Source organism: Hyposmocoma kahamanoa, unplaced genomic scaffold (genome assembly GCF_003589595.1).
Source record: "Hyposmocoma kahamanoa isolate Upper Pololo Valley unplaced genomic scaffold, ASM358959v1 93, whole genome shotgun sequence".
Taxonomy (NCBI): domain Eukaryota; kingdom Metazoa; phylum Arthropoda; class Insecta; order Lepidoptera; family Cosmopterigidae; genus Hyposmocoma; species Hyposmocoma kahamanoa.
In genome coordinates, this window is record NW_020654810.1 from 12,450,996 (window position 1) to 12,508,403 (window position 57,408).

At 37.0% G+C, this 57,408-nt stretch overlaps 1 protein-coding gene and 2 long non-coding RNA genes across 9 annotated transcripts; 1 reads left to right on the top strand and 2 right to left on the bottom strand.

Moving 5' to 3' along the window:
• Window positions 1-9,326: 9,326 nt before the first annotated feature.
• On the bottom strand, window positions 9,327-10,752 carry LOC113237197. The gene is made up of 2 exons (XR_003311020.1): window positions 10,691-10,752; window positions 9,327-9,653 (listed from the first exon to the last, which is right to left on the bottom strand). It is a non-coding gene; the product is annotated as an uncharacterized LOC113237197 (long non-coding RNA).
• Window positions 10,753-12,059: 1,307 nt separating this feature from the next.
• On the bottom strand, window positions 12,060-21,540 carry LOC113237251. Of its 2 annotated transcripts, none has more exons than XR_003311027.1 (3): window positions 21,458-21,540; window positions 20,336-20,391; window positions 12,060-12,449 (listed from the first exon to the last, which is right to left on the bottom strand). It is a non-coding gene; the product is annotated as an uncharacterized LOC113237251 (long non-coding RNA). The 2 variants fall into 2 exon arrangements; XR_003311026.1 differs by lacking the exon at window positions 21,458-21,540 and adding an exon at window positions 21,121-21,235.
• LOC113237250 lies at window positions 18,955-56,920 on the top strand. Of its 6 annotated transcripts, none has more exons than XM_026473626.1 (32): window positions 18,955-19,065; window positions 21,501-21,562; window positions 22,267-22,409; window positions 24,817-24,967; window positions 25,281-25,448; window positions 26,410-26,509; window positions 27,160-27,276; window positions 27,851-28,068; window positions 29,548-29,668; window positions 30,155-30,287; window positions 30,849-30,967; window positions 31,849-31,961; window positions 32,158-32,367; window positions 36,961-37,072; window positions 37,428-37,545; window positions 38,239-38,259; window positions 39,606-39,629; window positions 39,866-39,889; window positions 39,975-40,049; window positions 40,238-40,389; window positions 41,283-41,393; window positions 42,270-42,377; window positions 42,775-42,912; window positions 43,033-43,118; window positions 43,236-43,394; window positions 45,446-45,604; window positions 49,758-49,858; window positions 51,116-51,302; window positions 52,056-52,247; window positions 52,795-52,900; window positions 54,493-54,628; window positions 56,675-56,920. In XM_026473626.1, exons 1-32 carry the CDS (start codon window positions 19,039-19,041, stop codon window positions 56,821-56,823), a joined length of 3,840 nt encoding a protein of 1,279 aa, XP_026329411.1. In that variant the 5' UTR covers window positions 18,955-19,038; the 3' UTR covers window positions 56,824-56,920. The 6 variants fall into 6 exon arrangements, with proteins under 6 accessions (XP_026329411.1, XP_026329414.1, XP_026329412.1 ...); XM_026473629.1 differs by having other exon boundaries at window positions 32,158-32,241; XM_026473627.1 differs by having other exon boundaries at window positions 25,284-25,448.
• Window positions 56,921-57,408: the final 488 nt, after the last annotated feature.

Below are 57,408 nucleotides of genomic sequence, written 5' to 3' on the forward strand. Positions count from 1 at the left end.
CAGTTGGTAACCGGGTGGGCAATTCGGAGGTACACACACGGTACACCTTAATGTCGTTTCGGGGTTACCCGTGCCAGCTGAATGTTTCCCAACACACTTGCTGTCGCCATCCTGTACAACGTTGGACTTGACAGCTTCCTCCTTCACAGCTTCAACGTCGTCGGGAATGATGATGCGGTCATTGTTGTCAGCCATTATTTACTGTTTACAAGAAAGATACCATCATTAAAATTACCAATAAACCTTTACTAACCTACCTAAGTAGGTACCTATACATTGGTCTATGAAAACTTAACAAGATGTAGTCTATATCCTTATACTGATTAAGTAGGTAACTAACATAGATATCACTGACGATCGATTAGGCAAACTTAATGATTAATATAGAGATGATGAAACTTTTGTGAAAAATTTGTTAAGACAATAAATAACACACGTTAACAAACATCCTTTGATATTGCTATCCATTATTGTAAGTTGTCATTCTATCTTTCAACAAATACTTTTTGCAAAGAAATTATTATATAACGTAAATTAAAAACCGCAATTGTCTTTTTTTTAGTATTATCAAACGTGGTGTTTATAAAATCTCTGTTTACCTCTTTGGAGAAATTCTTTCTATAGAAACTCGATCTCTTTTATCGCATTCCATACCACACTGAGACCATACTGAGACCCGAGACAAATCAAAAACCTCGAAGTGGCTGAAACGCTTACAGCGAAAGGCCAAGAACAAAGAAAAAAGTAGTATCATACACGTTACTATTTTCTTGAGTGACCTATAAGAGTCGATATTACCTCAGTTCGAATTCAAATTTTCCCCGTACTAATACGGTTCATTTTGCTTATGTCGAGCTGCAGGGACACTGGCTTTATTTCGGAATTTATTTTTTTACAAACGTAATTAAAGAAAAATCATTGGTATATGTAAAGTAACTATTGAATACATACAGCGGTTTTCTTGCAAGATTTCGAAGTCAGTTTGAGATTTTTTTTCTTGAGTAAAAATTTTTAGGAATCGTGTTTTCGCACTATACATATAGTAATCAGTATATATCCTCAAATTATTCTATATATTTTTTTCCAAAGTTCAACACTTTTACTGGTATGCAAAATCAACTAAAGCTATTTGAGGTCGTATAGACTCTTCAGAACTTGTAATATTTTACGCTGTTTTCTACGTTTTCTATCTGTCAATAAATACTTAAGAAATTACTAACGACTTTGTTAGAACGTTTATGAATTATCTATTAAACGACAAAATTATAATACAGGTACTTTATTCACATATTATTGAAATGTGGCAGTTGGGGCATAAAAATCTCTACCTATAAGTGACCCTGCACAATGGATCATGATACGTACAACAACATAATAAACGCGTGGTATTCAGCCAATACTCGAAGGCCACAGGGATATTGGCCCATTACGACAATGGCGGCAAAAAGTGCAATATCACGACAGCCGAGGCTGAACGCGACTTGTACTTAATGATAATGTCCTGGTTTTTGTTCATTTTCTATATTTTTTTACGCTTTCAGGTGACGGGACGAACAAGGCGTGCGGCTGGTGGTAAGCGACACGTCTATCCATAACAGTTGCTGCGCCCATCACACTGAGACATAAAGTTGACAAGTCCCATGTGCCTGTAGTTTCACCACCACCCTTACTTACTCTTCAAAACCGGAAAGCAGTAATGCCCACATTACTGCTTGGCGGTAGAAATAGGTAAGGTGGCAGTACTTTCCTAGACAACTCTTTCACAAAAAGTTCTACTGCTGCTAAAATAGCCTTGAAGTTGATGGTCAAATATTTTTGCGTATTTGAACCAATAACTAGATTTACTACATTAAATTCAACAATCTATATATATAGGTATATTTGTACAAGGTTTAGTATGGTGTAATGTGCTGGTATCCGACCGCGACGTCGTTCGTAGCGTCTATTTTGCTTGTGGACACAGAGTCGACGATTCCCAAAGTGGTTTATATCGACACCCTTGATGGGGTCTACTCCAACCAACCAACGGATGTGAAAAATAAGAGTTTTACTGAGGATGTGACTAAAATTTTGACTTTCCCTAAACGAAATAGTCTACATTACATTGATAGTTTCTAACTAAACAAGACAAAAAGACTAAGACATTTAAATTGAAGTACATATTTCATTATAAATAACATATTCCGTTATAAATGTATAAAACATAACATGGGGTTTTTAAACTTTCTTACCAAACAGTTAAACTTACCAAGTAGCACTGTGTCGTTAGTTAAAAACGCATTTAAAGTAAACATATTAAAAAGGTAGAGGGACTACGTAAAACAGAAAAATTGGCACGTGGTCTGCTAGACAAAAAAGTTTGGAAACCTCTGGTTTGTAATGTTTAAGGTACCATATACCTATTTGAATTTTCACAAAACAAACAAAACTTAAAATGGCATTTTCTAATTACACTTGAATTAATTTATGGACATGCTTCAGAATCAATGCATTTTATAGACACCCAAAAATTTGTCACTTTCAAAATTTACAAAGGTAATTTTTGCACAAAATTAAATTTCTTTTAAGTTTTACTTACAGTTGAAAATACTAACTACTTATTTGAAAAACAAACTTACATATGTATTTCCAAATCATAAATTAATCTTAGAATAGACGATCAGGACACGTCAACTACGGAAACTGATGCGTGTGCCGTGTAGACCTTCAGTTTTTAAGGGCTATTGTGTTTACACACACTATTGTGTTTGACTGTACGCTGATAGCCAACTTCTTTTCTTAGAATAATAATGTTGCAGACATATCCAATTTGTTTTTAACAAGGGTCTATAAACAAGCTAAGCGTTTATCTGTAAAGTAAAAAATATTTTACGTACAGAAAGTACAAAATAATAAGGAATTTGATCTTATTTGTACCTCGCAATACTGCTGACGAATTGCGTATTTTTGGTTATGTACAGTCTCTCGCCACTTGATGGCTATTAGATCGTGTAGGGCCGCATCCGCGGCGTCGCTCCAGGGACACCTGAGACGACCAACCGGTCTACGTCCAGTAGGTCGACACAGATAGGCTCTCTTTACGTTCCGATCCTTCCGATCCTTTCCCATCCTTTCTAAGTGGCCGAGCCAGCGAAGACAAAGAAGATGTTTAGCTGGGCGACGAGCTCTTCTATTTCGCCGTAAGAGCGAAATCTCCAACTACCATCCTCTCGTTGAACTGGTGCTAATATTCATATATTTAGTTATAATTAAGAACTTATTTATTACCTGTATATGTAGTGTAAGTATGACAAGCTAGAGGAACTAAGTACTATTGAAGGAAATTCATTTCCTTCTATAATAAAAAAAACGAAATAGCATATGCGGGCTCTACATTGAGAAAGAAGTAATCTAAAGTTTTTGATGATAGCATTATAAGTACTTTAAAAAAGCACTTTACCTTGTAGAAGACCGATACTTATCAAAGTGAATGACTGAGTTGAACGCGTTTTATCAATTTATTATTGTCTATCATGACTAATATGAGTACTGGCAATTCACTGGAATTATTACGCAGAATAAAAAGTTATCAGTCTGTATTTGTTTACATAGATATTAAATAGGAAAATTTCACTATAATCATTTAATGGGCCTTAGCAAATGATATACGTGTATATTATCATTATATAATGCGTATTCATCAACAACCCACTTCTACGACCCACTGCTGGGCACGGGTCTCCTCTCATGCGAAGAGTAGGCCATACTCCGACAAGCTGCGGGCCCAAGGCAAGTTGGAGACTTCACACGTTTTCCGAGGGTTGTGAACTTTTTTCGACAAGCAGGTTTCATCACGATGTTTTCCTTCTCTGAAAACTCATGGTAAATTTTAAATTAAATTTCGCTCATAAATTCCGAGAAACTTAGAGGTACGAGCGCGGATTCTGCTTGAGAGGCGGTAGATCAAACTATTAGGCTACCACGTCCTATCTATATATGTGTTTAATTTGAAAAAAATCTAAATAATAGAGTACATAATATTCTTTTTTAGATTTAAATAAACAAAGATAATTAAGAAAACGACGAATAAAATTCCAACATCCCTGACTTCTTTTTTTTCCATCCTCTAAGTCCCTGATGCATTAACAATAGACTTTGAGTAATGAAAAAAGTGACAAAGCATTTCTGATACACAACTCTGCAGACTGACAACTACCAGCTATAATTGTTTGTGGACAACTGCATTGTTTTGCACGAATTCAGTACTGCTTTATTTGATTGTTTAACTCTAACCATTGGGCAATTCCGTTGACTGACAGCGGATCGCGGTTCAACAGGTTTAAAAGAAACGTAAATTTGTAAGTCGTCGGCATGCAGATGGCGCATACAATTCCTAACGCTACCCATGATTTCTGCAGTGTATAGAATGATTGAAACGGGGGATAATATTATTTGATCCTCAAAGAAATACTTAATATATTGTAAATGTGCACTTTTTTAACTATATTTTTTATGTTTGATTGATATATATATTCATTGTTCCATCTATATTAGTTGATCTACGGATAAATTATAAATGAATTTCATTCAAGGTAACACTCAAAATAATATTTTATTCTTTTTTCTTATTAATTGGTCTTCTTCTTTTAACGATTGATGACATTTATAACCAGTATATCTTGACGTTGATTTGAGTATTGATATCGATTTCCTACTAAATCTTGATTGCCTGGTTGCGCCCTCCATTCATTAGGTTAGGATATGAAAAAGCAGCACGAGCCGAGCGAGCGAAGCGATCGTGTCGCGGCAGCGACTGGCGAGTGCCAGAAGCCAATTTGCTTGCGTTTCGGAACATGTTTTCAAGTCAAATTATATTATAATTGACACAATATTAGTATACAAATATAATCAACATTTACTTATTTCTAAAAATAAGTATCTAAATTTTATTTGTAACGCTCATTTGTCTTAGTTTTGCGGCCCAACATAAAACTATCAAAATTAATTTATATAAATCAAACATTTTTTGCGTACCTCAGAACAGATTAAGATATCGATCGATTTAATTTATTTTATGTCTCAGAGAAAGAGAATTAATAATTAAAAAAGATAACTGTTTAGATTTTTTGCCTGTTGCTTTTGCAAATTTAAAAAGAGATCATTTAAATACATGCCTTAAAACTGGTCCACGAAATCTTGAGGTACCCATTTTTGGTAACTAATAGAAAGCACAGAGGACCCATTCTCACCGCGCACCTCCACTCGCTGAGTACAACCGCAGATATAGCAAGTAAACCATTTTCAGTATTACAATACTATACAAATATTTATTATAGTAAATGATATTAGACAGCAAAAGTCTGGATATCAACTACGGCGACTCTTTCTGAAATTAGATTGTTCGATGGTAAGATTTCATTGGTCTCCAGGTACTCCAGTTGCTCACCTGTGGGGGACAGGCCCCGATGTGTCGCAGCGACAGTACGGGTTCAGGGCTGGACTCTCCACCTTGGACACCCTGGGGTCGCTGCGACACATCGTGGAGGATGCTAACGGCGAGAGGGAGGATGTAGTGGCTGTGTCTCTGGACATAGCCAACGCCTTCGGCACTCTCCCCTTCGCCGTTATCAGGGAGGCGCTGAGGTACCACAAGCTCCCCAGGTACCTCAGCCGTCTGGTGGACAGGGTGGTGCTCTACCAAACGAGGGAAGGGAGGCGCGCCAAGCGCCCAATGAGGTGCGGAGTATCCCAGGGCTCCGTGTTAGGACCACTACTGTGGAACCTGGGGTACGATTGGGTGCTGAGGGGCTAAAGTATGGCTTTATACGGGGCTGCCATTTGGAATGGGGCCTTATCAACGGCGAAGAAATCGCTGCTGTGGAGGCCTCAGAGGGTGGTCGCCCTGCGAATATGTAGAGCGTACATGACGGTGGCCTGCGCAGCCGCATGCGTCCTCGCCGGTACTCCGCCGTGGGACCTTGAAGCCGAGGTCCTGGCGGAGGTCCACGCCTACCGGCGGCGAATGAGCGACTGAGGTGAGCGCCCTGCTCCCCAAGAGGTCGAGCGGGAGCGCCGCCTCGCGGCGCAGCGCATACGGGACCGGTGGAAAGAGGGCTTGGCGGATCCCCCCTATGGAGCTCGTACTATAGGGGCGATCCGTCCTGTCCTCGTAGAGTAAGTGAGCTGGTCCCACGGGCCACTGTCGTACCACCTTGTGCAGGTGCTGACCGGGCATGCCTGCTTCGGTCACTATCTACACAAGATGGCGAGGAGGGAAGCGGCCCCGTCGTGCCACGAGTACGGCGCTGCGGATGACACCGTGCAGCACATGATGAGCAGCGCCGTACCCTGACGGGGACAATAGGGCAGAACCTCTCGCTGCCGAGCGTGGTTGCCGCCATGCTCGGTAGCGAGGAGTCCTGGGAGGCGGTGGCCTCCTTTTGCGGTGAGGTTATGTCGCAAAAGGAGGCTGCGGAGCGGGTGCGCGAGGACGCGGCGGACGCGCACACGCTTCGGCGCAGACGTGCGGGGAGAAGGCGAAGGCAGTTCGCTGCTCGCCTGATCCCTAGTGAGGCCAGCGGGATTTGGACAGGGACTCCGGAGCCCGCAGTGCACGGCCTCGCTCGTCTGGGGGCGGGTCGGAGAACAACTGACCTGCCCCTCCGTTGGCGCGGGAGCCCTGGCGCAAGCTATAGAGTGTATACCTATTTCAGAATTCAATTATGACTGCCCATTCCCAACACTGTAACCGGTTGTTCCAAGTGCGTTCCAATCTTGTTAACGTGTGCGTTAGACATGCCCGCTATTATAGCCACGGAAAAAAACTTTTTTTATTGTTCTGTGACTGCAGCAATGCGAGTGGCGAGAGCGTCTGTACTTGTGCGCTTCCTTAGATACGCGATTTATATCTTTATTTAAAACAAGTTTATACGTAAAAATGCTACCTTGAACTCATTTGCCCTCACACTACCTTCGTGTGAAGGAATATTCGTCACTATGTATTAATAACACGAGTTGAATTATCAAGAAATGGATGTTTATTAGCAGTAGAGCTCCTTGAGAAACAGTTCATCCCGAGAAGTATTTAATATATTTAATGCCTTTACCTAGTTCTGCCGCCCGCCGGACAGCAATGAATAGAATAGAATAGAATATGTACGTTTATTTGCCAGAATACAGTAATGATAAAGGTCTTAAATAAAATTAGGTACATTGTATTCAACCTGCAAGCAGATGTACTATGTGGTCTGTGAGATGTACAAATATTAATTTCATGTTCGATTTCTACAGTTAATTGCACTTCAAATTAATGTAAATTTGTATTTGGAAACTCTAAATATTTTTTATTACTATAGAAGCAATATCAAAAGTCATTTTGTCAATTGTAACTTAAGAGTATGTCCTTGTAACAATTTAATTTAATTTGGCAAATTGTTGAAAATAATTATACACATGTTGAAACAGTTTTTCTTATAAATTACTTTATGGCAACGAGGTTGGTACAAAAGATTCATAATTTTTGCTCTAGTCTACCTTTGATTAATTTCACCACGTGTTTTGAAATATTGAGGATAAGTTTTGACAAATACACAGATGTCCCTAATGTATATGCTTAGCAAAGGCAGTATGTTTAGTTTTTTGAATATCGGTTTACAGCTGTTGTCGAACCACGCACCGCAGATCGCCCGAACATACTTCTTCTGAACCTTTAACGCACTTTCTACGACTACTGAATTGCCCCACAGCATAAGACCGTAGCAGAGCACAGACGAATTACAGTTACGAACTACAATGTGAACATGTGTTTCGGTTTTGAAGGATAAGGGTGCTGGTACAGGCACATGGAACTTGTCAACTTGTGTCTCAGAGTAACAGGCGTAGTGGCAGTGCTCCTCAACTGTGAATAGCACTGCAACTGTTATGGATAGGCGTGTCGCTTCCGAGGTCTTAAGGTCACTTAAGGTCACTTTTGTTCGTCCCATCGCTTGATATCATAAAAAAGATAAAATGTTAATAATTATATTACTACAAATTATTTTTTTTATACATTCTGGGTATTTCTCTGGAATGACAGTTAATTCCAACTAACATGCGTAAAATAAAAACTAGGGTAATTTAAAAAATAACTCTACTAAAAAAATCAAGGAAATATAAGTACTAAAATAATATCAAAATTGTAACATTTAATTCAGCACAGCTTAGAGCAATATTCAGTGATATGAAAAACTTTAATGTATTCGATTCGATATAAACAAAATTATCTATATAGCTAAAATTAATACTGGTATGTGGTTTAATAGCTTAATATTACGTGCTATCATTTAGTCGCAATTAAGTAGGTACTACTAATTGCACCTAGTTTGAGAATCAGTATGCTTACAGAAATTGTCAATTTACACAAGTGTACATAACAAATAATGGCATATATTATATATAATTGTTAGTATGTATAATTAAGGCTTTCTTCTAGAATCGTTAATTGACCCGTCATGCGTGCTAGAGACACACGGTGTCCTTAACGATTTTAGCTGTACCGTCCTAAAGTCACTAAGTGTCTCTAAGGTGCGGTTATTTTTCATACGCCATTTAAAAAAACAAAAAAGTATTTTTTTTACCAAAATCGTCAGGGTTACCGTGTTTCTCTAGGACGCGACACGCTTTAACACCTATGTACAGTCAACACCACATAGAGCTACACATTTTTGTTCTAATATCGCCTCCAGAGCAACGGAACACGATACGTCAGTGTTTAGCTGCGGCAGCGATATACTGCCGTCCGTACCTATTATGCATACACAGCACGTGACAGCTTGTAAATAAATAATCAATAAAGATTTCTTTTCACCTCCGTACTTAACAACATAAAATATTGCTAGCTATTGAACCATTCACAAATCAAGAACAATCTCAATTAAGCCCTTCGAAATCAAACATTCTTTTCCAGTATATCACAATAGGAACTGCCAATGAATAATATTATTACTTGTCTGTGTATGGTTACATATACGTAATACTTAAGACCCAAGGACCTAAGACTGCCTCAACCCGTACATGTTTCACGACTTGGCACTAGTCTTCTTTAAAGTGACGATTGGGGATAAATAAACTAAAGTCAAAGTTGGGTTAGGGTTCCACTCCTATTCACACGAAACGTTAAGCTTCCGCTTTTATATGGCGAATTGCTATGGAGTAGATTTCCCTGCCTGCATGCTTGTTCCCTGAATGGTATTACTTAAGCCTTTTCAAGGCGGGATAAAAATAGGCTTTAATTTTTACTTTATCGTGGACCTCATCGTCAATTTCTGTCAGTTGAGATGGTGGTCAAACGTGCAATTATTTTTTTTTATAAAAAAAACTTAACTACATATTAACAAAATCTTAGTGTAAAGTAGATTTTAAACTATGGCAAGACATTAATTCTAGTTAACTTTAGTCAAAAACTTCGCGACATACGCCGTCTTTTCCCATTTTGTAACCGGGAGGACAATTCGGTGGTGCAGTGATGACGTTCCTTAATTCAATTTGGGAGTTCCCCGCAGTAGATGCGTTTGCCTCAATGGAGTTGCTGTCACCGCCCTGGACAACATTGGATTTGGCAGCGGCGTCCTTAACAGCTTCAACTTCGTCGGGAAAAACGATGCGATCGTTATTATCTGCCATTTTTTCTTTCTTTTCTGTATACAAAAAAGTTATAAAGATATCGTCACTACTAGCAAACCTGAAAGTACTTATATGTACTATACACAGACCAAACACACTTCCGTGGTACTATACAAGTCCAATAAAATGTAGAGTTAACCTCCTTACACTACGTATGGAAACTGATTACTTATGTTAAAGATTATATCACTGTCACAAACATTAGTATATTTTTACGAGCCAATTTTGCCAAAATTTGCAGTTACCTCAATGTAACACCAAATGAACGAAGTAAGTTGAAGTAACAAAATTAAAAAAGCCTAGCTATGTTTTTTTTTCCCCCATCACATTTTTATTTGTAATTATTTCAGTTTTTTTGCATAACTCTAAAATTTTATTAAAAACCTCTTTGATAAATTTCGTTCGTACATAAACTTGATCCATTATTGGATCAAGTTTATTATATGATTATTGATTAAAGGATTCCATACTAAATCCAAAGTATAAACAATATAAATAGTTCCTATAGGTAGAAATTCTACGGTTAGGACGTCGTATTACGAGTATTTATATTGACGTAATAAATAATGTTTGGTCAAAGCTTGAAGGTCACAGGGATATTGGTCCATACTGGCAATGGCGGCACAAAATGCAACGTCACGACAGCCGAGGTCAAACGCAGCTTGTGCTAATGACAATTTGCTGATTTTTGTTTCGGCCTCCATTTTGACTGAATTGTTTAGTACTTTTCCATCTTCTAAGAGTTGGTGCTAGTTACATTCAAATTAAATTCTTTCTTTATATCTATGATATACACGTATATTACAGATACACAATTTATGGTAACAGATGACAGCAGGCAAAACTAATTATGTATACACTCAATAGTTGAGGTTTTTGAACAAGTTATTGATAATCACTTCAGAAACAACGAGCTTAGTGGAACCTAAACATCCATTACTTCCAAAAAACATTTACGAAAATTACTAACCTGTTTATAAACTTGAAAATATTTTTAGTTCATCTTATTTTTCGTAATTACTTATATATAATAGTAAATATATATACTCACAAGTTTATTTTCAAAATTGAATCTCAGGAGCACACGATCAGTACAAGACTACTGAGGGAACTGATGTATTTGCGACGAGCAGGTTCTGTTTTAAACGGCTATCGTGTTTATCTTACAAACTTGAAACGTGACGTCATTGTTGCTCACCGTTGATGCCCAGATATACTCGATTTATTAATTCTATGACTATATTTACAGCCCGGAAATTCACCAAAAGTATGACGCAAAAGAAAGTTATCGGATTGTATTTTGTATTTTCTGTCTACAAAACAGGAAAATTAAATAAGAATTCACTGTGAGAGTATCAAACGCGCTGTACCTTAATTCTTTGCACGAATAGTGCAAATGTGTTAATCCATAACTACTAAGAATACGTCTTAGATACTACTCGTTCGTATTATATTCCTTTACTGTCATACTTACTTATTAAAGTGCCTTATATACCAAGTCTACATTAAAGTAAACAAATTCTACTCCTTCGTAAAATAATTTCCCAGATTAGCTAAATTACATACCACGCGTTGTTTATTTATACTGCTCGAGAAGCTATGAGGTAAACGTTTATGTTAGACTTTCCTGTTCTTATTTCAGCAAATTTTTCGGACGTAGCTATTGAACACGTTTCTGGTCTAGTTTCTATCTGTGATATCTAACAGAATGTTTTCTTTAATCTCATAGTAACGTGTGTTTTTTGACTGCAAATTGAACTACTTACAGGTCTGAAAAAGGTTTTCTAAAACACCAACAATGTAATCTCAATACAGAGTACTAAAAAACTGACCTCAAAAGTTCGTGGAATTACATCTATTTGCCAAGTTTTATTGAAATCGGTTACCGGAAAGTGCGCGAAACCGGATTCATCCCCTAGTTTGCCACCCTTTCCTTCCTTTAAAACCTTTGACGCAAGAAGGAGCAGTCTCGATCCGTTCTCCAATGACTAGGGTTACCATCCATCCGGATTTGTCCGGATATTTCACCTTCTGTCCGGATTTTTCGGCTTAATTTTCAGAATAAAAAGTTACATAATCTACCTCGCAATTCTGTAGTAAACTTAATTTACGACGAGGATATCTGGCCCTGGTTGTTGTCCATCTTTCTTGCCGTGAGTGAAAGATTTTTGATTTTATTTTGTTAGTAAAAAGTCTAGACTATCTTTCAAATGTCAGTGTTTTTGCCCGGACTGTTCAAATGTATGAATGGTAACGCTAACAATGACATATGACTATTTTTTTGGCCTGTTGACATGCGGTAAACCTTACCGCACGTCAATGACCACTAATACTACTACCTATTAGTAAGACCTTGAATTTTATAAAAAATTGATAGAAACTGAATTGACTAAGGGCTAGTTGTACGTTCGATATTTCAATCTTTTATTACATGGTTTTGACATGTATTTACATCTCTAAGTACTTGTTTAGATTAGATAAGGCAGTTAGGTTACTAATGTAAAGTAATATTAACATTGTAAATAATGACTGTACCCTTTTTAAAGTACGTATATTATAAATGGTTCTTATTTAATGATAAGTTATAACTAGGAATTTTTATTATCATTGAATATTTCACGACACACGCCAAAAATGTCGAGTTGTTTGCCATCTTTGCACGGAGGTACGTTTATGGCGTTGCCGGCGAAACCATCGACGAGGTCTGTGGCATGATGACATTCAGTCGTTGTACGTTGAGTAGTAGTAGTTGCAGAAGACATGGTCAACGTTCGAGGCATTTCCGTACTAGGAGCTGATATGGCCTGACCCTGAGGATAACATAATAGCATTTTTTCTACTCCTGTACTATAAGTCTGTCAATTACTATAATTTCATAAACCATACCACAAAGGCACTCTTTTTATTTCTGAATCAAAATTATATTGTCTATGGTACTTGCTACTGAACTGAACAATTTTATTATGGTACACTACTACTGAATGAGTTTCAAAAAAAGAATGTATTTTTGCTGATTAAAATATCAAAATGCTGCAAATATGACAATATATATTTTAGAAAAAAAAATTCATTAAAATCTTAGGTTCAAATATAAGCAGTACTTGGCCCTTATTTGGACACACCTATTCGATCTCTTTGGTTTTTTGTTTTGCAGCTTTTGTTTGGCTTACGTTTGAGTTTGTTGTCGTGGATTGTTAACAAAATATACATTAAATATTGATTGTTTTTCATAATTTATGTAGGTACTCGTAAAAAAAGTATTGTATGCAAGCATTACATAATTAAGTCTTAAAATGTATGTACCTAATGATTGCGTACAATGCTTTTTCTACGAATAAATTAAAATAATGAAACACGACCAACAATTAGAGATTAATTAAATTTTTATTGAATTGATATTCAATAATTTTTTGTGAAATTACTCCACTAGTTTGTTATAATTATTAATACAAAGATCGAACACTCAGAAAAAACACTCACAAAAAATTCCTTCGATCCGGTCGGATTCGAACCGACGTCTTCTTGCATACCGTGCCAGACGCTATACCAACTAAAATTAGAGATTATTTTGTTAAAAATCTACGATAACAAACTCACACGAAAGCCCAATAAACACTACGAAACAAAATCCAAAGAGATAGAATAGAAGTGTCTGTACTTGACCAAGTACAGACACTTTTAGCCGTGGGGCGACGGCTTAAGAATACATTGTCGCCTCCCCATACATGCCCGTGGGGGTCGTAAGAGGCGACCGAGGGCGTCACAAGTGTCCATCTGCTTAGCGTTGTGGTAGGCTTTGTGCCGACTGGATAGCGACCACAGTACACACGGCGGAAAACCCTCCACAGTGAAACGCTTTTGCGAATCGCGTTCAGGGATCAGTTGGTGTACATCCAGTGCACGTGGAGTTTTCGGCGCGGTATCTGGGAGGACTGAGGCGGATATTCGCCATGTCACTTGTTGGGGGATATCTAGTTGACCTGCCGCCCAGGGAGACCCGTAGAAACGGTTGTCCGCTGGCCGCCCGCGGTACAGTACAGGGGCCCAATAGGGACTAACTACCCCTAGAGGCTGCCCCACCATGCCGCGCATAATCTTGGGGTAGGTCGTCGTGCCGGTTAGTGACCGGAATATGGGGTCCCGGCGGCATATCCCGGGGGGGTACGGGGGCCCTTCCGTTCGGCGGGTCAGCCGGCTATCCTTCAAAAGATCAATGGCATGTATTGCAGTTCCCCTCGTTTTTCTTCTTCGGTGCGGTGCCGAAGGCTTCACCTCTTCACACTACCGTCCTTCTTACCCACCATGACAGCGCAACATAAGAATGCAGATCGTTCAGCGGTGCCTAATCCCCCCACCGCGTTTATTATTGAGTTCGCTAACATCCGCGGACTCCACTCCAACCTCAAAGCTGTCCACCATCACCTCGAGACAGCCCGGCCTGCCCTGCTTTTCCTGACGGAGACGCAGATCCGCCGTCCGAATGATATGAGTTACTTGAACTACCCCGGCTACTCGCTTGAGGAAAACTTTCAGGCCAAAGCCGGGGTATGTGTATATATTCGTTCGGATGTGTGCTGTCGCCGTCTGCGCTGCCTGGAGGACCCCTCCTTTTCCACTATGTGGGTGCTCGTAGAATCTAGTTGTTCAGCTAGAGTCTTCGCGTGCTTATATAGATCCCACAGTGGGGATGCGGAGACAACTAGGCTCTTTGACCAACTGAGCCAGGCGACTCTTGACGCGCAGGCGCAGTTCCCATCTGCGGAGATGGTCGTGTTGGGGGACTTTAATGCTCACCATGAATCATGGTTAAGTTCCCTCAAGACTGACCATGCAGGAAGAACTGCCCACGCTTTCGCTCTCACGCATGACTTGACCCAACTGGTAACCCAGCCCACCCGGGTTCCAGACATATCGGATCATGCACCCTCTTTGCTTGACCTTCTGCTCGCGAGTCACCCTACCTACTATACAGTATCAGTCAGCGCCCCCCTGGGAAGTTCTGATCACTGTTTGGTTGGGTGTAAGGTTTCCCAAATGCCTCCAACTAAGCTGAAGGAGGTCACTCGTCGCATTTGGCACTACTCGTCGGCGGATTGGGATGGTATGCGCGACTACTTTGCGTCCATCCCTTGGTTGCAGCACTGCTTTGCGGGAAAGGATGCCTCAGCAGCTGCCGATGCTGTTGTCGATGAGATTGGAACGGCTATGGATTACTACATACCGTCTTCCAGTGTCATCGCCAATCGCAGAGGACGCCCTTGGTTCAATCGCGAATGCATGGACGCTGTTAGTGAGAAACAGGCTGCATATCGTGGTTGGATCAGGGGTCGTGTAACAAAGGATCCCAACCTTGCGTCCCTTAAAGCAGCCTATAACAAAGCAACCAAGTCTTGCAGGAGGGCTTACATAAGAGCGGATGCCCAGCGCGTTTCACGGATTGGCCAGAAGCTGGTAGCCCATCCCACCGGTAGCCGTGCCTACTGGAGCCTGGCCAAAGCCGTGCAGTCCAACTTTTGTCGTTCGTCGCTGCCGCCTTTGAGGTATCCCGATGGATTTTTGGCCTATGGCCCCGAAGAGAAAGCCAATTTATTGGCCGACCTTTTTGGGGCTAACTCGCGCATTCACGACCAAGATGCGCAACCGCCGTCAATTCCCCACTGCGGAGTCACAATGCCTGATATAGTTATCAGACAATGTGATGTCCGCAAGGAATTGCAGGCTCTTGACGTGCGGAAAGCCTACGGTCCGGATGGGATACCTCCTATCATCCTTAAAAGGTGTGCGGCGGAGTTGTCTCCCGTACTGACGCGCTTATACCGCCTCTCATACCAATCTGGTAACGTACCCCTAGCTTGGAGGGAGGCCAACGTGCAACCTATCCCCAAGAAAGGAGATCGGTCTGATCCGACAAACTATCGCCCAATAGCTGTCACTTCAGTGCTCTGCAAAGTGATGGAGCGGATTCTAAATATCCAGATAATCCGGCACCTGGAACGTCACTCCATTCTTAATGATCGGCAGTATGGGTTTCGGCCGAACCGATCAACGGGTGACGTTCTAGCGTATCTAATGCATCTCTGGGGTGAAGCTATCGACAAACAGGGCGAAACCTTAGCGATAAGTCTGGATATTGCTAAGGCCTTTGATCGGGTCTGGCACCGTGGTCTCCTCTCCAAGCTTCCGGCATATGGTCTTCCCGGCCGCCTTTGTGAGTGGATCTCCGGCTTTCTGCGCGAGCGAAGATTGCGTGTCCTTGTTGACGGAGGCACTTCGCGGCTCGTGACAGTTAATGCTGGGGTGCCACAGGGCTCAGTGCTGTCGCCCACGCTGTTCCTTCTGCATATCAATGACTTGTTGCCTTTTGGCAACATTCATTGCTATGCAGATGATAGCACAGTGCACGGTTGCTATTATAAGCAATCGTCAAGCACCCGGGAGGACCCTGAGAGAAACCGGGAAAAACTTGTCGCTGAGCTCAACCATGTTTTGGAGCATATATCGTCGTGGGGCTCCCGAAACTTGGTTGAGTTCAACGCCAAGAAAACCCAGGTATGCGCGTTCAGCTCCAAAAAATCCCCATTCCTTCCACTTCCCCATCTTCAGGGTACAACGCTGACGCTGCAGGACAGGCTCAGTCTGCTGGGGATGAGCATCCGGAAGGACATGAGCAACAAAGATTACATCGAGAGCGTCATCTGTACCGCGTCGCGCAAGCTTGGCATCCTGAACAAGGTGCACCGATTTTTTACTCCAGAGCTGCGATACCTGTTGTATAAAGCTCAGGTCCGAAGCAGCATGGAGTACTGTTCGCACCTTTGGGACGGCTCTGCCAAGTACTTGCTCGATGCCCTAGATGGACTGCAGCGCTACGCCTTCCGTGTTGTCAACGATCCTCATGTAACTGAGCATGCGGAGTCGTTACAGCTTCGCAGAGATATAGCGTCTCTTAGCGTATTCTATCGTCTGTACCACGGTGAGTGCTCTGAAGAGTTATTCAACCTTGTCCCTTCCTCTCCTTTCCATCAGCGGACCACCCGTGCCGGACTGCGTTGCCACAGTTGGACGGTCAGTTCAATACCGTCCCGCACTAAAAAGTTTGGCAATTCGTTTTTATGCCGAACCATCAAATTGTGGAACCAACTCCCGGCGCATGTATTCCCTCCCCTCTATAACATCGGGTCCTTCAAACGTAGTGTGAAGAAGCATTTGGCCAGACCGGCAAAATGATAGTGACGGAGTGAAGATATTTGTGTTTTCCATCCGTTACTCTCATCTCTGGACTGTATTCGCACTTTCCATCAGGCGCGGTGCAGTCATTTTGCCGAGTCACAATAAAAAAAAAAAAAAAAAAAAAAAAAGTACCGCTTATATGGAGACGGTTGAGCGTTTCAGTGGCGTCATATTTGATATTTTATATTGTTTTAAATAGTGAGTTGTTCTGTGTACAGAACTATAAATCAATGATCTTATATACAGAAATGACACATGTGTTACTAGAATCCGCGTAGTAAAAATCCGAAAACCAGTCGATTGTCCGATCTTGCAATCAATCTGCGTCAAGCAGAGACGAATTGGACATTTGTAGAATTACGTCATTTTAAGAAAAATGCCGTCGTGTTTATTTAAAAAAATACGCTAATTACCTTGTTAAAGTGAATAAAACATAAGGAATCACATATCAGGCGTAAGTTAGCTAAAATATTTACATTGTTGCTGTATTTTATTTATTTTTCTGTTTATTTTAATATATAACAGTAGCTAATTTTAGATAGAGATAGCAAATTATTCCTGTACCAAATGCTATAAGGACGCACGAACACCAGTCATAGATTATTAGTGCAGATACGTGCATTGTAGGCAGCAAAATCATTAATTTGGCAGATGACCGACTGTATTGTTGTTGGGAAACTTATTTATACCGATTTGTAACGTACTTACTACTAATGTAGTACTACGTCTTATACTGTTTTACATTATACATCATTTTTTGTCTGTATATGAAAAAACACAGAATTGTAAAAATAGTTATTTTTTATTTCATTTAATCAAAAGACCAAAGTAATGTTAAGATTTAATAGCGAAAGAATAGTTTATTAAATTTAATTTGAATTTGTGGCGGTCTTTGGGGAAGGTCTATTTCCAGCAGTGGACGAACTTATGATGATGATGATGAAAAGATAGGGACACAACAAATAAATCTGTTCATTACTTTAGAAATAATAAGTTTAGTAATAATAGTTTTTCAAGTTTGTTTAATAACAAAATAAATTTGTTTTTCAATGTGTTTTACTTCTCACCTACTTTTCCGAATGTTCAATAAAATCATAATAATCTATGTCCCGTCAATGCAAATGTCGCGCGATTTTTTGAAAAAGTTTATATACATAGGTTGCGCGATAGATTTCAACGTCGATTATTAACTAACTATTTCTTTATTTTATTCCATCCTATAAGATTATTATAAATGGCTGGATATTGACAATAATGTCATTTTTCAGTTCCGTAGCTAAAATAGCACCATGGTCAATATAATTTTGGTTAAGAACTAAAATTTATAAAGGTTGCGCTACACATTTCAAACGTCGATTAGGTACTATCATGAGACTATTCCCATTTTTTTTCCATCCTCTAAGTAAAAAGAGCGCCTTTGCGATAAGGTTTATGAAATTATAATTGACAGATTGAAGTACAGGTCTAGAAAAAAAGTTTTAAATATGGACGTAGATGAAGGTAACTCGGACTCGGAACAATATGTCATGATATGGCATCGTTAGGCTCCACTGGCGCAGAGTCGAAGCGTCGCGACGCGTCATGTGATTCGCCTATAGCATATTCATCTCTATTTTCCCATTATCAAGATACAAATTTGTGTTATGCAAATATGGAGTCTAGCGGCTTCGCGCGTCGGTGATCCGGCGCACTAATACGAGCGTCGTCGCGCGTCGACGCGCGTCGTCAGGCGTTGTAGTTAAAAAACAGGTCGCGACGCGACGCTTCGAGTCTGCGCCGGTGTGCGTTGAGCCTTAGAGGATATAAACAAAAGACTGATCCCATGCACTAACCTCTTCAGTAATCCTTTAATAAAAATGAAAACAATGTACAATTTTTTTTCTTTTTTATTCAAGTGAAAAATGCCTTAAAACTTGTCAAAATAATAAATAACTCGGACACATTTTGTCACTTAGACTATGGATTTCTATTCTCTAAGATTTGTCACCGCGCATATGTCGTTTCATGTCAGTGATTGGAATATATTTGAGCTTGACAAGATTCACGAGAAATCACCAACATCATTTGCTGCAAATTTTCGAGGCCCTTTGCGTATTTGCAAGTTCCATAATAACAGTATTTATAGCGATATGGTATTTGTTCCTTCACTACTCGTTTGGTGAGTTTGAAATGAAAAGGACCATCAGTTTGGAAAAAGTGAGTTAGTAATAAGGGAATATTGGCGTTTGCTTGCATTTTCGCTTCATCGAGTGATATTATTACATTGTGTCCTTATGGTTTTCGTTCAGAATGTAAGGAATAGGAAATAATTATAGACCCCTGCAATACAAAGCAGATACCTCTATATGATAGAGACCTCTGTTACGTATTAAAGTGAAGATTCTCTGTTATATTAGTAATGGTTTCATAGGTCATTAGCAAGCAATATCAACCGTGACGACGAGTATGGCAAATCTGTTTTGCCATACTCTTATCATATGTTTGTTTGTGAGAGGTCTATGAGAGGAACAATAAGCATATACAGATGTGACGATGTGACCTTCTTACATCGCCATCCCACCTTTATATCGCCTTTTCTCCGATTCCTGGCCACTCGTTCTTAATACACGCTTTTCACATAGGTTCGTGTTCGTGTGGTAAGGGATAATTTATTCATTTGTTAGCCCTGGGACACAACGTTCAACTTCCCACAAGCCGATTTAGGAACTTTATTCGTCCATATATCTATTATATTTATAAGTTCGTGTGGTGATAGATAGTTTATTCGTTTGTTTAGCTCTGACACAAAGCATAGAACTTCCCACAAGCCGAGCTAAGAACTTGATTCTTCCATATATTTAAAGCAACACAATATTTCAAACAATTGCTAAGTGCAAGTATAACTCGCGCGCTGATTGGTGCTCTAAACCTCATGTGACACATCACTAATTTTCCTAATCAGTTGGTCATCTCGAACATTGTAAACATCGTTTTATTTTTCGTAAAATATTGGTAAAAATCACTTTAATTACTTTATTTTAAAATATTATAATTATTTATGATTTCGTTCAATTTTTCCAACACTATCTAACAGAATTCTTTTAATTTTTCGGCACTTAGGAAATGAAGTGACAAACAGCTGTTTTAGCGCGTTTTTCTCTATAAGTCATTAATTTATGAAACATTATTTGCATTTTATACTAGAAGCCCCTGTTATACCTATCACCCTACTTGAATTGGCTGCACACTTTCAGATTTCTACCCACCATTAAAAACTCCATTAAAAACTTTTTCAGTAAAAATAAAATATTTCTAAGTTCCCTTCGAGAAAAACCAGGTTCTATACGTATGCCAACTTTCATCTCGATAGCGATATTAGATCCCAATACTGCTGTGACACACAGATGGACATATATTGAAATCTCACCATAATTTTGCCATACACGTACAGAACCATAAAATTAAATAATTTTTAAGAAATACTCACGATTATAAAAGCAACAACGACGATAACACCCACATCTGCCCGCTTATACATGATATCTTTAACAATGTAGAATTACATCACGACAAAAAAGTTAAACATATAAGTAGTTCAAAAGGTAAAGATAAATAAGAAAAGGCTCACAAGTTAACTTTTTTTAAAATTTTTAGTGACGGGACGAACAAGTTGTGCGCCTGATGGTAAACTACACGCCTGTCCATAACAGTTGCAGTGCCACTCAGAGTTTTAAATCGCAAAGATCTGAGGGCCACTGCCACTGCGCCCGTCACCTTGAGACATACGTCGACAAGTCCCATGTGCCTGTAATTTCACCAGCACCTTTATCCTTCAAAACCGGAACACGGCAATGCTGACATTACTGCTTGGCGGCCGAAATAGGTAAGGTGGCAGTACTTCCCTGGACGAACTCTTTCACAAGGAGCTCTACTGCTACTAAAACTCCTTGTGAAAGTGTTCGTCAAGGGAAGTACTACCACCTTACTTAATTCTGCCGCAAAATAATAATAACACACATACTCATCGCCCCGCACCAGGGAAATCCTGTATCACGGTAGCCTTGGACACACACATAGACAACCACAAATTACACCCAAACTCACGAGAGAAGTAAATATGCCCCATAGAAATATTTATTCCGGCCCGAGAATCGAACGCGAGACCTCTGCGTGGCAGAGCAACAGTAATAATATGAAAGCATTACTGCATTTCAGTTTCGAAGGATAAGGGTTCTGGTGCTGTAAATTGAGCCACAAGTACTCACGAATTACCATAAGTCAAACATTGTAGAATTTGGACGAATAAATCTTGCGCCGAGTGGTAAGCGATCCATAACAGTTGCAGTGCCACTCAGAGCTTTAAATTACAAAGGTCTGAGGGGCACTGCCACTGCGCCCGTCATCTTGATATGCTACTTGACAAGTCCCATGTGCCTGTAATTTCACCAGCGCTATTACCTTTCAAAACCGGAACACAGTAACACTCACATTACCGCTTGGCGGTAGAAATAGTAAGGCGGCAGTACTTCCTTGGATAAACTATTTTACAAGAAGCTCTACTACTGCTACAAACTTAACTATATAAATAAATATCAAATTACACACTCACTTGTTTAATATTCTTGAGTGATAACTTTAACAGTGTTTTTCAGGTAAATGGTGCAGGAATAGTGTCTAATGCAAGAGACGGTCAATTTATACGGAACTCTACTGAGTAAGTATCTATTGTGGTGTCACCTATTAACGTACAGTAGGTGTCAACACATCGAGTAATTTTTTAACGAGTTTCTAGAACACCTTCACAAACATTGTACTTTATGTTAATGTCCTATGGTTTACGTGATCATAAGCACGATAAGGACAGCTATAGGAGTACACCTAGTGTACTACGTTGAGTAATTCTCATTTATGCCATAGTATATAATATTAATTATAGCAACATCGAACCAAATGTGACAATTGACTGATTTCCAAAGTACGGGTAATACTTATCACTTCTCAAATTGTTCCATAAAACAAACTACAATAAAAAAACTTTTTTATGCAATAATGTTGATATAATAATCAAATCCTTGTGTCAAACATAACAGAACAATTTTTTCAAAATATTTCTCATTTTGATCCATGACGTCAATGAGAAGTGGGAAAACATTGAGGAAAATATTATAATTTTGTTCGATGACATTGTGTTCTATAAAACAAATGGGAACTAACCATTACAATAAGTAACCTGAAACCTGAAACATGCTAAAATAGACTACAAAATTAAAATATTCAAATTTGAATTTTGTAGTCTATTTAAAAATATTTAAAAATTAGATAACAAAACTTGATAAACTAAGGGAATGTTATAAAAGTAGCACCTTAAAAACTACCCAATTGTAAATAATTAATACTATTTTGTATGCAATATTTCAGCAGCACTCTCGTACTCCTGCCGCCGAAACGAAAAATCAAGAGTAAATTCACAGATATTTTCGAACACTACAGCATAAGCATTAAGCCGAAACTGTATAGAAGCAACTCCCTATCCGATCTCACGCCTGACAAAAGTGATCTTAGTGAGTGAGTTTTCGCTTTGCTTTAAAATATTTTCCTTCTTTAGGATTTAATTTCAACTCTATACCGCTTACGATAATATTGTTCCAAAGTCCAGAGCGTTAGGCAGCCTTCAAATTAGACGCTTATAGAAGCCCTGCAGTGTCGCCACTACTAATTTTCAAACAATGTTGAGAAGCACAGTTGCAACGCCACTGTCGTGACACACGCACGCCACTTTCGCAGTCAAGTGAACTAAAAATTACTGAACCGCTACAGACGCGCGGCAACCGCGCCACAGTCGCGCTGCTGCGACGCTTCTATAAGTGTCTAATTTGAAAGCGTGAAAACGATGAATTTCATGTCGAATAATAATAACATAATAACACGTACACATTCATAGCCCCGGAATAGGGTAACCCTGTATCGCGGGTGCCATGGACACACATATAGACAACCACAAATTACACCCAGACTCACGAGAGAAATAAATGTAGGCCACACAAATATTTCTCCCGGCCCGGAAATCGAACCCGGGACCTCTGCGTGGCAGCCCAGCATGGTAACCGTTCGGCCACGGAGGCTGTTAATAAGTATATAATATAATAAGAATAAATAATAATAAGTGCGCCCTTATGCTTGATATACTCCTAACCTTAGAATAATAACGCATAGAAACCTAGCCCGCACACGCTAAGTGAGGCAAGTTAGAGGGTTCCAAACGCGTCCCAGGAGCGCGCGGGCTGTTAGTGCTCAAGGTCATATTGCACCGCGAACAGCTCCAAAATTTTTTGCTAAAAATGACGAAATGTGCGGTAAATGGGTGTAAAAATACAACAGACAAACATAAAATAGACACTAACATCGCATTCCACAAGTAAGTAATGCGTTTCAACTCATATTTTTATGTAAATATTCACTAAAACAGAAAAATAATTTCGCGGCAACAAGATACGAAAGTGTTGCAAAGTAACGAATTTTTTTTCTCCCCATTTTGCTATTCTGTATCAAAATAATTATATTACGTAAATTTTAGTGGTGCCTGTAATTTCGATTTATTTGCGCATTTTGAACTAATATTTACTCGAATAAACATGAAATGTTTTCGTTAACTCCTGTAAGTGATTGGGACACTTAATTATTTTATAATACTTTTAACGGCTCTGCGTTCATGCTTTATTGAATAATTATTTATATTAATTTTATTTGAATTGGAGCACATATTGCAACAAATTTACAGTATATATTTGTTTCTACTATAGTGTTGGCACCACCAGTACAACTTTGATAGCTTATTATATGTCTTTCTTTTCGTAACTCAAGCGAAATATTTTATATTAAAATATTTTATTTTCTTAAAAGGGGAGCATTCTTCAGCGATTTTTTAATCTATTTTAACAGTTATTTTCTTTAATGTTTGCTTATGGCATTTTCGGTTTTAGGTTTCGAATATGGCACTTATTTCTAAATCCAAGATGGCGGGCGCGATTTTTCGAATAATGGCAAGTTGGGTATCGTTTTCGAGATGTTTGGGAATGTTCAATACAAATATGGGACTCATTTCTAAATCCAAGATGGCAAACACGACAGTTCAAATAAAAGCAATATTCGTAATGAGCACCCCCAAATACCTCGAAAACGATACCCAACTTGCCATTATTGGTAAAAATCGTGCCCGCCATCTTGGATTTACAAATAGTGCCATATTCGCATTGAGCATCCCCAAATACCTCGAAAATGATACCCACATAGCATTTTTTTGAAAAAATCGTGCCCGCCATCTTGGATTTACAAATGAGTGCCATATTCGTAATGAGCACCCCCAAGTACCTCGAAAATGATACCCATATTGCATTTATTTGAAAACTCGTGTCCGCCATCTTGGATTTAGAAATGAGTGCCATATTCGTAATGAGCATCCCCAAATACCTCGAAAAGGATACCCATATAGCATATTTTGAAAAATCGTGTCCGCCATCTTGGATTTACAAATAAGTGCTATATTCGTTTTTCATCGACAAAACCGAGCATATCTGTAGGCACCTGATCGACAATGTCGGGCAAATCTGTAGGCACCTTTAACTTAATGATGAGTTAAGCAAGATACAATTTCCCCACTTTTGAGGGAAATGTTATTCCATGGCATCATTATTTGTATATTTGTGTGCGTGCCGACGAGCGTAGTTACAAGTTGCTTACGCCTACATGAATTTGGTTTTGCCTCACTTGTGACAGTTCGTTTGATATGAAACTATCATTCTATGCGTTATTATTCTAAGCTCCTAACTGTACCTTCCAAATAATTTTCCAGTCCAAGTACTTTCTTTAGCTGTAACTTATTATTTTACGCACACAATGTGAAAACCATTCTTAATATTAATTTCAATCTTACAATTCAACAATATAACATGAGTAAATTATTCTTCACAGCTTTAAACTTCATAAGACACACAAGTAAAATTTTATTGGATAGAAATCCCGTAGATATATTTCATGGTGCTATAGAACACGACAGGTGCAAGACTCACTGCGCCAACGACCACGGCGACAGTGCATTGATGTCTTGGAACATTAAGACTAAGTGAGTTTAAATTTAATATATTAGTACAAATCTAAAATATTATACAAAATTCAACACATACTTATAATTCACGCACAGTGAAACTGAAGCATTTTAAAATACATTGTCTTCTGAATAGCTCGCAATGAAAACTTTATATAACAGTTTTACCACCGAGTTCACCAATACACTATCAATGTCTTCAAGAGATGTCATAAATATTTCATTTATTTAGGTTTCCTGGAGATGTTTAAAGTCAAGAAACTCCGACCTAAAACTTTTTTAAATATCTATAATATTTATTTATATTATTTATTTTATTTTCTATTCCTAGAAGACCCTTTAGAAGACTAATGCACGCGACTCCGCCATACGAACTTAAAACGAACATGGCGTCCCAGAATTTAACATCGAAATTGCCAACGGAATATGGTGAACGTCGTAGAGAAAGAGACAGTGATGTTATAGACGCCAATGTTACTTCCAGCACTGACTATTCAAGGTAATTATGATGATTTCAATGGTTCACACCATATAATTCATTACCTATTCTTCGGCAAATAATACCTAAGTTACGTAACTTATAATTATTTTAATAGCAACTTGTGATGCTATCTAGATATGCGGTATTCGACTGTTTGGCATAATTAACCGTCGTAATCGAAACACACTATCTTCAAATAAAGGTCAGGAAATAAGTGACAATACAAATCATTTCGTTGCTGCGCGTGCAATACCGCTGAAGAGCACTTTGTAAATACCGCGTAACAACGTTTTCACGATTTTACAAGAGGAATAAAAAACTTAATATCTTAGCTATTGAACTATATTTTACCGATTGAACTCTGTAGCTATTTCTTTGCAATTCACTTTGTAGAAAAATGACGTAAGTTTACCCATAACTTGTTTAGATTCCGGATAAAGTCACTAACGCGGTTTTGAAGTAACAAATTACAGAAAAAGTAGTAAACTGTTAGTAGGTGCGCGGGATTGAAATGGAACATTTTATTAAAGGTTTGATTTTATTATGACTAAAGAGCAAAAGTGACACAAAGTAAGGAGTATTTTCCCCTTCTCTGGGGCAATACAGGGTCATAATAATAATAAATTAACAAAAAAGGTTCTAAAACAAACATCTTCTTAAACCAAAAAAGTTAGTTTTTGAATTAGCATTTTTTAAATTCAATTAAATTAGAATTTTTTAAATTCTGTGAGATCTAGCTAGGTAAGGTAAGGTATCTAACCGATATGTTAGATACCTTTATTTGTATGGTATGAGGTCCGCTGGTTCGTTCCGTAGCTTAGTTGGTATAGCGTCTGGCATGGTATGCTAGAAGACGTCGGTTCGAATCCGGCCGGATCGAAGGAATTTTTTTCTGAGTATTCGATTTTTGTATTAATAATAATAGACTATTACTTATATATTTACAAAGATAGCTCTTTAATAAAGCTTATACCTTTAGTGTCAGTGCAGATCAGGATGCTGCTCCTAGTGGTCAAAAAGGAGCGGCTTTCCCGTTTAAGCCTACACCTAGCGGCAATCTTAAAGTTCAATCAAATCAGGTAATTATGTAACTGAAAATTCACACAAGTTTTTTTTCGAGTATCCGTACTAACTTGCATCTTCTGTTCGCCTATTTCGAAAATTCCTAAACCAAAAGTTGTTTGTGTTCATGAATATTATCAACACTGAAGTATTATTGCACTGTAGTATTTTAACAGCAGTACAACTCCTTATGAAAGTGTTCGTCCAGGGAAGTACACCTTACCTATTTCTACCGCCAAGCAGTAATATGAGCATTACTGCGTTCCGGTTTTGAAGGGTAAGGGTGCTGGCGAAATTACAGACACGTGGGATTTGTCTTATTTCTCAGGGTGACGGGTGCAGTAACAGTGCCCCTAAGATCTCTGCCATTTAAAGCTCTGAGTGGTACCGCAACTGTCATGGATAGACGTATCGCTTACCACCACGCGCAATGGTGCATGACTCGTTCGTTCCGTCGTTTGATATCATAAGAAAAAAACATTTTTAATAAACACCTGATGTCATTTCAAGCCACCATTAATTCATGACTTATTAACTTTCTGACATTTCTAATTATTATTTGTAAAGCAATAAAGAAAACCACAGAATAAAAATAAAGATTTGTTTTATATATAACTTGTGTATTTCATTCGTGAGGAAAAGTTTTCTTAAAGCACGGTCATTTCAGGTGGTATTTCAGTCTTCTACGGTTGGTGTTCTGTTGGCAGACCCGAGTCAAGCAAAAGTTAAAGTCAAATTTGAAGGAAACGGAACTAACGATCTTGAAGGACTCAATTTAAACCACGTCAGTATATTCTGCTTTGAAGCAAGGAGTGTATCGGCAATACAAATTGTTTTATAAATTGATTTTATTGTGCAAGCTGTATATTTATTTATTGGTTTATTTAGGAAATGAAACTATAGGAAATGAAACTATTTTTCCGGATTTAAATCGCGTATATTTGTTTTTTTACACTTTACAGGTCCCGAAAAATAGTTTCATTTCCTCACGGTTGACTTGAGTCAACTGTGACCATAGGACCTGTAAAGGGCCCGAAACGTCGGTTGGTTTGAAAAAACAAAAATACGCAATTTAAATCCGGAAAAATAGTTTCATTTCCTATGTGTAACAATGGCGAAAATCTAAGAACTCGATATTTGTTTATTTGTTTTATGTATATTTGGTTTTTTTTTGTTGTATTCATATACATTTTAAATTCATCTAAATTGTAGTACCATTTCAGGTTAATCAACGTAAAAATCTTCTAGTCTATCTTTTTTTTGTTCGTTTATTATCTATCCATAGTACTATCAAATTAATTACATTCATTACGTAATTTATTCAACGTAAACTACAGTTATATACTTTTCTTTACTAGGATGTAACTCAATTTGGATGCAATCAAAATTCCTGTCCAGTGAACGGTGAAAGGTCAGAGAGATCTCAAATGAAATCAGCTGCCGTAAGAGAAGACAAGGGGAAAACACTTAGTAGCCTTGGATATGCTCTCGGAGAGCCCATTGACTGGTTGCGGGTACAATTGCCAAAGAAACAGGATTTGTTTCAAGAATTCTATCGAAGAATACGTAATTACATGTACGTTTCTGTTTTATAATTTATTATATATTTTTCTTTAGTTACTAAAGGAAAGATAAAGCATCTATTGATATACGTGGGCCCACTATAAGTTTCCGGAATTAATAAGAAAAAATACTATAAATGGTCAGAAATGAATTTATTGTGTCTCAAAATATTCTCAGTTCACGTTAAGGCACTTTTTTATACGAATGAACCAATTTTGAAAACACTTATGCCACTCCACCGTGACAATCTCTGAAACATATTTTTCATACTCTTCGACAGCCTCTCCAGGTGATGAAAATCGTTGACCGCGTAACTGGTTCTTAATTTTTGGAAGTAAATAAAAGTCACAAGATGCCAGGCGGAACTGTATGCGGGTTGGCTCATAAGGTCAACGTTGTTCACCTTCAAAAATTCATTTGTCTGCCTGGCCGTGTGAGAACGGCGTTATCGTGGTGCAAGATGATGCGGCGTTTACGGTTATTTTTACGGAGTTTGTCAATAACTTCCGGCAAACAAATGGTCATGTACCAATCACTATTCTCGGTACAACGATTCTCCAAAACAATAGCCACGTATCCAGTTTTATTAAAAAAAGAAGCAATCATCCGCTTAGAGGCACTTTGCACGCTCGCCACTTTGGTTGGTATCGGCTCATCTCGAAAGACCCGTACTCTCTATTGCTGCTTTGTTTTAGGATCGAAACTATAAATCCATGTTTTGTCACCTGTTACTATATCCCACACCAAATTTAACGCCCCTTTGTTGAATCTGGTAAGCATGGCATTGGACCAAGTGACGCGATCAGTTTTTTGAGCCTCAGTCAAATTGTGTGGGATCCACCGAGAGCACAGCTTTTTCACACCCAAATATTTGTGTAGTATTGATTGTATTTGACTCATGCCTATGCCTAAAGATGCCCGAATCTCATGGCATCTCACATGCCTGTCTGTTTTGATCATACGGCGCACAGCATCGATGTTTTTATTGTTCACAGCAGTGGACGGGCGACCATCACGAAATTCGTCACTGAGATTCACACGACCGCGTTTGAATTCTGTAAACCAGCTATAAATAGTCGTCTTTCAAGATGCTTCATCTCCAAAAGCAGTTTGAAGCCGAGCAAAGCTCCGCTGAGCTGTTAAATTACACTTAAAGTCGTAGAAATCATACTACGAAAATTTTCACAACTTAAATCCATGATGATGTAGACAACCAATTTCTAAAATGACGCCACAATGTAAAAACAAGTGACAGTCAGACGAAACAAACTGTATTCTACAGCCAAAGAGTTCCATTTTCAAATGTTGTAATGACTTTTTGAATATTGTTTATGTAAGTGGCCAGTTCCGGAAACTTATAGTGTGACCTATGTATTTTAACACGTTTTTTACCGCGTACATTTTTTGTTCGATTGACCGACACCCACAAAAGTCTCATAAACTAAGATAAAACATTGCAAGGAAATGACTTCCAAGGCTCTTTTTTTTTCAGAAACACAGACACAATAGTGCACATCGGTGGCGAAGAGTTCCATTGTCATCGTGTAGTTTTACAGATTTATTCCACCTTTTTCGATAACATGAATCATCACAGGGAAATTGAACTGCCTAGCGTAAGATTTTTTTATTCGGTATATTAAATAGATATGAATTATAATTATTAATACAAAGATCGAACACGGTACTACCTGGGTGATAAATCTGTAATAGATTTCTCATAGATGGCGCTACGACTAAAAAGTCGTTGAAAGACCAAATACAAAGACACGACGCAAGCACATAGAAAAATTCGTGAGGTCCGTTGGTTCGTTCCGTGGCTTGGTTGGTATAGCGTCTGGCACGGTATGCAAGAAGACGTCGGTTCGAATCCAACCGGATCGAAGGAATTTTTTCTGAGTGTTTTTTCTGAGTGGTCGATCTTTGTATTAATAATTATAACAAACTAGTGGAGTAATTTCGCAAAATATAATTGAATATCAATTCAATAAAAATTTAATAGATACGAATTGTCCTAAAACTATAAATTTCAGCAAGCAATGAATATAGACGTCTGAAAATTAACACATAGATACTGTTCTTATTTGTAATGAATTTCGCAGAACAGCGTAAGTCCTGAAGCTTTTCATGCAATCTATGAATGGATGATATTTAGTGGTGCGGACAGTAACAAAATCTTGAAAAGAGATAATGTTTTGGATTTGTTTTGTGCTGCACAATTTCTTTGTATAAAAGGTACCTTACTATCGAATTCCTAATAGTTAGAGAACACATTGAAGATAATCCTACGTCAGTCGTCGAGTACTCTATTGGGAGCAGCTTGAAGTAGTGTAGAATAGGCATCTTAAACAAAGTCGCCGGTGCAAAAACCTAGAGCGTTTTTAAATCTGGAAAGAAAAGTAGATACATAAACCGCCATACGTATAAACGAGTTTCCAATTTCGCATAAGAAAATTTTACAAAAGTGAACTTATGTAAACATTTCTACATTTCAAAATATTGTAAAGAATGAAACCTCCTCTCTCTAAACATAATTTGCAATGCCCTACAGGGTCCATAATGCGCTGTTAACTCAGTGTTGAGCCATTTCCATCCCGTGTAACAATATGTTAAAGCAAAAATAATTTAATTGAATAAAGCGCACAGTACGATGTGCATTAAGTTGAAAAAAGTGCTCAGTGCGGTGTACTCTATAACTAAAGTAGTTATTGTCAAAATTAACTTAAAAATTTAATCCGTAACTACGTGAATAGAAAACAATAGACATATATTGTAAAAGGGTTTTAATGTTCACAGATTTAGAAGACCAGTGTTGGTCGTTTATAGTCAACGAGAACATGTTTACTGAAGATTCAGCTTTTGCATTGTTTCGCCAAGCACGGTTAAAGGGGATGACTCCAGTAATGGAGTTAATGGTATGAGTCATTTTGGAAACCAAATAAACTATGTTTTCTTTTTAAAAAGATTATACAACGTGCACAGATAGCTTTCCTACTCTAATGCGAAAGAATGCCTTATTCATCACAATGTGCGTGGCAATAGCATCTTGGTAACGCTCGTTAACTGATTCGATAGTCCTTTGTTGTGACACCTCATGAACACATTCGCGTGATCATCGTGCTTTGCCCATTGATACGCTGTGACAGATATTTTTATTTTTCATTAACGCATACGTTTATAACGTTTCTTCTACAGCCATGTTGGTACAATTAAGATACTAACGTCAATAAACGTGGTCGTGTATAAACCACACGCTGACGATGCGCGTGTATGCCAGCTATCATTGGTAGAGATGGGAAAAACTGCTTATTTTTTTAAACTTTGTAGCTTTTTAAGTAGTAAGTGCTTTTTTAGACGCTTTTCACTTAAACGCTTTTTAGTTCGAAATATTTTGATATGTTGTAGAGCAATGACGTCACTATTATGATTTTGTTCCTTAGATAAAATAAAAGACATTAAACGAAGTAATAGTAGTTACGTTGTTCTACATCGCCATAGTACGTACCTCGCGCGAATGTGTTAAAACGGTCATAGGACTAACTTAAATAATGTCAGATGGGTAACAATTATTAACAAGTTTTGGACTTTGTCGCGGTGAGGCAACAGACGCTGGTTCGAGTTCAGTAAGATCTAAGGATTCTTTTGTGTTTTCGATCTTAGTGTCATTAATATTAGCAACCTAGTGGAGTATTTTTACACTACTAAAAATATCATGATATTCAATCAAATGAATATTGCAAGTTTTTGATTCTTTATTATACTAAAATAAATAAAACCAAGTCGAAAACTGATTCAGGTTCCTCGAGTGATGAGATTCTTTCTCCCGTTGGTGGCATCAAAGGACTTCCTAGAACTAGAAGCAGAGGAAGTGACTATTTTTCTTAAGTCCAACTATATTTGCGTGACAAGGTAAGCAATCAAAGTAATTCATAAATGATAAAGAAAAAAAATTGTGCAGCTTGTCCATTGTACTACTATTTTCTTGCCATCCTAATTAACTTTAATATGCCTTTAATTAAGCCACATCTTTCATCGTACAGTCATTTCAAACACACGACTTGTAGACAACCAAGTTAAACTGATATGGAATTTTATTTGCAATTAGTGAGATAGAAGTATTGATGGCGGGAGTGCGGTGGCTCTATGAAAACTGGCCAGCTCGAAAGTCTCTTGCAGTGGAAATCATGCGGTGCGTGCGATTCGGTCTTATCTCGCCGTGGCAGTTGGTAGACATCAAGAGGAACCCAGACAATGCTGAAATACTCGAGATTGTCAACGAGCCCGAAATTCAGCAGTTGGTGGACGATGGATTAGCGTGAGTTTAGACAATATACACTAAAACTCAACCTGAAAGGGTACAGTCAACTCGTATGATATTTTAATACAAAAAATACGTGACTATTTTCTTTTACTGTAGCGCTGCATTCTATGTTTTGTCAATCAATAGAGGCGGTGGGTTCGAATCCGGGCCGACTTCCGAGTTTCTCAGAATTTATTTATGTGTGAAATTTAATTTAAAATGTACCATGACCTTAATGTTGACGAAAAACATCGTGAAGAAACCTGTACCTTGAAGAAGGTTCACAACCCTTCGAAAACGTGTGAAGTCGGCGGAAGTGACGGACTGTGACCTAAAACCTTGCCTGAGAGGAGACCCGTGCCCGGCAGTCGGACGTATGATGATGAAGTTTGATTGGAAATAGTGACACTATACTTATTTTGTTAGTATCAACTTTACACCTACCACCACCTTATCACGTTCCTAGTAGCAGTAGAGCTCCTTGTGAAAGGATTCGTCCAGGGAAATATTGCCACCTTCCCTTTTTCTGCCACCAAGCAGTAATGTCAGCATTAGTGCATTTCAACTACTCATTGAAAGATACTAAGTTACAACGTAATATTGTGGTAAGGGATCTTGGTGTGCTTCATGATCATAAGTTGCTATTTGCTTCGCATGTAGACGCTATTATTTCAAAAACCTCCAAAGCTCTCGGGTTTGTGATGTGTAACTCCAGAGATTTCAGATAGGCTAAGACACTAAAAATTTGATATTGCTCATTTGTCCGCAGCCACCTGGAATACGCATCGCAGATCTAGAGCCCCCAATACCTTACCTACATATCGCGCATTGAAAATGTGCAAAAAAAATTATTAAGTTATGTTTTCGAACTAGGGAGCGGTACGAGTCAAACCGGTGTCTTGATATATGTAAGAAACATCATCTTTTGCCACTAGAGGTACGACGTCAGCTAGCAGACCTAGTATTTTTGCGAAAAATTGCTTCTGGTGCCGTGGACTCCCGGAATTCCTGTCCAAGATTTCTCTTAGAGTCCCTATAAAGTCCCTTAGGTTTAATTCACTTTTGTGAGCACCTCTGGCCTTTTCGAATTTTCGGCGGAATGCATATCTCTTACGTGCGAGTAATAGCTTCAATGTATTGGTCCAAGCAGGTTTATATTGACCTTTTTAACAGTAGTGTTGCATCGGTGAAGCGACTTATTAGTGTGTTTTTGGCGAGTAAGTATTTACTAAGTGTTGCGAATGCGAAAATTACCTATATAGTATAGTTAGTAGTTATTAACCGACTTCGAAAAAAGGAGGAGGTTCTCAATTCGACTATGTTTTTTTGTATGTATGTTACGCGATAACTCCGGTATTTGTGAACCGATTTTCATGATTCTTTTTTTGTTGGAAACAGGACACCTCCATAGTGGTCCCTTGTCATTTTGAAGAAAATCATCAACCTCTAAGGGTGGCTGATCACGCATGAACATACATTTTTATAAATAGCGGCTAAATTTTACTTAAAGAGCAATTATGTTAAGGGTTGTTTTTGCAATTCTCCAATTCAAGGCATTTTTCTCTCTCAATATACTTTGAGTAGTGAGAACCGATTTTTATTATTTCCTGTGTCAAGTCCTGTATAGTGGCGAACTATTGAGATATTTCAATAAAACGTAATTCCACGTACTTTTGAGGTCGATTGTTTTAGTACTCTGTACTGAGATTATTTATTTATAATTTAATGCTCATTAGCTTGAATGTGTGTCTATCGGTGAGGACCTATAATTGGCTCTCCATTATTATTTCATTTTTACTCTGCAAGATAGCCGTCGGACTTCCAATAAGTTAAAATAAAATAAAATTACTGTGTTCCGGTTTTGAACGTAAGGGTGCTGGTGAAATTACTGACACATGGGACTTGTCAACGTATGTCTAAGGGTGACGGGCGCAGTGGCAGTGCCCCTGAGATCTTTGCGATTTAAAGCTCTGAGTGGCACTGCAACTGTTATGGACAGGCGTGTAGCTTACCATCAGGCGCACAACTTATTCGTCCCGTCACTTGATATCATATAAAAAAACACAACCTGTATGTTCAAACACTTATGAATAAAATTATTAATTGTAGTACTTAACGGTTATGAACAACATTTACCATGTTAACTGTTATTAGTAGCTAAAATGTCGACAATCTTCCGTATTAAAACATATCTACACGATCAAAATGCATAGGACATAGTTCAGCTTTTGCAGAACTTTTGTAATTTTAATTACCGCTCTAAGCTGCCGGTGGGTTCTGAAAAATTAATAGCATAAAAATTAATTTCACTCAAGCGCAGCTATTTTGCACACACGAACACACTATCTAATACGAACGTATTTTTTCTTAATTATTTACGTTCTTTATACACCTGGTGATCTGGAACACAAGTCCCCAACCTAGTACAGACTCCAGCTCTCACTGCCGAACTTGTACGTGTATAATACATGAAATGTAACTACTTATAGATCTTCCTGAGAGAAATATCGCATTTTGTATTGATATATAAAAAAGTAAACAACTAATCTACACGAAGTGCACTTGGCCGGCGTCGTGTGGCGCAATCCGGTGTCACGCAACCTACCACCGAATTCTTCGACCAAAAACTCATCCTTCATAAAGGTCGTGGATATAAAGAAGACAACAGATTGCTATTTTATTTGAGGGTGGTATGTCGTTCCAATATTTCGTGGCATAGAAGTTACGTGTTTTGTTTGTATTCACATAATAATAAATACAATATTTCACATAATAATATAATTAATTTATCGAGTTCTTAGGTTTTCGCGATTGTTACACATAGGAAATGAAACTATTTTTCCGGATTTAAATCGCGTATATTTGTTTTTTCAAACAAACCGACGTTTCGGGCCCTTTACAGGTCCCATGGTCACGGTTGACTGAGGTGGTACAGTCTTCAACCAGTTATGTCTAATATTAATGCAAACCACCCTATTTTTTCACTATAGTTACAATAGTTATTAATTAAATACCTTATTTTTAATTTTACAAAGAAAACATTCCAATTTACGCTACATTAAGTTTTACAAATTATTTTATTGAATGAATTTTTATTATTAATTATTAATAGAAATTAGAATAAACTAAAACATATTAATTAGTACTGCAGTCTTATGTCTGTTTGGGATTTTTCATTAGAGGAAATACTGGATCCCAAACTGGTGGTACGGAGAATCCATCTTCCCTGTTGAAATTAGGATGTTTTTTAATTTCAATGGCCTCTCGCAGCATCCTGGGTAGATAACGGACTTCTTTTGCAAGGACCTGGGGTTTGTCAAACTTCATTGAATGTGTAGGTTTATCCATGACATGCTCGCAGACTGTAGCCTTGTTTACGCGACGGTGTTTGACATCAGCTATATGTTCTTTGACGCGGATACAAATACTTCGCTTTGTTTGTCCAATATAAGAGAGACCGCACTCACAGTCAAGCTTGTAAACTCCTGCATCCTGTAAAGGGATGTTACATTTCACGGGTCTCAGGAACTGAGACATCTTCCTCAGGGGCTTGAAATAGGTCTTGATAGATGCACGCCTGAGGACTCTTACATAAGGTAAGATGGCAGGTCTTCGCTCGACTGTTGGTGGTTTCACACGGGGCCTGCGGCATTGGCGTGGAATCTTCAACTTATTCGCATGTAGAACTTGCTTTATATGCTGAAGTTCCCCTGGCAGATGATTACTGTCGCAGACACCATATGCTCTCTGAAACAAAGATTTGCCCACGGTAGCTAACAGGCTAGGATGGTGATGGGAATTACCATTCAGATACCTATCTGTATGGGTTTTCTTTCGAAATACAGTATGGCCTAAGGTGTTATTAGGATTTCTTTTAATTAAAACATCTAAGAAAGCTAAAGTACCACAATTCTCTTGTTCCATGGTAAATTGGATCTTAGTACTAAAAGAATTAAGATGGTCCAAGAAAGAAGGTATGCTATCTTTAGGTAATATTGTGAAAGTATCACCAACGTACCGTTTGAAAATCTTCGCCCTAGCTGGGGCCATGGGTAAAACTCGCTCCTCGAAGTCTTCCATGAAAATATCGGCAACAACGGGAGATACCGGGGAGCCCATCGCTATACCGATCCAGTATTTCCTCTAATGAAAAATCCCAAACAGACATAAGACTGCAGTATTAATTAATATGTCTTAGTTTATTCTAATTTCTATTAATAATTAATAATAAATTAAACTTAATAAAAATTCATTCAATAAAATACTCTGTATAACTTAATGTAGCGTAAATTGGAATGTTTTCTTTGTAAAATTAAAAATAAGGTATTTAATTAATAACTATTGTAACTATAGTGAAAAAATAGGGTGGTTTGCATTAATATTAGACATAACTGGTTGAAGATTTTACCACCTCAGTCAACCGTGACCATGGGACCTGTAAAGGGCCCGAAACGTCGGTTTATTTGAAAAAACAAATGTACGCTATTTAAATCCGGAAAAATAGTTTCATTTCCTATAATTAATTTAGTTAAGGCAAAGCCCAAGTACTGACTTTGACTTTCCTAAATTAATATTTATAAACAACTTGTATGGTCAAATTTTTCCCAGATATGTAATAATTAAATACTGGTATGGGAACAACTCTAAGAACTATTACCACTGGATCGACGTCCTGGGTTTAATAGAACCTGCGGAGAGAAACTGGATCGGCGAAGAGAAGGTATAGTCACAAAAGCCATCTCCACACACGCTTGTTCCTCATAATTATGTTCCGACAATGTCCGACAGAGAACACAGGCGGAGACTGACAAGCAGCACTATGCTGAGGCTTCATCCTTTTCATCACTCATAACTCATAATTTATTAGTAGATAATATAGTATGATTTTTCTATGTATATGTGTGTGCCACACGCAAAATAGGCGCCTTGTCGTCGAGTTGCGGACACCAGCCCGTTACACCAAGTACCAAGTATGTGTGTGTGTGTATGTATGTGTGTGTTTGATGAATAAAGTCCTATTTCTGATCTGATCTGAACTGATTTGATATTTAATATAATAAATAAATATTTTACAGAATCACGTGACGTACAAAGAATTCCTCAAATACCTGGAGCAGTTTATGGTGCCAAAAGACCAGATGTTTCAGCAGATGATGATGATGCAAGCACATCGGAGAAACGATGATGTACCTAGTGAGTTAATACAATAAATGCTTTAGAAAGAACAACACAAATCCTACGAATTTTTTATCTAAAGCTCCAAATATTATCGTACACAAATTGCAGCCTGATTTTATTATAAAAACATTCAAAATATGAATCTGACAGTAACCCACCAAATCAGTCATGTTTTCTATTACAGTCTGACAAGTTTTCTTTGTTGTCTAATTACTTTTGCCAACTCGAGTAACAAATTTGCATTTAAAACTGTGAAATTCTTCCAATCACTACAGAGTTAAACTGTACTCTTGATGTAATAAAGCCAAAAGTGCTTTTAGTGCATCAAAGTCATAAAAATAATATTAACTATATGAAACAAATTATATATATACATAAATGTGAATTTTTTAAACTCTCCTGCATAAGCACAAACAAATCGAGTAATTTCGTTCGTATCGAATCTTCAAACCTCTTTCGTGAAAAGTTTTCATTTTGCATATGTAGGCTCATTACACCAAAGGTACCAAACCATTTATTATTGAATTTAATAAAACTACGGATTTTTTTTGTTCAATAAAATGCTTTTTAATTAATTATCTAGTGCTTATGATGTTTTGCGTAAGTACGATTTTTTAATTTTATTTATTTTCTTAATTTTATTTTGAATATTGTAATAAAATAATATTATATTATCAATGATTATGAAAAATCTTTTCCATTGCGCAGGTACTAATTTTGAGGAACAAAGTAAGTACAACTTATCAACATTTTTTTAATAAGTATCTGGCATTGGAAACCCATTTTCGACCCGTACCCACCGTACCACAGTATACCTTAATTGATAATAGTGCTGAAGCTGTCACTTCGTCTCCACTGTTAAAAAAGGCGATAGGCTAGATACATTATTATTAGCTATAATGCGTACTTCTTTGGAGACGTTATTATAAACGCCATGTTTCCTCCGCATTTATGTACTCGTTAATTGGACATAGTTATGCAAACAAGAACCAACCGACACCTCGAGTGAAATTGAGTTATGTATTTAGGTAGAACACCCGTCGTGTCCTTTTCCCGCTCACAAAAGATCCTGGCAATATACCAAGCCAAAACGAAGGAAATAAAAGTTCTTCAGGGTACCAACCCTAAATAAGTAACTTTTTAAGACAATTACTCAAAACATGGTATTTTTCGTACTACAAATCGTGTCGAAAGTTGTATTTTTCGCATTAGTGCTTTTTACTTTTCCACTTTGTTTAAATTTACTGTGGTTTCAAGTCTTAAATGTAGAACTAAAGAGGTTGTATATTTATTTAATATTTGTGTGCTTTGTGACGTAAGTCATTCGTCATTAAAACTTGTATCTACTTACAAACATCTTATTTGTATAAATTGCATAGGTGTTTTTTAAAACAACGGGTTACATTTAAAAATACCAAGATATTTTCCATAAAGATGGCTGATTGAGTATTAACAATGACCGGAGGTGAGTATTCCGCGAGACCGCTGCGCGCCGCGCCTCTAAAATATACTGTTTTATTTTACTTTCAATGTAGTTTTTTCACAAATTTATTAAAAACCGTCGTTTGATATACGTGCAGAATTGCCATTTTCACTTGTTTCGATTATTGACCCTCGCCTCTGGCTCGGACCAAGAAGCCTCGTAACTCATGAATAATGACTAACTTTCCGCATTTGTATCAAAAATTACTATTTTAATAGCTAAAAAGAACCATGTTGCTTAACTTCATATAATGTATTTTTTAAATATGCTCAATGGATCCATGTCACATGTAGTGAAGTACTGTAGATCTTTAGCGTTTTCATTACATAAACTAGAACATGGTTCTACTTAATTAAATAAAAAGATACATAATGTTTTCTATTTATTGCTATATAATATAATAGTTTCCCCATATAATTCTCAATGCTACACATAACTCACGTTATTTGTCTCAAATAACTTACCTATTTATTTCATCACACTTTTTACAAAAATCTAATTATCTCGAAAGTGACATTTTGTGGGTTGGTTCTAGTTTGCATAACTATGTCCAATTCATCTATATAATTAACCACTGACTCTTATCACGCAGGTATTGCCATCAAAGACGAAAACGGTAATGAGTGGTTACTCATTTTCTCGTATATTTTTTTATTTAGCGTCCAATGACAGTCTTAAGCAAACAAAATTAAACACTTGCATTTTATTTGAATTCACCACATTGACATAGAATATTTTCAGACATGTTTACCAACAATTACTTTTAACTAAAGTAAAAAATGTAGTTTTTGTAAAATCACGAAATGCGTTTTGTTTCAATACTAATTCTATTTATTATTTATGACGATACAGGTTGCGACTGCGACGAGACAAAAGGTAAAGTTATCGTTTTGTTTGTCCGGAGTTGTACGTTTTTTAACTACAAAATAATCAGCTGTAAGTAACATTAAGCTGTTTATAGGTAAAGGAGGTGCAAAACCAACCAGTAAAAACGTACAAAATGTTAATAAATCTGTCAAACCAGACGAATTTAAGGGTTTGTATATCATTTAAACTAAAATGTTGTTAAATGAAAATATAACCAGTACAATAATATATTTGTAAAAATTTGTAATAAATTTGATATTATACTTTCTCAAAATGAACTTTTTTTATTTCTTTTACCTTCAACGCCTGCGGTAAATTAAAAACGGGTTAACGTACTAAATCTTGTATTCGTATCAGGCGGCTTGCGCAATCTGGATCTGCAAGACAGACGGCTCCCGAAGCTTGACATTCCTCTTCCCAACACTCTGAAAGGACTAGCCGGACCAGATAAACCTAATTTCCCTGCATCATTTCCCATTATGAGCGAGTTTTTCGAGAGCAGCAGACAGGTAAAACTATTTTTATACCTAGTTTGAGTACCACCGCCATTAGATTTATGTAGATTTAGTGCCATTAGATTCGATGTCGGAGCTCAAATTTTGCGCCTTAATAATGAAAATAAAATTTAAACAATTGCTTTCACCCAACTAACTATGTTATTATCGAGTTCTTTGGTTTTAGCGCTTGTTACACATTGGAAAAGAAAGTATTTTTTCGGGTCTAAATCGCGCGTATTTGTTTTTTTTTTTCAAACAAATCAATACATATGCAAATATAGTGAAATATATGCTATTATACCGAGACATACTATTATTATATATAAAAATTCTGGTAAATATATAAAAACATACTTATGCAAATATAGGGTTATTTGCATTACTATTACACATATTGATTGTATTTTATGTATGTTTTATGAAATTACACTAGTTACTTTGTTTTCAGTCATTGTATTAATAATTATAATATCCAACATCAAAATAACACACTCATAGCCCCGCAATAGGGAAACTGTGTATCGCGGATGCCATGGACACACACATAGACAATCACAAATGACAAACTCACGAGAGAAATAAATGTAGGCCATACAAATATTTCTCCCGGCCCGAGAATCGAACCCTAGACCTCTGCGTGGCAGTCCAGCATGGTAACCGTTCGGCCACGGAGGCAGTTGTAACATAACTGGTTGATAACTTTACCATCTCAGTCAGCCATCACCGTGGGACCTATAAAGGGCCCGAAACGTTGGTTTGAGAGGAAAAGCAAATATGCGCGATTTAGATTCGAAAACATATGTTCCGTCAGCATTTTGGAGAAATTAAATATAAAACTTTTTAAGGACTCAAGAAAATTCTCGTAAAAATGATACATAAAAGACACCTTCTGATAATGGTTTTAGGTAAAAGAAAATGTACAATTTAATTCGCCTCCGCCGAGCCGAAATCCTCCTGACGTAGCAGTAGAGCAACGGCGGCTTGACGACATCAAGCATAAAGACAGTTTAGAACAGGTGAGGTGGTTTTTCATATTACCATAAACAGAGCAGCATACCGCGTTAAAAAGATTAATCATCATCATTATTTTTGTATTTGAAGTAAGAAGAAGTAAGGGCTACATAAATCACATAATAAATCATTTTAAAAAGCTTAGAGTGGTTACATACGACGATTTTTAGCAGCGATGCAAACGGGCGTTCGTGAAACACACTATTGCATCGCTACACTTGCGATTTATTCAAATTCAAAATGCTTTATTTCGAATTCTTCGTCCATATTGGTTAGTATAACAAAGAAAAACTTACACATTAATGTTAGTAATTACAGACTTATAAATATATGCTGGGTTTAGGGTACACATGAAGTTTGGTCAAAAAACTCTTAAAAAACGAACCCTGGACCCTGCCAGCGATAATACTCACAATGCTGTTACCGCTGCCACGCACTCTGCGCATCAAGGATGCCGCTCTCTTTCTCATGATGGCTACAAATCCGATTGCATCGAAGCAGACGCGCGTGTGTATTGATGCAATCGCTTATAAATCACAAGTGTAACGACGCAGTCGCGCGTTTGCATCGGCTGCTTAAAGTCGCGCATGTATGTAAAGGTAGATGAGAGATTAGCGACTGCATCGCTACTGCATCGCATTTGCATCGGTGCTAAAAGTCGTCGTGTGTAACCGCTCTTAAGGATAAGTTCAGATTTGTACCGCCGCGTAACTATCAAGTAATCTGTGCCGCCGCGTTTAGAAGAAATACTTCAAAAACGTGAGCCACCGCTGAAATAACGCGTCGCCCCGCGTTCGACACGTGGTAATGTGCGTTCATCTGAACATAGCCTAAATCCGAACATGTGTTTTTATACCAATGATCTATTTTATGTTTCATAGGAACAGAACAGGATACAATTAGAAAACGCCAAGCACAAGTTACACAACTTACAACAAATTCGTCACCAACAAATACATCAAATACAAATGTGTACTGTAGAGACTGACGTAACTATATTTTTAATTTCTTTTGTTCAACCTTGCATTTATTTACAAAATGAGGTCTTGAAATTATTTAACTAAACTTGGGTGACTTTCATGGGTGGCATTCTATTTGTTTAACCGATTTAAAAAAAAGAGGTTCGCAATCCAACTGTATTTTTTGTGCGTATATTATGCAATTACTCCGACATTTGTGAACCGATTTCGATGATACTTTTTGTTGGAAAGGGCATACATCAGTAAAATAAAAATAAAAAAAGAAAATATTCTACTTCCAAGAGTGGCAAATTAGGGGATGAATCCAGTTTATTGGATTTTTATAAAAAAGTTATAATTACGTTTTAAACTTATTCTTATTGAGAAACGGCATAATGTTATTATGTTATTAATATATTTTCAACAGAGGCAGCTTAGCCCAGGGGGTACTGGCGGCATACGAACAGCTCAAACACATGATCCGCCGGAAAAAGACTCCAGTGAAGACATGATAACCACTAACAGCGAAGAAGAAAGCTGTACCGCCGAAGACAGCGCATACACAGTACAAAACCCTGATAATAGAATTGTATATATAGATCTGCTCAATTTAAATTTGCAATATGGATCTTTTCCTCCTTCACAAGCTAAAGAAGTGTCTTAGACAAAACATTTGAATTTACAGAATTATCAGAGGAAACCTGGTGATAGACACAGCGTGGCAGCTTCATACTTAGCTGCTGCTACTGCAGCCCTGTCAGGACCCAGAAGGTGAGATTGTAGCCCAGACTAATTACATATTCTTTATTTAATGAATGACGAATTCTAATTTTAAATGAAATGGTTTGTTAAGGGTACCTATTCAAATTTAGAATATTGCAATTACAGAACCAGCGTTTACCGGGAAGATACAGTGGTGCCAAGATGTACGATCCCGTCTCGTATTACAGACCCAATGTCCCGGCATGTGGTTCAACAACATACACTTAATAGTCCACAGATATCATTATTCAACCAATCGAAGGAATCATTGGCCAGAATTAACATGTGAGTATATATAATTTCATTTTCTCAAACCTGGTCGAAAATTAATTAATAAAAATTATATAAATAATAATAAAAATTAATAATAGATAATAATTTGACAGTGAAATTTAACAAAACTAATTAATTTCATTCAATTAGGGAGGTTAGACACAAAAATAAGCAGTAGGTACCTTTTGTTTGCTTTTTCCTTTAATTAAATGTAATCTGTGCTGTTTTCTGTGCAATAAATAATAAAAAATAAAAAATTAAAACTAAATATAAATTACAATGGACAAATTTTACAAAAAGTAAAGTAAATTTCTGGATGTTATAACTGGCACAAAAGTTTGAACGGATGCTTCATTGATACAGTACTAAAATAGTCTAACATCGCTATGTTTATATTCTAAGGAGACTACTTGCCACTTCCGCTATGTCTACTACTTTAGATGCCTACCATGGCTACGTCGCATCTATACTTTGATAGTTAGTTAGATAGTTAGATACTAATACAAAATAAAATGTATAATGTGGCTTAGAACCGAAAATTTCTAATAAATCCCAAACTTTTTGGCCCACTTAGGCAAGATAAAAAATGTCATCACCGACCACCATATCGTATTTTTTATATTAACTTAACACAAAAAAATGACAAGGAAAATAGTTATTTGTTATGCAAGGCTGCAAAGTTGTTGTTTGACGCGAGTGCTTGTATTGAAACCTAAGTAAGCGAAGAAGATTCAAAAATAGATTCCTAAGCGGAGTGAGGCTTTCAAGTCACGACACGCAAAACAACTTTGCTGCGGAGCGAAACACACAACTTTTCACCTCATTATAGCGAGGAAAATGTTAGACGAAAGGAAAACAGTTGAACATCAGTTTTGAATAAAAGAAAAAGTTTATCTTCGGATGCGTTCTGAATTTACACCTAACCAATTTTTATTCTTGCTTGTACTTTTATTTTGCGTGATTAAGTGATCACTTATTGAAATTATTTTAGGTCTTCGACGAATTAGTAATCATTGTCAATTTAATGTCAATAATGATAAAAATAAAATATACCAACGGATTTATATTACATAAATAGGTAAAGTACGACAAATCGCACAGTTGAACGTTTCATTGTCTTTTCTTTTCATCGAAAGAAAAAGTTAGGTGCATCGTCAAGTTCGAATGTCAAAAACATTTTACAAGGTAGCGTGCAAAAGACGCTTTTGCGCGCAGATTTTTACAATGAGAAAGAAAACCTTTCCGATCTAGTGAGGGGAAAAAAAAGTATTGCAGTTTAAATAGATAATTCAGGTTTTTTTTCAAATGCGGTAGCACGCCCTGTAGAGCATCAACACCTTGCAATTGCTTCCGAGGCCCCTACCTACTTGCCTACCTAAGACTCTTCAACGCCCACTGGTGTGGTAGGGACCACTTTCGGATAATATGATGTAAACCTTTATTTAAAACTCTTAATAGTGTACCGCTGCTTTACACGCACATTTTTGAAGTATCTATTTTTGGAAAAATAATTATAAACTTTGAAAAGAACGCGAGACGTAATATTAATGTAAGATATCCAGACAGATTAATTATTCACAGAAGTAACAAATTAGGGTTGTACCAGAGAGAATCTGAAGCCATGTGTGTGAAAATATATAATACTTTACCCTGTGATATAAAAGATTTAAATAATAACCATTATTTAAATGGAAGCTGATGTCATGGTTGAGAGACAAAAAAAATCAACTAAATTACGGACTTCTTTCCATATAAAGCTCTTCAAATTTGACTACATAATAAATTGTACCTAACCATCACATTAATTTATTATCTTTTTTTATTTTATAAGTACATCAGCATATTAAGACAATAACTTAGTATTACTTATAATATGTATAATTAATAAATCTATTTTCGAATTGCTTTAGAATTATAATATTTCTATAATGTATGAAAACTTAAGATTTGCGTGCCAATTTTCGTAAACTATGAAAACTGTCACTATACATGTGCACCATGTTTTGCGAACCATATTTTCGGCAAATAAATATCATTCATTCATATACAAATATTAATTTCAGGAATAAACTATCAACATCGATCCTCGGCCCGTCTAATAAGAACTACATCACCGAAGGATCGCTGTTCAACTGGGATAGGGAAACAGTACTGGTGTTTGGTGGTATCGACCCTCATACTACTTATGGCATTGGAAAGAATACTGGAAAGGATATTTACAGGTTTTCGTTATCGTTACAAAAGTCCTAACTGTAGCGCTCTTATTGTAATGCAAATTAACAATAAACACAAAGTAATAAAAATGCTGATAGAATAAAACTAACTTAATTTTCACAAAACCTGATTGCAAACACGAATATAGAAGTTGCTGAATGTCATCATTTTTATTATTAACACAAAGGTCGATCAATAAGAAGAAAAATTCCTACGTTCTGAATGGACTTGAACCAGCGTCCGAAGCCACACCTACGCCACCGCTCTTATCAATTGAGCTACAGACCGAGTTAGCACATCTTACGAATTTTTCAATAAGCATGTCTTTTTTAAAGATAGAGTGAAATGACGGTTCATTACGCAAAAGTGCCGCTTATACGTACGTGTGGCGCACTATGTTTCCGGAATGAATAAGAAAAAAATGCTATAAATGGTCAGAAATGAATTTATTGTTTCTCAAAATATTCTCCGTTAGCGTTAATGCACTTTTTCATACGAATGATCCAATTTTGAAAACATTTATGCCGCTCCTCCGTGACAATCTCTAAAACATATTTTTCATACTCTTCGACAGCATCTTTAGGTGATGAAAATCATTGACCGCGTAACTGGTTCTTAATTTTTGGAAATAAATAAAAGTGACAAGATGCCAGGTCGGGACTGTATGCGAGATGGCTCATAAGGTCAACGTTGTTCACCTTCAAAAAATTCATTTGTCTGTCTGGTCGTGTGAGAACGGCGTTATCGTGGTGCAAGATGATGCGGCGTTTACGGTTATTTTTACGGAGTTTGTCAATAACTTCCGGCAAACACAGTTGTTCAACACAGCACAAAACACAGCAGCAGTGGACGGGCGAACATCACGAAATTCATCACTGAGATTTACACGACCGCGTTTGAATTCTGCAAACCAGCTATAAATAGTTGTCTTTCAAGGTGCTTCATCACCAAAAGCAGTTTGAAGCCGAGCGAAGCACCCTTGAGCTGTTAAATTACACTTAAACTCGAAGAAAATCATACTACGAAAATTTTCACGAGTTAAATCCATGGTCATGTAGAGACAACCATTTTCTAAATGATGAAATGATAAATGACGCTACAATGTAAAAACAAGTGACAGTCAGATGAAACAAACTGTATTCTACAGCCAAAGAGTTCCATTTACAAATGTAATTACTTTTTAAATATTGTTTATGTAAGTGGCCAGTTCCGGAAACTTATAGTGCGCCCTATGTAGCAGTGATTGCAGTCGATAAATATTCTATCTATTATAGACTGAATGTTGGTTACGCTTATGCAATACATAGCAAAACTTGTTTCGTTCGAATCATAATCGGCCTGGCATCGGCAACTGCTGGGCACAGGTTCATTTGAAATGTCATGTTTTTGTAAGTTCATACATACGTACACTACATTTAGAACTGCCTGTTAAAAATACAAAGAGGAGTATTAAAATGTATACCAATAAAGATTTAAGGTACTAGTAGTTCAACTGTCAAAATAAGAATAAAAGAGACAATAGCGCAATTAGTCATCATTAGAAATCAGAAGTTCTTGGCACAATTTTACGTTCTTTCACTATCTATCGATAAATCTGTCGACAACAACTACAGGACTATTGAAAATTTTATGAAAACTGGCAACCGTGCAACTGTCATTTTATTACTCCGTCTTAATAAAAACAAACTATGGATACGTATTGCAAATCTTTGCATTGGGTCTAAACGCTTGTTTCCGTAAGTGCCACCTGCAAGAAAGTTACGAAATTTCCTTCACTCAGCCAGGTACCTTTACAGTTATTAGATGGAATTTTTGTGTCGTTCGATCTTGATATCAATAACAATTAAAAACCAGAGGATTATTTGCACAAAAAAATGGTAGCAAGAACTTACTATTTACGATAAATTATAATAATAATAATTGTAACATCATCATTTTTGTTAAACATAAAACCATCAACGGCGCCTTTGCCAGACGAAGTCATTATGTAAAATTATAAAAATATTTTATTGTTAAGTTGAAATTAATTAATTGCAATAATGACCTTGTCATGCTAAAGACGAGTACTAAAGGCACCTTCTGTGTGTGTATAGTGTGGCTAATAAAAGATGAGACTAAGTTTTTTTTAAATTCTATTCACAAGACACGAAAGAATTAGGTACTGAGGTAATGGAATATATGGTATGGTATGGTAATAATAATACAAGAAAATGAAAGCAGCAGTTCCGATTCATCCTTTGAGGTTGATTTTTATATTATTTTGTGTGTGTGCGTGTGCGCGTGTGTGCGCGTGCGAGCGCGCGTGCGTGCGTGCGTGCTTGCGTGCGTGCGTGCGTGTGTGCGTGCGTGCGTGTGTGCGTGCGTGCGTGCGTGCGTGCGTCCGTACGTCCGTGCGTCTGCGTGTGCGTCTTCGTGTGCGTCTGCGTGTGAGTCTGCGTGTGCGTATGCGTGTGCGTCTGCGTGTGCGTCTGCGTGTGCGTCTGCGTGTGCGTCTGCGTGTGCGTCTGCGTGTGCGTCTGCGTGTGCGCCTGCGTGTGCGTCTACGTGTGCGTCTGCGTGTGCGTCTGCGTGTGCACCTGCGTGTGCGTCTGTGTGTATCTGTGTGTGTGTGTGTGTGTGTGTGTGTGTGTGTGTGTGTGTGTGTGTGTGTGTGTGTGTGTGTGTGTGTGTGTGTGGGCGCGTGTGTGTGTGTGTGTGTGTGTGTGTGTGTGTATACATATATACATAGAATTGGCCTTTGTCCTTTTTATTTTTTACTAAATGATCTCATTACTAGGGCTCGGATAAATATGCAGTATAAAGTACAAAATATGTACATATAATATAGGCAAAAAAATTTAAAATATGAAGATAAAAAACTGTTTCCACATGGAATAGGTTTTATAATAAAAAAAATTAACAAATTTTATTTTACTTCAATTTCATTTTCGTTACTATTATTGTTACAATACACAATTACATGGTTTTTTAAATTTAAAAAATTAAAATCTTGTCTGTTTGGAACAACGTTTTGTACTGCCTGAATGACCTTTCGACGTCACAAGATGTGACTGGGGCAAACTTAAATTTGCACAAGTTCGCAAGTCAGTCACGTCAAGGTTGTCTTCTAATCTTCCGCACAGTACACTGTTAATTTATTTTTTGTATTAATACCTTTATTTTTTTTCATTGAACAAAATATCAAGTAATATTGAAAATATGGATTATTGCAAGTTTCGAGTAGAAATATGGTCTTAACCTGTAAATATGGAAAATAAAAGTCACTTTTTTTGTTCTAAATATTATTATTTATGTAGAAAACAAATAAAAGAACTTCAATTATTGAAATTAAAAATATGTATCTGTTGGGACTTGCACGCCTAAATTATGATCATATAAATATTATTTTATTAATTGATCTGTAAAAAAATGTATGTATTCATAATTCGTTTAGTTTAACTCTTACAGTTAGTCTCGATCGATGTTTCAAATAAATATTGTTATTTCAAATAAATGTATAGAAATGTATATATTTACAAAGAGCAATCACTAGACTTTCTTGCTCATTCTTCTCAGGGGAGCCTGGCTTACGAATGAGCAGTAGAGCTCAATCAATATGACTATTTCAAGTATAATTTGCTTGCCTATGAAATAAAGATCATTTGAGTGTCAAAATTAGTTAGGCCTGTGATGCCATACGATTTATTTTTTTATTTCCTGCGTTTCTCCAGCCTCATCTTTCATTAGCCAGCCTCTACCTGTATGTATATTCCATCGTCACCTGCTAACTGAGATTGTGGTCAAATGCTTGCAAATATTTTTGCTTGTTATAGTAACCCGTGTGCGCAAAAGATTATACCTATTTATTGTAAGAAATAAACGTTTTTATAAATACTGAAATAAAGTATATTTTCATGTATTTATTGAAAGCATAGATTTGCGTCAACAACAACGATTGGCAAGATTGTCTCTGCTTCCAAATGTATGGTGATATGAACAAGCAAATTCTACGGGCCACAGAGTATTTCCTTAAATTCTAAATTTTTTAATTATGTCACGTAACTTTTTTTATGTAATATATTTTGTTTAGTTCTCCTAGTTTCATTTACTACCACCATTTAGGTTAAGGACTAGGAGTAAGACGTATCCGGTACAAGGTTTAGAGCTAATTGATAATTGCAGGTTTGATCCGGTATTGAATGTGTGGGAGTATGTGGGAGATTTACCAGAACCTAGACACCACCATTCAGTTGCTTTTCTACGCGGAAGGGTTTACCTAGTCGGTAAATGAATATCTATTTTAACTAATTACAAAAACACATTTAACAAATTTCATAGCATTAGATATTAGTGCATATTTAGATAGACATCTGATGGAGAGTTATGAGAATGATATTAAAGTTACTTTTTAAGTCTTTGATTTTAACCCATAAACAGTTGATATTCTGCCAATTCGCGAGAAGCGTTTTGCTTCTTTATTTATTAAACGTATAGCTAAATACACGAACTCTCTGCCGGGTTCTGTATTTCCTGAAAGATAATCTGGATAATTTCAAAATCTACATTACATCTACATCTAAATACACATTTATATTTTATTAGATAGTGCAGTGAAGTGTATCAATCCTGGGTTACATTTACATTACAAACACACATAAACCTCTGTACTGTTAAAAAACATTTATACGAGGTTATTTGTAAAATACTAATAATAATAATAATAAAACGTAATAAATTTACCAAAAATAAACTTTTACATTTTTGTTGAACTGTTTAACAATATTTAGATCTGAATTTTTGAAACACCTCCGCGTGCCGTCATTCATGTAAATAGTTTTGGTGATAGGAGCTTTCTTTCGCTAGCGCACAGAGTTATCACCATTTAGAGCGATCTATTCGTATTTATATAAGTGAAACCTTGAAGAATTATTAAAAGTCATGGAACAAAATTGTTCATGATGTTAGTGATAGACCTACACCTGGGAGATTATTGGTATTGGAGTATAACTTATAACCCTGTAATTATTAGTATTGGAATTGAAACTATTTTTCGGGTGTTAATCGCGTATATTTGTTATTCAAACAAATAAACGTTTCAGGTAAAGAATAAGAAAGAAAATAGTTTAATTTCCAATGTATAGCAATCGCAAAAGCCTAGAACTCAATTAGAAGGTTGCAAAATGCATGAAACAAAATTACCGCGGTAGCCTAATGGTTTGACCTTCCGCCTCTCAAGTAGAGGCCATGTGTTCGAATGCTTGCTGACACCTCTGAGTTTTTTGGAATTTACGTGTGAAATTTACCATGAACTTTTCGGTAGAGGAAAAAATGTAATGAAACCTACACGACGAAGGTGGTTTTCAAACCTCGGAAAACGTGTTAAGTCCTCAAACCCGCGTTAGACCAATGTATCGGATTATGACCTAAACCCTCGCCTGAGAGAGAAGGCCCAGCAGTGGGATGTATAAGTAGGTTGATGGTGAAAATACTTGAAATGGTTCAATTTACGTCCAACATCTTCTTTCTTCAAACATTATCAGGTGGTGCAGACCCCCGAGAGGATGACATTCGAGGCAAGTCGGTAGTGGTATCTACTGTGTGGAGTTACGAACCAGTTACCAAGTCCTGGTTCAGCGAAAATGGACTCGCTGTGCCGAGGAAGAATTTTGGCCTTGTTGTACATCGTATGGCTTTATATGCCATTGGGGGACAGGATAAGAAAGGAAGGTAAAATATTTGTAAGCTTAATTAATCTACTGCGCAACATAAAATACTATACTATGCAAGAATATAAAATAAACGTGATAAAAGCAATTTAAGGAACTAAGTAACTTGTAAGCAATTACGATCACGTAATGCCTAACCATACGTAAGCACGTAATATCATACACATGACATACTGCATACTTCACATTTTTTTGCTTACAATGTTTAATTGGCAGTGCAATTCGCCATTATTAATAGGACCGATACTTTCCACTCGTCACGGGTGTCATAACAAGGTACTATATGGTGTGACAATGCTGACCATGACTTCCTTCATCCCACCTTTTTATCATTCTCTTTTCGGCCACTTAGTTTTAAAATTTTGAATCGTTCTCGAATTCTCCTTTCCTTCACTATTCTTACGTTTGTTCAATCCGTGGTCACTGCTATAAAAATTTTTGTTCATTTCCTTATTGTGAAGGTTCACGTCGATTACTATTAAAATTATATATCAATTACTTTTAAAATCATATAGTAAATAGGCCCTTTTGAACTTTCCTCTTTTTACAATAAATCTTGTGAACCGAGCATTTTGCAATCTCATGTCACTAAGGTTTAGACTGCAATGAGATAAATCCTGCAGCACCTTAGCATATGATTGCAACTTTATCTAAAATCCCACGAATGCCAACGTGTCGACCAAAGAAACCTTTATTTTTGAAACCAAAGAAGAATTTTTAAACACACATTGGAAAGTTCTCGTTGTTTCCGTAGAGTTCTTCGCTCAGTAGAGAAATTCGACCCCAAGTCGGGGTCATGGCAGGAGGTCCGTTCCATGAGCGTGCCGCGTATGGCACTGGCGGCTGTTAAGTACCGAGACTACATCTGGGTGGCAGGAGGGATGACTGGCGAGAAGAAACGACCCGTTTGCAAGATTGTTGAATGCTACAACTCGAAGACGAATGAGTAAAGAGCTTAAAGTTGTAATGTAATGACAATTTACAGGGTCGCTAAAATTAGGTTGAATTATGAATTAGAACGTTTAGTTGGAAAAAAGTATGACTTCACTCATCGTTTGATTTCGGTTATGCGTTCTGATATATGCAGCCAGTGATTCGTTCATATGAACGAACGTTGTTATCGTAATACAACCTTTTTTGTTTTCGTTTATGTAGTACACATATATACACATAGTATCGTAATTCAAGAAAAGCAAAACAAAATTAGTAGAAAGAAACAAAAATTAAGGAAAGGAATATCGATAATAGTTATACACCTATATATATATATATATATATATTTCTATATATATATTTATATATATATACACTATATATTTTAGGATATATATATATATATAATATATATATATATATATATATCTATCCTAAAAAGCTTCTTCTTTAAAAAGTTTCCTTTTTATTGATTTAAAGTAGTCATGGATTCATCATCGACTTTTTAAAGTTCTATGTAACTTGTTTATATAGATTGAAATGTATCTAAATTTTTGCAGGTGGACTGAAATTCACAGCCTCCGTTTCCCAAGATGCTTTTCATCGCTTTTTGTAATGAACGACAAACTGTTCATCATTGGCGGTGCTGGAAAAATCTCTGAAAAGGTATCTTTATTTGTGTGGGGCTAGTAATAGCCATCTCCTCACTCAACGATCCTTACTTTTAAAATCAGATTTTTATACAATTGTTTTTTTTAATTGACTTCGATGGCCCAACGGATTGTACTCTGGACACTGTATGAGTAGGTCCCGGGTTTGATTCCCGGTACAATCAATTTGAGTAAATGAATTTTTCTACATATTTTATGGTCTCGGTGTTCAGGGTAGCGTGCCGGAGAGAGTTCCGATACTCTGGTAATCATGGTAGTACAGGGATTCCCTTGAGACCAATTTATTGGTGTGGTTGTCTGGCATCATTGACCTACTCTGGCATTTAAATTTTCAATCAATCTTAGTTGATTATACAGGGTGACATTTTATAAATATCTTTTACTGTAAGACATGATAGTATGAATAACGACTAATATGAACCAGTTTTATGAACAATTTTTACTTTGCAAACCCTTGTCAAAATCACATAATCAAAGCGTCAAAAATAACCTATTCTACATTTTAGTTCAATAAGTATAAAACATTTTCTATGAAGCTTTTTATTTTGTTTTTAATAACACTATCGCATCTCGTTAAACTAAAGGACAATTAATAATGTTACGACTAGTGTGAGATGTTTGAGGTTGCCGTGGGTGCCATCACATATTGGCTTGTTAGGGAATGAGGAGGCGGACCGGTTAGCCATTGCGACTGCTTCAGAGGGGCCCGAGGTTGATATTGTGTCTGACTTCTCTGAAGTGATCACGAACTATAGGGGCAAATTCCATTTTCGTTAGAAGTTTCGTTAGTTTTTTGTATATGACGCGACGTCCCGAGAAAAAGGTACCTGGTACAAGACCATGCCGTGTGAACCTCCCGTGTTCCTTCGTTTGATCACTTAAAATCAAGCAGGGCTCAAATTGGCAGCGCACATAGGCTTCGTTCCGGACACGTTCCACTAAAAAAATTTTGTATTTAATGCGGAGGGTGAAGTCACCGAATTGCGAAATGTGTGGAATTTCTGAGGATGTACAGCATTTTCTCATGGAGTGTGTTCGGATGGAACCCTTCAGTGTACGGTTATTGGCACACGTTGGTCTTTGTATATTTAATTTTGAGTGGTTTCAACACTACTTGTCGGAACCGACAAGTAGTGCCGCAATGACTTTGTATACATTCGCACCCCTTATAGAAGAATGGCATAAGTGAAGTTACGTCAAAAAGTTTATTGCTCCATTAGACACAGAAAAATAGAACCCACTTCCTCTCCAATTCTTGTAACTCTATCGACTTATATAGTGTAGATAGAGTTACAAGAATTGGACAGGATGTGGGTTATATTTTTCTGAATCTAATTGAGCAATAAACATGTTTGACTTAACTCCATTGGTTATGTAATATTTTCATTTAGCTCTTTGGAGTTTATGAAGTATTTGATTGATATATGGGTTTTCTAATGGGGCTAATGTTCAATAATGATCAATGAAATAAAGAGTTTAAATATAAAGTATAAATATTTAAATAGCTATTAGACTAATAAGATAATGGTAACATTACGTCTACTACAGACAGGTTGCCCCATAATGTTAATAAATTATCTGATATAGGATAAAACAGCAAGCAGCGTGGGCGCGATAGACGTGTGGGACTGGAAGGACCGAGATTGGAAGCTGGAGACAGAAATGTCGATTCCTCGGCATGGACACGCGCTTGCTTATCTCGGCACACAGCTAATTATTATCGGTAAGAGAGAATGTCAAGTGTAATTTTCAAGTTAGTTTTCTCGACCTAATTTTTATTATTTACCTATTCAAGTATATTATCGTGAAATATAAAATAATATTTCAGGTGTAGTAATACACACGAATATTAAATAATACTTCGTGATAATATTCTAAAATATTTAAATAATAAAAATTGCCACCTAAATTAGGCACAAAAAACTAAAAATTACCCTGAAATGTGTGACATGTTATTTCATAATCCAATTTTTCAATTTTATTAGTTGTAAAACGAATAAATAATTTCCGCTGATTCATAAAAGTTATTCAGAATTAGCATTATTTTGTAATCTATGTATGTGATGGATGAAACGTGGTGAAGATACTAGAGCGCTATCGTGTCTACAAGGTTCGGCGCAGTTTACACGAAAACTGATGACCACTCATCGACCTAGACAAACAATGATTACGGTTCCACGTAGCCATGATATCATTTTCAAAGAATTGTTTTATCTCTGGTTTAAATAATGGTAAATAAATAACTTTAACAACGAAAATATTCGCACTATACATTCAAAACAAAACCTACGGAAATGAGCAAATATCTGGTAGTAACAGATAACTGATATCGTTTCAATATTAAACTCGATGCATGTCTTCCTTATTCCCTGTCACTCCGTATCTCAAGTTATTTTTATTATTCATACAAAAATCGAATAAAGAGTACGAGTATTTCCACAAAAAAAATTAATATCATAGTAGTAAAACGTCATGATACGCAATAAATATTGGTAATTTTCACGTATAAATAAACACGGAGGTTCCACTATCAGCCAAAAATAACTTAATAACTAACTATCGTCCAGTTTTCATTACATCATTTTGCAAATTATAATGAACCGCGCGACTTGCGGTTAACTTCCACTAACTTCGCGGTCCGTTCCGCAATCGCAACGGTTTCGTGCCCGCAACTGCGGCGGCTACGTGTACAAACTTGCACAGTCGTGAGTATTGAAATAAAACCGCTGTCTAGCAGAACCGCCAGACGCGGATGGAAACCGCACCGTGAATTGTTAACTTTATTAAACTGACGCTACTCAACGAGGGATGTGGTCCTACCTAATCGAAAGTTGGAAACCATGTGGCCATGTGGCATTTAATATTTTTTAAAAATTCAATTTTTCATACTATACCTGCACTGGTACTGGTGTATTATTAAATTGATATATTAATGTAAATTATTATTATTTTCTTAATGGCTACCACTAAGCTTGGGCCAGTGTTAGTTTTATAAGAATAATATAAAAATATGGCGATCGTCGCCAGTGTCAGTTTTCCATTATACGTTACTACGGGTTGGTGAAGCTGTCACTGTTAAGAGTAAACTCGAACCATCAACGAATATAATAAATTAAATTATGTTGTTTTTTTATGAAGGATTTATGTAATTTTCTATTTTTCTAAATTTATAAACGTGCTTGTATTAAAACGCAAAGTGTTTTAAGTACTTTCCGTTTAAATGCCCAACTCTTCCTACTAACCGGTAAGATTTGACACCTGTTTCTAAATCGTCTATTATGACTTTGTTACACCGATTCGTCACTGATTTAGCCATTTTTTATCGCCATTTGAAATCGAAGCGAAGTCTTTTCATTATTGTTACAAAATCCTTATTTTCAAGTGATAATAGTCCTACAGACGACCATTTCACAGAATCGTTTTTTTTTTAATATTAGTCCTACTGCATCGGAATAAACTCATCAAGCCAAATCTTTAACAATTCCTTCATTTATTTTTCAAATTGTATGTGTCAAAGATTTTTTTTTGAATAATATTCTTTGTCAGGTATTTTCGGTCATAGGGGGTAGAGACAAGGAATGTCTTCTTCTTTAAAATAATTCTTCAGTAGGCCATCTATAAGAAGCAGTCTTTGCACACTGAAGGCAGGACAATGTGGAAGTAGGTTGACACAATCCTTATTTTGAATTGACTTTTTAATTGAAAGGTTATCTTATTTTGTGCTGTGACGTTCTGGTACATCTTATACATTGTCATTATTTCTATCTAGGAGGTGTAACGACAATCTACATGCGAGCCCTAAGTAACGTGGAATCATTTTGCTGTGAGAGAGGAGCTTGGATCAGAGGAGTGACTCCCCTCCCATCACCCCTCTCAGGACATGGGTCGGTCACTTTACCACCCGCAAGCCTCATGTAATATTTACAATTTTTTATACTATTTAAAGTAAACTTGAAACACTAAAAAAAAAATTTGTAAAAACAATGTAAAAATTGTCTAATGAAAAACTTTGTATGTCATTTGTTTAATTGTTGTTTTATATTTTATTTCCATGTTTGTGTAAAGTGTTGGTGTATAAATTAAATTTCAGTGGTTTTTATTACATCATATTTAAATATTTATTGTTTTATGTTTAAATTACTGTACATCTAGAAATATAAACTGGTTTTTAGTTTTATTATTCCATATCAATGTCATAACATCGTGATGTAAACAAATTGAAAACTTAATACTAATATCACATCTTTGGAACTAGTTAAAGGTGCCTAATACGTATTTTTTTTTTTTTTTTTATACATGACGGGCAAATGACTCCACTCCACCTGATGTTAAGTGGAAAGTGGTATCCAAACGCGAAGGAACCTAGTGCAGCGATGAAACCGTATAAATAAATGGTTAGTCAGTCCAGACCTCCCGACATATACCGAGGATGTCTCTCTTCATTTCGTCAGGGCAGGGATCATAGGTCTGGAAGAACAGAACGTTGTTGACAGGAACCAGACC

What these genes read in the sequence shown, in the direction of transcription:
- LOC113237250 (XM_026473626.1), top strand. Translation starts at nt 19,039, where the DNA reads ATGAAAAGGACCATCAGTTTGGAAAAA. An exon ending in TACTAATTTTGAGGAACAAA is followed by an intron (nt 38,260 to 39,605) that starts GTAAGTACAACT and finishes CTTATCACGCAG; the next exon opens with GTATTGCCATCAAAGACGAA. An exon ending in ACTGGAAAGGATATTTACAG is followed by an intron (nt 45,605 to 49,757) that starts GTTTTCGTTATC and finishes TGATAATTGCAG; the next exon opens with GTTTGATCCGGTATTGAATG.